This window comes from Ischnura elegans, chromosome 1, assembly GCF_921293095.1.
Source record: "Ischnura elegans chromosome 1, ioIscEleg1.1, whole genome shotgun sequence".
Taxonomy (NCBI): Eukaryota; Metazoa; Arthropoda; class Insecta; order Odonata; family Coenagrionidae; genus Ischnura; species Ischnura elegans.
Genome location: NC_060246.1, coordinates 125,091,315 through 125,163,403, shown reverse-complemented (window position 1 = coordinate 125,163,403; position 72,089 = coordinate 125,091,315).

Here is a 72,089-nt window from a genome sequence, read left to right as displayed (position 1 = left end):
ACTCACCTTAATACCGAGTTTCTCCATTTCATGGCTGTTAGTGCCGTGATGTAACATTTGCGTGAATTGTGAGTTAATGCTGCATTCTGTCATGCTCAATTAGCAGAAAAATTAGCATATCGCTCAGGTGATACCTTTATATACCAAAGGTCTGTTACAGATTTTACGCTGTGGTATTCGCCCTTACTTTATCCGTAATATTCTTCCCTACTCCTCAATAATTATACAAGAGCTTATAGAAGCACTTTGAAAGTTATTCCAGCCTCCGTTTCCTCCTTTAGGGCGGTTCATTAAAAATTTCATCATCGGTTCAAGGTTAGGTAGTTTTAAGTTTTTTTTAATAACTTAATCCTCCTTTTTATTTACTATCCTCGGCTGTCCTATGCCTTCGAGCCCGCCGCGGTTGTTAAAGTTTTCCAACCGGGTATTCCAGTTAAAACCAAGGGATACATGCAGAGTGGGATATTTAAATATATCATTATCACATTTGTCCTTGGACTTCTTTCCTTAACACCACCAATTCCCGTTAGCAGTGTTACTTCTCATCTCCTCTGATTAATTAGGAAAACAAAAGGAATGGTGCAGCGTATACCAAAGATGTAGAAAAGTGTTGTTATTATAATCAGTAGTTACGTGAAAAATAAATTGGAGGGAAAAGATGAAGGAATACTTACTCGATGAAGGCTAAGATTAGTCCTTCAGTAGGTCACAGGGATGAAGAGACTCGGGGTACTTTAAACTGACTTTGGTTTGGGAACGTTGGGATGCAGTATGTCAAAATTAGAAACATCGATTTCTTTTTCTCGACCTCAATTATTTGCTAAACTTCGAGACGTTAATTATCATTAAAATTAGGTTTCCATTACTTGCATTAATAAATCATCCCTTATCTTTTTGTGACAAGAATTTACTAAAACATCTATTGAAAACAAACCTTTAGTGTGTGAATGACGTCTTTAGGATCAACTGGTTGTTCACTGACCTTTTAATCTCGCAAACATCCGAGATGGCTATTTTTCTTCTTCTTCTTCCAGGATGTGCGTCTGAGTTGGTAGCGCGATCTCGACTCATTTTTCATCGTTAGCTCCGCGTCAAACCATTATTTTCCTTGTTACCCATGGCTCATGGCTGTTGCTACAACCGCTTTCCTGGTCGAATTGAAGGATTGTGCTTCCATGCGAGCCTCCCGATAACAAGCTATGAAAGGGTCGTTTCACAGGTCACGTATTGCAAAAGACAAATTGCTTGCCGTCGAAGGTTGACTCCAACTCTTCTTATAATTTTCACCCCGTTGCTCCTTGTCTACTTCCCATTATAACTATGTCCTGGCTTATCTTAGCTGGTCTAGCTATGTATTTTTATTTGATAAAAAATAATATCCCTCCAATATTTTCCAAACAATTTTATCACTGACATGAAAAGTCAAATGCTGCTAGGATTTTATGTACCAAATAATTTTTCACTTGAGATATGGCACATTGTGCAAATGAGATTACAAGTATTAATAGTTGAAACTTGCAGTGCCAAATATTTTTAGTGTTACGTAACGTATTGGTCTACAGTTTTCGATATTTCATTTTGCCATTTTGTCTTGTTTGTAAATTTTAGCTTATTACATTGAAGGACCCAACCAGGTTAAAAACTGCTGAAGTGTAAGCAATACCATGTGAATGCGGGAAAACCTAAATCGGAGAGACGGGCCGCACAATAGAGACCAGAGTAAAAGAACACCGCAGACACCTACGATTAGGACAACCAGAAAAATCGGCAATAGCTGAGCGCAGCATACTTGAAAATGATATGATTTACTTGGAAGAAGCGATGCTCCTGTGTCGATCCCATGGATACTGGGACATCTTGTTGAAGGAATCCATTCATATTCGAAAAAACGTCAACACGATCAACAGAGACTGTGGCTACAGCTTAAGCCATATTTGGGACCACCTCTAAAAAATCCGAAGGGAATGGCAGCCAATCAGGAGACGCTAATACCGCTCTCACCCACGGATTTTAGTATACATACCACGAGGCTTGGAGGAAATGGCATTGGGTTCCTGCATCCCTGATGACGATGGGCGAGTTGTTGATCGAAACGTTGGAAGGAGATATGGAGGACCTATATGTTCCATTGCTATATGCTATATGTTCCATTTTTGAAATATAAAAGTGCGAAGATGTATGAAAATATAGTATAAAAATATACACTTGTATAAATGAGTTTCATTAAAAACATTTAATTTTATATGCTATCTCCTAAGCCTACACTTAAATTGAATTACTTAATTTGACAGGTGAATTGCGGCCGAACGTGATAGGATTTACATTGCGTCAATCAAAAGGTTAAAAGTTATTTCTGTCCTTTGTCCTCGCTTGTTAATATTCGCTATAATCTTAATCTAGCCCCCCTAGCGTCTTTTTGGGTAGCTATGTCATCGGAAAATCGAATGATGTTATTTTCTCTCGTTAATTATCGTTAATTATTATCGATATATTTCGGGCCAAATTTGAGATAAAAAATGTTTTACAAAGGAAGGTCATCATTCTCCCATAAAGACAATGTATTTCAAGGTGGAAATCCGTCATTTTCAAATCCATAAATCTTTCTTAAATGGCCGATGACATAGTAATATTTTTTCACTATTCGATAGAAAAAATAATGAGCAACAACATATGTCAAAATAAGGGGAGGTTTTCGGGCATGTTTGAAATGATGGTTCCTCCTTAAGCTTCATCTTTGATTTCGCTAAAGTCTCCCTTGTGTTAACCATTGGAAATTGCTGGAAATATGGCTCAAGTTTCCTTTTCGTCATCCTTAAAATGTTGAAAATGTTGACAATGTTGAAAATGTTGAAAATGTTACAATGTTGTAAATGTTGAAAATGTTGACAATGTTGAAAATGTTGAAAACGTTGAAAATGTTGAAAATGTTGACAATGTTGACAAAGTTGAAAATGTTGAAAATGTTGCTAATGTTGAAAATGTTGAAAATGTTGACAATGTTAACAATGTTGACAATGTTAACACAGTTGACAATGTTGACAATGTTGAAAATGTTGAAAATGTTGAAAATGTGGAAAATGTTGAAAATGTTGACAATGTTGACAATGTTAACAATGTTTACAATGTAAACACAGTTGACAATGTTGACAATGTTAACAATGTTTACAATGTAAACACAGTTGACAATGTTGACAATGTTGAAAATGTTGAAAATTTTGAAAATGTTGACCATGTTGACAATGTTGAACATGTTGAAAATGTTGAAAATAATACAATGCAGAAAATGTTGAAAATGTTGACAATGTTGAAAATATTGAAAATGTTGAAAATGTTAAAAAGGTTGACAATGTTGAAAATGTTGAAAATGTTACAATGTTGAAAATGTTGCTAATGTTGAAAATTTTGAAAATTTTGTCAATGTTGACAATGTTGTCAATAATGACAATATTGACAATGCTAAAAATGTTGAAAATGTTGCAAATGTTGACAATGTTGAAAATGTTGACAATGTTGAAAATGCTGAAAATGTTGAAAATGTTGACAATGTTAACAATGTTGACAATGTTGACAATGTTAACAATGTTGAAAATGTTGAAATGTTGAAAATGTTACAATGTTGAAAATGTTTAAAATGTTAAAAATGTTGACAATGTTGAAAATGTTGCTAATGTTGAAAATATTGAAAATTTTGTCAATGTTGACAATGTTGTCAATAATGACAATATTGACAATGCTAAAAATGTTGAAAATGTTGCAAATGTTGACAATGTTGAAAATGTTGACAATGTTGAAAATGCTGAAAATGTTGAAAATGTTGACAATGTTAACAATGTTGACAATGTTGACAATGTTAACAATGTTGAAAATGTTAACAATGTTGAAAATGTTGGCAATTTTGAAAATGTTGAAAATGTTGCTTATGTTGAAAATATTGAAAATTTTGACAATGTTGACAATGTTGTCAATAATGACAATGTTGACAATGTTGAAAATGTTGAAAATGTTGCAAATTTTGAAAATATTGATAATGTTGAAAATGTTGAAATTGTTGAAAATATTGAAAATGTTAACAATGTTTAAAATGTTGAAAATGTTGAAAATGTTGACAATGTTGATAATGTTGACAATGTTGAAAATGTTGAAAATGTTGACAATGTTTAATCCTTGTTATCTCTCAGTTTGTGGCAGATTCAATGATACTTTGATGAATTCAAAGATTGAAGTTTCCCCGTCTCCTGGTACTATCCTTGCCGAGCAACGCCGGGTGGTCGGCTAGTATCCTAATAAACGCGTGTATTGGTCCAAAGAGTATCATGTGCCCATGCATTTACCGGAAAGTATTTGCCGTAACAGATTTGAAACTATATTACGACATTTACTCTTGAATGACAGCTCAAAAAGTGAAGGAAGTGACCGTCTGTTCAAAATCAGACTATTTTTGTCGATGTTTGAAACTGCCTGCCATTTTTTTGGCGGCCTGGAAGAAAATTATTCGATTGTTGAGAGCATGATACCCTATTATCGGAAGCATTATGCAAAACAATGTATTAGGGAAAGCCAATTTATTTGGCTTTAAAAATTGGGCCCTATGTACCAGTGCTAACATTTCAAGTGTACTCCGGTAAAGATGCCCACAAACCTCGGCAATTTGGTCTAAGTGCTGTGGTCTAATGTTGTTGTACCCCATTTAAATGCTGCTCATGTACCAAAAGATATAGGATAGGAGTATTTTTTATTATTAATTCACTTCGGTGAAACTCATTGGGCACCTTGCTTCAATAAATATAGCACCCATTCCCCAAACTCGTATGTGAAAGTGGTACAATTCAGGGGAATAGAGTAGAAAATTGTCCTTTCAAGATAAAGTTAATGATGAAGAAGGAAGAAAGAAGTGCCTATTGCTTTAATAGTATGATAATGCTCTATTTGTCAGGTGAAAAGATTATTGTGTCGTCACCTTTGCAACAAACTATGAAACATTTTCCGTCGTTGCTACAAAAAGATGGTCAAGAGAGAAGAAAAGCAAGATTTCTGTATCTCAGCCAACAGTTTTCTCATCTCATAGCCTATGGATGGGTGGAGTTGATCAAATGGACCAGTTTATTGCTTCATATAGGTCCAGAATAAGATAGAATAAATGGTGGTGGCTAAAGTTAGCCTAAGTGCGTGGCTTCTTGATCGAAAAATAACTGAACAGAAAAAGCCTCTTTTGAAATATCGACGGTCACTTGCCTTGATTATGATAAAAATGTTTGAAAATCATCTATCCAAAGAAATCAAACTCATGTTCCCATTACTTCTGTTAGATTTGATCGCCTAAACCTATGGCCACAATTTATTGTTACCTAAAGATGAAGAGTAGACTGTAAAAGGAAAGCAAAATCCTTTTCTAATAAATGCAACGTTGGCCTTCATCCAAAATTTTTCTATGAATATCATGTAAAAGTGTCAAAATGTATATTGTTTCTAGTTTATATTCTCTTTATGTATCGTCTTTTAACATCAAATCACTATCATGATTATTGTACTCATTTATTAAATAATTTTAGCCAAACTTCTATAGGAATGCACTCTAGCAACCCACACTACTGCCCCCTGTGCATGGCGTCCGATATATCGGACGGTCTGTATTATTTAAACTATTGATTTAAAAAATTTAAAAATTGCATAAATTAGTTAGAATGAACCTTAACAGCCAGAATAATAACTTTTTAAATAAATATTTGACAAAAATAACTTTATGCACTAATGGGTTAAGACGAATCGGAAAGTATCTAACTATCTTGGTTAATGCATTCTGGACACAGTTAAATGCATTTGATTAACTATTACTAAAATTTTTTAAATAATAGCTGATAAACCTCGAAGTATACTTGCCCTTTGTAATCACCATATTCATTCCATAACCATGCTAGAGTACTGTCTAACACAAGTTCTAGCTTCAATTTTCATATTTATGCTGTGTGATCGGTAAATATTTTAATTTTTACGTATTTATGGAATTTTACCACTTGTGATAGGTGTAGTTAGATTTGTTTGAATAGGAAAATTCAATTACCTTTGTTTCAATTTTGATATGGGAAAAAGGGAGTGTTTTGAAAGACGAACAGGGCTTGGAATGCGAATTACAGTACACTAAAAATAATGAGGGTAAGTACATGAATTAAATAAGCTTTCTCGTATCTTAATTGGTGCATTTACGTTGAATAGTTTCTGGAAAATGTTATTTCTATTTACAACGCTAGTCGCGTGGTTATTTACTTGCCCTACTATGCTGGGTACAGGAGTTCTATTCTAGCCTAAGTGATTCACCCATTCCGAGAGAATGATTTTATCTAGAGATCTGATAGCCCTATCGCTGGAAAACTTCATTACAGGCTTCGCCTATCGCCCAGCATAGATCACGTCCATGTATTTCCGAATGAAAGCGCTTATTTTTTATTTACTTTGTATTCATAGTGTCCCATGGAAATATATTGAGCTGATAGCGTGGGAAATATAAAAGGGTATAGCCGAATAAGATGGTGAAACGTGCCCCCTCCGGGATTTTTCCCGTACTTGGGATATGCGATTTGGGATCAAATAGGACAAACCTCCCCACATTTCCAGCCCGGTAGAGGCCCACCAGGGCCGGCTAGATCGAAAATACGATTTTCACTCTTTTTTTAACATCTCGGTCAAGAAGGAATATTTTTAATACGGTTTGCGGCATTTGAAATGTTATTTAATGTAGCAGATTTCCAATTGTTTTCAAGAACTTTGAGCGGGACAAGAAGAAATGGCGTTGATTTGAAAATTTATGACGCATGTTTTTATAAAATATGTTTGAGAGGACCAAAAAGAAAAAACGTTTTGTAGAGGTGTTTTTTTATACCTTTCGGCTGGCATATTGAAAAAATAATTTTTAGGTGGTGGAACATCGCGAAAAAATGCGATTAAAAATATGCGATTTTGGCCATTTGGCTCTATGCTCTGGCCCTCCATAACACCTCTTTTTATTTATTGTAGCATTCTACCGATTAAGATGCCCACCACATGTATCTTTCATCGAGAAACTAAGTTGGTCGTAGAATATGCCGATGAGTTTCTTTTTTATGGAAACGCTTTATCACATTCTCTACTGTCAGAGGAATTATTTTCTCCTTTTTCGATAAATTTCATATTCTATCCTAAGCTACTTCCTAAAATAAAATGATTCGCTCTGAATTACCTATTCTTGGTGTTTTTCTGTGAAAAAATTAATGCTTGCATTAAACCATTTTAGTTTATCTAATATGTAGAACTTTCAATTCTAATAAGTTAAAATTACTCTCTACTTCCCCTCTTCATATCTGGGATCGCTAACCTTAAGGCTTATTTCCTTACAATTTTTCAAATTTTTTAATTCCGTTTTTCTATATTCAGGTTCATAGATGAAGTTGTAATTGATAAGGTAGATTTTGCGCAATTTTATAGTTATAAAGCTAATAAATGTACACTTATCCTATCTAAAATGCCTTTTGTACTTCATACAACTTAATTTACAATAAACAACTTCGAGTCAACAATGAGATAACTGACACTACATATGACTGAGACAAGAACTTTGCTCTCATAATCTTGATAGCGCTCTCAGTAAGAGGAGTTAAATGCGGAGTTAAAATAATTTCCACGCAGCATTCCCCGAAAGGAACATATAAGACGGACAAAAGAAGCTGCGAGAATCTTCAAACAAAAATTAATGTTTAAAGACTGCGTGGAAACTGCTTTGCCCTTTAAGAGCAGCCAACTCCTCCCCCCTTCAAAATGGCTCAATGTTAAAATCGATTGCGGTTCTGAAATTGCTGTGTTGAATGTACAAAGCAGTTATATTTAACACGTTTAACACTGGGTTCCCTCCATACAGATCGCAGGGTCCACGCGGGAAAAATACGAATATTGATGGAATATAACCGTGCAATGTATTTTTTTAATCCCAGCCGGGGATCTCATTAAAAAGACAACGAGTGCACCAGAGAATGCTGGGAAGGGCACTTGTTTACCCGTGCACTTCTTTGAAAGGGTAGTGAAAGCGGATCCACTACAGGCGTTTAATAGCACCTATATGCCAGTAATTATCGCGTGCCGAAAAGCAGGTCGTGGGGTATCCTAGAGTATGCCCGCCGCGAGCATGTAAGGATTATAAAAATAATGGAGACATTTTAAATTTTGTATCCATAACCGTGTAGGAACTTTCTGGCCATTGATTTACCGCCGTCCGCCCAGTTTTGAAACCTCGGCATCTAGTAGGATGATGTCTCTCGTGAGCCCTTCCCTCACTCAGCACCACGGAGATTCACATCCACTCACCTCGGCAAAAATATCGAGACTGAAATGAGCCGCCTTCTTTTCTGCTTTCGCGTCAATTCGTTTCCATAGTCACGAGCTGCACTCGGAGCCAAGCCAAGCGGAGTTTTCTTTTATACCTTTCTTCAAGCACCCAGCCAATCAGCTGTCTTCTTGAGGTTTCCGGAACGGGGTTGGTTTATATACTATAGATGAGTTGTTTTGGTGAAAAGTTTCAGTCCGGGCATTGAAGGATTAGGTAGGGAAAGGAATATGGGAATGGGAAAGGGCTGATTTAGGGTATCTATGCGTGGATTTGGCAGGAAGGTCATAGTCCCACAGATTCTCAATTAGCTTATTTTTAGTTTTTTTAAAGGATTTTTGGAATGTCGTCAGAGCAGATTTGAGTGAGAGCAACATTGGGCAAATGCGTAAGTCTTTTCGAATTTGACGGTTGCTTACGAACCAAGGTGCGCCAACTATTTTTCGGATTAGTTTATTTTCGCATGATTGTATTTTCTTTAGGTGGCAAGCACTAGCATGCAACCAGGCGGGCGAAGCATACGTCAGCAGCGGCTTGATAGTGGAGGAATAGAGCAATAATTTTGTTTTTAAAGCTAACGGCGATGACGATTTTAGTAAAGGGAATAGCGCGGCGTGGATTCCAACGGATTTTTCAGTCTGCGTTCTAATATGGCTAGCCCATGTAAGACGTTTGTCAAGAATTACGCCGAGATATTTTGCAGTTTGACTCTTGGGAATTCTTGTGGCGTCGTAGAACAGCTGTGGTCCTTCTCCGGCTTTAGGTCGGCGAGAGAATACGACGTGGGTGCATTTGCTGGCGTTAACGCTTAGTTTCCATTCGTCTGCCCATTCTTGGTATTCATCTAGATGTTCTTGCAGCGTCTCGGCGGTCCGGTAGGGATCTGAACCCTGGGCCAAGATGGTGGTGTCATCAGCGTATTGATAGAGGTTGGTTTGAGGAAAGGTTGGGGTATCATTGACGTAAAGGTTAAATAAGGTTGGGGAGAGAATGGCGCCTTGCGGCACGCCGGAGGAAATTGGGTGGAAAAAGGAATCAGAGGAATTAACTTTAACGTAAAAGGAACGGTCGCAGGTAAAGGATTGAAGGAGTTTGCATAGGTAGGAGGGAATTTCAAGGTTGATCAGCTTTTCAATCAGGCCCAGGGTCCAGACGCGATCAAAGGCGGCTTCCAAATCCAGGAAAACACAATGAGAGATGTGTTTGCAGTTGAAGCCAGCGACGATGTCTTCAACGAGATGAAGAATCTGATGTGTGGTGGAGGTTTTCTCTCGGAAGCCGGTCTGCTCCGGCCGGATGACGTCATTCTCTTGCAGGAACTCTCGGAGACGATGGTGAATGATTGCCTCGAATAGTTTGGACAACGTGCTAAGCAGACTGATTGGTCGATAGGAAGTCGGATCGGAAAGTGGTTTATTAGGTTTCGGAAGCATTATGATTTTCGCTAATTTCCAAGCGGTAGGAAAATATGACATTTTAAGTAAACTATTGAATAAGCGAGTAAGAATTGGGAGCATGTTGGACGGCAAGTTATGCAAAAGACGATTAGAAATGCCATCAGGGCCGGGCGCGGATTTCTTTTTTAATTTTTTCAGAATGGAGCTGATTTCCTCCGGAGAAGTGAAGTCAGGTGCGGATGCGGGACAGTGAAGCAGGCTCCGCCAAGATGTCTGGCAATCTTCTTCCTTCTCTGATGGTAGCGTGTTCTTGAATCTTGATTCGAGAATGGCTGCGAAAATGTTGGCTTTTTCATCATCAGTTGTGGCTCGGCCGGAAGGAGTGCTTAGGGCAGGTATCTGGCGGCGCGGTTTTCGCAGGGCCTTCGCTATTGGCCAGATTGTGCCATCTTCATGGCGTAGTGATTTTATTTTTCTATCCCAATTTTCGTTACGATGCAATTTAATTTCGCGCTGTACACGATTGCGAAGGGCGTTGAAAATTCGGCGATCTTCTTGCTGACGGGAATGCTGCCAGAGCTTGCGGGCTTGATTGCGTCTACGGATTAAATGAAGAATTGCTGCCGGCAGGGCTTCGGGGAGGGATTTTTCTGGGATTTCGTATGCTGCATCGTTCGCGGCGTCTTGAATGAGAATGGTGAGTTGTTCAATGAAGTTGTCACCATCTTTCCGGGTTGCAATTGGCCGCGACTGAAGAGTGTGGCAATTGTCACCAAGCAATCGCGAGAATTTATTATAATTAATCCCGCGCTTACTGAGGGGTTTCTGGTTTGGGAGGCAATTTATCGTGAAATGAATCGGCAGATGATCGGATGAATGATAGTCTATAGTAGAAGAATGGCCGGCCGGAGGAATATTAAGGGAAAGGGCAATGTCCAGAATGTCGTTGGTTCCTCGAAGTACAAAATGGGTCGGAGATTCAGGAGCAATTATCTCAAGGTTGCGTCGTCGTTGCAGCACGAGGAGCATGTTGCCGGCTCTGTTGTTTGATACGCAGCCCCAGCTGAAGTTCTTTGCGTTTAGATCGCCGGCGACGATGGCCCGGGCTCTCAAAAGAGAGTTGAGCGCGGCGAAGTCTTCCTTCTTGGGAGGTTTGGGCGGCCGGTAGGCTGACCAGACGTGGATGTCGCCTAACGATGTCCTGATTTTGGCGCCGACTGCTTCTACGTTGGATTTGTATTGAAAAGGCAGCTGGGAAGACGGTATATTCGATTTAATTAGCAGCAGAACGCCGCCGCCTTGTGCGTCGGCGCGATCCAATCTGTATTGCTTGAATCCGGGAAAGTAGATTTTTTTCGAAGGATTAAGCCATGTTTCTTGAATGCATGCCGCGTCGATAAAATGAAGTTGAAGAAGGTGACGGAGTTCTTCTTGCTTTCCTAGAATGCCATGTATGTTCCAATGTAATATCTTTAATTTATTGGCGGGTCGATTAGCCATCGCTGAGCAATGAGAGACCTAATTGAATGACTTCATTAATAATTATTTCAGTTTTTGGTTGTGCTGATGGGGCAAGAAGTTTCTTAATAAGTCCGGAAAGCCAGGTGGTAACTTTTTGTTTCATCTCGGAAGTTAGGAAGGAGGTGATAAACGATGGCAAATTGAATTCAGAAGTCGGCGGTTGCTGAGAAGCGGCCGAAGCAGGAGGAACGGCAGCTGAAGTTGGTTCTAACGGAGGAAAAGAAGATTCTTCAAGGACAGGCGGATTGGCTGGCGGGCGGCGGCTGCTACGGACTTTTTCCGCAAAGGACAGGTAATGCGGACATTTCTTGTAATTGGCAGGATGTTCACCGGAGCAGTTAGCGCATTTAGCAGGCGCTGGCTTGAAGAGCTGGCACTCTGTATGAGAGTGGTCACCTCCGCATCGAACGCGAGCTGCACTCGGAGGCTACGAAAATTGTTGGCGATGAGAGTGAGTCGTCAAAGGAAGAGGTGAAAGAGGCATTGAAGCCAAAGCAGAACGGGTAGAATATTAAAAGAGCCAATCCGTTTGGTCCATACTTTAAATCGAAGCCGTCCCTCGTATTTAAATTGACCTTTTTTTCTCTGATTAGATTCAATTCCTGTTTCGACTAGAATTAAAAATATTCTATACGGTTTTTCAGTGCAGCAGGTAAATTGCTCTGAGTATCTTATTTTCGTCAGATAAAATGACTAAAAATTCCGTTATATGCTCTATTGATGACTAATAAGGGCCAATGTTAAGCGTTGGGCTCTATCCACGCTATATTGGAACATAGAGTAAGGCCCAAAAATTTAATTAAGAATAAGACGATGGAATGGGGAATGAATATGGCATAATATTTGGCTTTCTAATTGATTTACTATCGCAACTTGTGTCCGCAGTTAAGAAAACTGACATAATTACAATTAACATGTAAATAATGCATCATTAATGTTGCAAAAATCAATCGTTAAGACCAATCTGTTGGTCGAGATCAAGACCAATAGGTGAAATTAGCTTTTGCAATTACGTATCCATCTCGAGTTTGAACACATAAAATTACAATATTTTGAATTTTTACTCTGACGGCTTTATCTCATGGGTTTAATTACACATTTTACCATTGTAAACTTTTGAAATACTCAAGCCTCTGGGCACGACGATAAATTGTAAAGTATCTCTGAGTAGCGTGCGAATACGAGGAATTCTCCGGCAATTCTCCCGGCGAGGAATTCTCAAGGATTCATAGACAGGGTGTCTATGAATCCTTGTTAAGCACGTGAAGTTGGCTTTGACCAAAGTGAGATTAAAACGCAGTTACAGAAACGGTAGTGCGAGGAATAAATGTGGGTACATTGTAACCTTCGCAGCGAGAATGTCGTCATCGCGCGTCTAAGAATAGGTCCAGCACTCCAACTCTCCCATAGATCTACAATGAAAAGAGAATTTCTCCTCGTTTTGACGAGCGATACTGGCCAACAAGCATTTAACTTACTCGAACGGTATTTGACGATAACTGGATGGACGTATTATCAGCGGACGATTCGGATATATATAGGGCAACGATCCTGCTCATGTAATCCGTGTAGTTTTGTTTTTCGAATTTGATTGATTCCGAAATGAAAAATAAAAATGATAAATTAATTAAATAATTATTCAAAGCTTTTATTTTTGTTTACTTCTCATTTTATTAATACAAATTATTTTCATTCTTTAGATGATGAAAGCTACTTATGACTACTGTTTTCGTACATTTTTAACCAAAGTTTATCTCTAACCCCCGTTTTTGATCCCGAATAGTGTACCTTACTACGACTCGCAAGGCCGACGTGTTAATGTGAAGAGACCGAATCTGATACGGGGACAGGGAAACAATGAGATGGAGGGACCGGATGAGAATGAAATAGCCTTGGGGATGGAGTGAGCGAAGTTGGAGAGGAAGGTGAAGGAAGAGGGTAGTCTTATTAAAGCGACCGCCGGTTATCGTCTGAACTGGGCGAGACAAAAATTGCGGAAATATGAAGCAGCTGGATGTAAATTACGACCGATGTAATTGGATAGCCGTAGCTGTGAAAGCTTTGAATAAAATGAGATTCTTCTTTGGGATGTAACAAGAACGAGTATTTCAATGGTGAGGAGGTTTCCAGGAAAAATTAATGCACTCTGTTTCCTGTTTTTGGCGTGAAAATGAGGAGCCCATTCATTTGGTATAGTGTACTTAGGCATCAGCAGAGTGTGAATGGAAGGAAGCACTTCACCTGAATTCCAATTGTTGTCGAGCTTCATTTTCATCAGTATAATTTGAATTTAATTAAGCTAATAGACCGTAGATCCCATAGTCATCCTGGTTAATAATTATTGATAACTGATGGTGTTCAATGGCTTCATAATTATTCTGCGGCCATTTTCAATTCAGCATCATCATTACATGAGTTTAAAATGCGAGATTACCTTAATGCTCGGTTCAGCGTGAAAAACATAGTTGCTTGTGGTAAATACCACCGTCCTCAATAACTTTCTAAGAACGGCGAGCCGTTAAGGGAGAAAAATATTTTTCAAAGGAAAAGCTGCGATGATCATTATTTGGAGAAGGAAGTACGAAGAAGTTGATAGGAGAAAAAAGTTAAGAAAACCTAGTGACCCAGAAAGATGAATGGCAGTCCGAATAAAGGCTTTGGAGTGGTCCGAGTTGGCTGCCGTTGAGAGGTAAATACCGCCTGTAATAGGGAAGTACACTAGTGTTCCAAATGCACCAAACACATTTTTTAAATTAGAGTTCAGAATAACATAATGTCGTAAAACCACAGTTTAAATCCTAATAGTGAATACTTGATTCGAGATGGCCGTCCGAAATATGGAAAAATTCAAAGGCCGCTAAAACGGGTGTCCATGTTGAATATTGGCCGTGACGTCACAAGGCAGTAGCAGAAGGCAGCTTCTACGCCGTTTAGTTCTACCACTATTATTGCATAGAAAAATTACAGAATTTGAGGGTATCCGTTTTTTGCTGTCATAAAATATCTTCAGAATATATATGTGGCTGCTTCTCTTTTGAGTAAACTACTTCATCATTGCGTAATATATTAATATTCATTTACGCGTCAACTTCAAGTTTGGAAAGAGTAGTACGAATAGCACATTGAATCTTTAATAAATGCATGATGGCATTTATTTTTCGCTGGGTATATTTTGGCACAATGCCGTTTATCATGCCAAAACTTTTTTTGTAAGAACCGAGTCAAACTAATAAACCTATTTCAGACGTTTGCTGCAAGACTTATTCGTTGCGTATGTATTCACGCCGGCCGGAACGTTCGCCCTTCGCAACTAGAATCATGGGATGTTAGCCTTATTTCCGAGCTGGCTGGTTGTTGCAATGGTTCGCTGTCCAGGATGGGTTCAAGAAAAGATAATCTTGGTTGGGAGAAGGAAAATTCCAACGATTTATAAATGGTATACCAAACTTTGATGTATTTATGGTTACTGAATTTTTGAATAAGGAGGACAGGTTCAACGCTCCATAGAAATGCGAGACGTTAAGGCTAACAAGGGGAGATACATACATACATAGGGGAGACACATACCTTGCTGCATCTTTTTCAATTAGGGCGTTAGTTAGGCTGTAATTAATTAATTTTCATGCGTTACTTTTTACAAGTTATATATATATAAATTCAAAATATCCGATTCTTCCAAATGGGCCGGTTGGGGTAGTGGTAGCGTGCACGATACATAGGAAAGATCTCACCCGAAAGGACCATACTTCAAGACTTGGACATGACATTATTTTTTGTTGTCTTCATTGTGATCACACGGCATCAAGTTTATCATTAACTATAATTGCAGCAATCATTGACATGAGACAATTTTTTTTATCATCATTATGGCGTTTAGGTATTTTAGCAGTGTCATTACAAATGCAGAGATACGATGACTACAAGGGTTGGTGTGCGCTAAAATGTTACTTTTTTCTTTGCTTATACTGACCAACTTCCACATTAAAATGAAAACCTCTCTTGCACGAGCACATACCATTAAAGGCTCGCGGCAAGCAACAATATGCGTACAGACATAATTAATAAGAACACAAAGCGAATATAAAATGTCATATATCTCGAACACTTGTAATTCACATTACTCCAAATGGAGTTTACTTACTCAGTACATACCTCAGTAACTTGTACTCAGTACCTACCAGTTTACCTCAGTAGCAGTGCTAAAAGAACCATTCCGAAATATAATTTCAATTAACAAATAGGATGAAATAAAAGTTGATAACCCTGGACCGGGCGCGCTGGCGTATAAAATACGTCAATCTTTGAAAACCAAGGATTTTGACATTGTACGTACATTCTGGGCTATAATGGTCTCGTGTATTGTTACAATGTACTTTATCTGCCTAAATTGGGAGTTTTCAAAGTTCGAGGTATTGTAGCTAATTTTTTAGATCAGCAAGATGAACCCGTCACCAGTGGAGTACAAATTACGCCGCGCGACCTGCCGTGTACCTTTATATCTGTATCACCTATAAATGTACTAATTTCAACAAATAAAGATTAAATTTAACAAAAATCGTTTGTTATCATATATGCACATATCATGGGCAAAGTACGCATTTTGCCCGGTCGTGTAAAAAAAGAGTCGCGCCATAATTCTTTAACCAAACTACTTTCAGTTTATAAATTAACGCGAAAGATGCTATATTTTGACTCAACACACTTTCTGATGTGACTGAGGTACCTATTAAGTAAATTATTATAATATAAATATCAATTTGATCTTACAATACCTTCAAATGATCTTCAAAACAGAATATCATCGATAGGTAAGAGTCAGGAGCAGCCTTGATCCATTTATTCCGTATAGCTTGTGCTTAAGGCACGGGAATGAATATCTTCTCCAGGCTTTTGTTTCGACGTCGAGAAGAAATTTGGAACAAAAAATCATTTATAATTCTATTTTGAATTCATGTTTTCGGTACTAGACGACATTTTTAGGAAGCAAACTCCACCGATTCCCGGAAACTCTCGCCGCGCTAAAGAAGGCGACGGAATACAGCGATACTCCACTGGTGACTACTGCCTTGTGACGTCACATCTCAATCAAGATGGAGGCACTGTGTTTCAGCGCAACATGAAATTTTCCGACTTTCAAAACCTTTTAAAGTGCATACCCCAGATGCAGAAAATAAAAGTGACTATACTAATGTTTCTTTTTTAGGCTAAACTTTCAAATTCAGCAATAAAAAAAATTAGTGTGACCCAGAAAGATGAATGGCAGTCCGAATAAAGGCTTTGGAGTGGTCCGAGTTGGCTGCCGTTGAGAGGTAAATACCGCCTGTAATGAAACGCTCCATCACTGTAATGAAATGTTGGGTAGGAATTGACGTGTCGAGGTTCCGAGTACTTAACGGAGAAAAATGACGATGTAGACTGGATCAGGTAGAGCTGTAGTTTGGCGAGTTCCCTTTGGATGTGTTGGAAGAGAAACTTGAGAGAAACGGGTGGAAATTACTACGGGTGTGGTATTGAGATGTGTGGTAAGTTTATAGTTTTTTTTTTGTAAAAATAGCTGCTTCTGTCGAATCAAACATAATAATACCCAAGTTAGAATAAAGCAAAGTTAAATCACGTTGTCCTTGATTTTACATTACATAAGGAGAAAGCGCTATTGCTTCTCTTCCTTTGAAATTAAATGTTCATTATGTCGAGATTTTTGGTATGCATGTTGTTCCTATGAATAGAGGAAATCCCCTCCCAAAGGAACACAGATTTGTGGATGTGCAAGGGTTCGCTTGAAATTCATTGGGGAAAATTCAGTGCCTTACTCCTGCTTGTCACGGCAATGTTTTCGATAAAGTGTTTCACACAAGCGATCCAAGTTATAAAAAAAGAGATCTTGCTAACGGTGAAACTAGAATGCATAAAAATAAGCTGAGAACATATAAATAACCTTTTGATGCGATGAGGATTTCGGGATGTCGTTTGATTTTGTTGTGAAATAGGTCGACTAATGATGCTAGGAAGTTCAGGTATGGAAATTACTTCTTTGGCTGACGTAAGAGTAGCAAAGATTGCTTGATCAAAATCTCACTAGCCTAATTTTGCTAATGGATGAGACAACTATATTAAGGCTATTAAAATGGGTGTGCACCCCATACATTTTGTCAGGAAGTAATGAATGTTATGTGAGTGTAATTCGATGGATGTATTGAATGGACCAGTTGTTCAGTACATTGGTCAGAAATACATATATGTATTAAAAAGTAAATCTCGCCAATGTTGGTGATACCGCTGAGCGTGGTAGATGCATTAAATCCCTTATAAATAACGATTGTACCGATTAATCTTTGGCCTTGGGTACGCGATGCGTCACTTTGTAGCGTAAGAGGTCATCGAAAAACTTGTGCAGGGCAAATCACAGACATAATGCTGCCCTCCCTTGAGAAATAAAGTAATGACAGGGATGGCGACGTCATAAAAATTGGTACGTGGAGCATGGGATGCTTGGTCATTAATCAGAAGCGACGCGTCTGCAATGGTTTGTGCTCTTACGATCGGCGCACGGCACGTCCAGGGGATCGAAAAGAAATAATGTTGCAAGAAAGAATGAAGAACTGCTTAGAAGGAAGAGGTAATCACCACCAGGGATATCTATGAAGCCATTTCGCTAGTCATGAGACCGATGGATGAGACGAGGCAGCATAGGAAGGGTGAATTAAAAGAGGGTGTGATCAAAAAGTGGACACTCCTCGGGATCTGTAATGTGTATCCCTCTTGTAGTTTTGTCTCTACCATCTCTTTTGATTTCTCCCTTTTTATCAAATCCTTCCGTTTACAATCTCGACTTGTGTTTTTTTAATCCATTGAAAACGGATTTATTCCACATAATATGCCGAGTTATTTCTTATAATTAAAACGGAATAAGAATGATATTTAATTATTCGTTAATTTAACCAATTTTGTTCCTCGTTGGTTAGCTATTGATGTCTTGTTGAATTAATAAACGATTCTGTTTTTCACGACCATTACGCCCTTCATGGTACCTTTTCCAAACATAATTCGATTGTAAATACAAATTTTGGGAAAAAGTTTTCTTACTATTATAACTATTATTTATCTTATTCAGATGCCTAAGATTTTTCATGTATTATATTTTAGGGATATGAACTTTTTGTTGCGATTTAAACATACTTTTTCAGTGCGGATGGAAAATTGTTTTGTTAGAAATACTGAAATAAATTATTGAAAATAGTTTATAAATAAGCCTTTTCAAAATGGTGAGTCCTTAGCTTCCAATAAATGCCTTGACTAGCATTGTAAATATTTACTGGTTATTTTTTGGGAGTTTGATTACCCGTAAAGAATGCTTTGAATGAAGTAAATATAGCATGGAGGGAGGCCCGAGCATTGGCACTTAGCAGGTCTTTACGACTCTCGGCTCAACGATCCAATGTTTGAACGGAAGGCTTTGATAGATGTACTCTTCTTATGGCATATAATCTGGTATCGGAGTTTCCGTGAATATCGTATTACTCTTGCCGCCACAGTGATCATCATTGTCAATTATTTTCGTTGAAAAAATTATTTTATTCGTTAAAAATTTTAGGGTCATTAAGTATTAAATACAGTTTATATCACAAGGTAATTGTAACGGGACTGAATGGAAATCTAAACGCATTCAGGTTAAGTGATGTCATGAGTTATTATTCGAACCTGCCTTTGCTTTAACCGTCTCATAGGGATCACATTTTCCGAAAAGTCATAGAGAGAGCTTTTAGTTTTTAATTGAAAACCAGGTAGAACTTGTAGAGGCGATTGTGACGGAATTTTAAACCCCTTCCCTTGGTCTCTCCTCCTCGTCTGGCTTCATCTATCGACTTCCCTCTTGGTAGATTTCAAACTAGGCCGTGGTAGCGAATAATGAAAAGCATAGAAAATAGGAGGTGGGAGTGGGATTAATAATTTGATGAGGCGTTAAGATGATGATAACGAGGGATATGAATCAGGAGAGCTTAGTTAGCAAACTATTCGAAAGAAAGCGACGCGACGGTAGGAGAAGATTGACGACCCATTAAGAGCGGGGTGAATTCATGGATGAAACACAGAAAGCGCAGCAAAAAGGCATGTTAAGTTCCTGGAGGTTAAAGGAAGTGTAACTATCCATAGTAATAATTTGAAATTAGTTGAATTCCACTAATTGGGTTGACGTGGTTTGAAGGTGGAAGAAAATTGACTCATTAAGCAGTCATGAATAACAAATTCACTCCTTGTTACCGTGAGTTGCAATTCCTCCAGTATCCTGAGTAGACATTACCGGCTAAGCTGAAGTTATTGAAGATTTTCTCTTTTAACTAAGTCTTAAAAATGCAATTTAAACGGAGGTATATACATACAAATATCTGTTTGAGTGTTTAAATACCTGTAGTAATATTATCCAGACCTTAAGAAATATAAAGTCTTCTGACAACATTTGAACGATATATCCAAGGTTCTTAGACTGTAAGAATCTTGCGATGTATCAATGGGAAATTTTGAAGTAAACGATCATAAAAATATCCTACTATGCGTATCCTGGCACTCGTTTGAATTTATGGATGGAAAAGAATTCTCCATTTAGTTTTTAGTACAATTTGTAAATTAATATCCATTTCTCTTCCTATACCATTCCACTCTTTCTCTTCTTTGGCTTTTATGGGCGTTTGTAAAAATATAAAATAACTGAGAGAATCACGACGGCGGAGGTGAAATACCTTCACCATTTAACCACTGCTCTCGTTATCCTTTATAGAACAGCAGTGGTTTTGCGAAATGGGGTAAGTTGCTGCCTGGATTACATGAGTATGGATAAGGAGTAGCTAAAATTTTTAAATATGCGTGCATCGCAGCGCTAATGGCACACCTGGGCCTCACCCATTTGAAAAACTGACATGCATGAAGGGATTCAGAATAGCACAACGCGGTCCGTAGTAATCGATCTTTGTTTGGTATACCGAAGGTAACTGGCAAAGTCTGAAGCAGAAGGCCAAAGGCACACGCAAGAGGAACGAAACGATTAGAAAATACGTCGAAAAGCAACAATGATTTGAAGGATGGAATATAAGAGCTAGGGATCGGTTATGAACACTATGTATTTTTAAAGCTCATCATGCTCTCTGCTGCAAATGCAATCCTATTAGTTCTATCTAATAACAAAGGCTCTCTTTATCTCTGAGATACTCCAGTGTGGATTTCATTGCTAGCGTGCTTTTTTTCTTTATCTCCGAAACCTAGCACTCATTGTGATCCGGGATTATGAACCTGAATGGTATGAGACTGGGAATATTTCCTAACGAGGGGGAGTTATGTTGTACAAATTAGATTTTCAAATGATGAGATTCTTTGCAGTCATTTGGGGAGAAAAAGGGAGCTCAGTGCAACGAAAGGGAAGGTAAGCATTGGCATGAGGGAAAAAAATAATGCCTCTTCGCTTTTAACCAAAGGAAAATTTAAATTCCTTTACAACTAATTTAAATAAACCTTTAAATATAGTTTAGTGTGTACATGACTTTACTCATCATAGTCATCGTTTCCTCGATTAATTGTAAATAGTTACATGCGTCTAAAATATTAAAAGTAGAATATTGACGACAAAAATACTACCGACTATGTTCCTCTGACATTGATAGCTGTATTATCTCAATGGAGATTGGAAATTCGAGGTGGGTATGAACTAAATACGCTGCAATGGTAATGCTGTCACCGGTACACTCCATTGTGAAACACCATCGTCATAGTTGAGTAGAGTTTAGAGTTGATGAGCTTTACTCCGACTCAAGGTTAGTATAGGACATCAATATTAAGAGGATTAGCAAGAATTTGCGGAGAGATGAGGGTGTGTTGACATCGGGCATTGAGTGTATTGGAATGCTTGGATTCAGAGGGAAAGGTGAGGACCCGGATTATGTCGCCTAGCCTTTAGTGTGGGATAAGAATGAGATTGTGTTTGTTTATTGCTTGTCCCCTCCCTCCCTGTCTCCAATTCTATATTTCTAGCGCGTAGAGCGGATGGTTAGTATTGAATTTTGGGACGTGGTTGTGAGGAGTGAACCATGTAGGAGTAAACGGTAAGACTGATGAAAGGGAGAAAGTAAGGGGGAAAGGTAGAATAGGTATTTGGTAAGCTAGAGTTCAAAAAAGACCGATTCCCGATGAAAGTGCATATTTTAAATAGTTTCAGTTTCACATGATCAGTATGCCTCGAATTTTCATCAAAACAAAGTTAAGTATGCGTATAATAGTTCCCAAAATGTCCACAAATCGCAAATTGACTCAGATAGAAATAAAAGAAAAAATATGTCACGAAAAAAGTATTGTTCAAGTACTTAGGTGCAAAAGTCGTTGTTTTATGAATTTTTTCCTTATGAGAATTATTCAAGCATGGGCTTTCACCGATGCCACAGCACAACCCCGAAGTTTTCGCTGGAGCTAACAATGATTCGTCTCACAACTGTATCTCAGAAGTGGTAAGTACCATGGTGGCGTGGGATGGCTGTAATACCGATAGTTAGGTAGGACGAGGATAGGTGGCTGCCATTCACCATGCTCCCTGTGTGCCAGATAAGAGAGTATCGTACGCCTCGACTTTCAACTTCCCGTTCAGACGTTCGCCCGCTCACATTATCGTCCACCCGGGGAATTTTATGCGTTTTCTTGCCCTGTTAAGCGTCACCTAGCCGCTCCTAGGACTGGCGGCTCTCAATTCTGTTCTGCATATTGCCTATTCCACACACATACTGTACTCCGTACCCGCTTCAGTGAACTAAAATATACATTGTAAAATACCGGTTTATGGGTCTTGCAAGCCTCGCGAGAAAGATAGTGAGGTGGGTCTAGAAAAGGATCCGACGTCATGGCTCATGTGTTTAGCGCTTCCGGATAAACTCATACATTGTGGCTCGGTTTGCAAAAGCAGGAATTCCTTCCATTCAAAGAATGCCAACACCAACGATTGCGATTGATGTCCATTTATATAGATATTGCGTTCGTTTCAAGAGGTTTTCATTGATTATCTTTCATCATCCTCGACGTATTTTGCCTTATGATAATGGGAATTAGTGATGGGAATTTCATCATTACTTCCGAATACAGAGACTGCTAAAATTTCCCTGAGCCATTGAAGGCTACAAGAAAATATTATTTTTAATCCTTAATGGAACAATGGAAGGGACCAATAATGGAATTTGCTTTCCTCTCTTTTGATTTGAATACTCCTCTTTATTGAATTCATTTTTTGATAGCATGCCTTTTGTTATATTTTTGGAGGATGCTTGAAAAAAAACACTAGAAAAATTTCATAATTTAAAATATATCTGATATAAACAAAATGAATCATGTTGTGATCATAAATTTGACAACTTACCTTTCTTGTTTTTGCCTTGCCATTTCGTAATGTTGAGGAAAGGCTTGTTTTTGCATTTAGGCGTAAAATTTTATGCATGTTCAATGAATAAAATTCAAAAAAGCATATGTAACGTTTCAATAGATGTGATATTAGGTATTGGTGATTTACTCATGATTTCATCAAAATAACGAATTTAAAATGGCAATTCTTCTCGATATTGAATAGGAATTCAATCCAGAAATGTCACAAAATGTGCAGTATATTGTTGGTATTAATCTATCTTAGTGTAGATTAATTTTTTGCTAATAGTTGATATTAATGTTTTCATTTCCTTTACCGCGATTGGTACGAAATGAACGCAATTTGTTTCAACCAGTGTTTGCAATTAAACTATTCTTTTAGAAAACATTCTGTGATTCCATTTACGCTGCTGTCTGTATAAATTTGAAATAGGTTCATTTAGCTCCGCGTTGGTTTGTGACACGCGTTTACTAACTTAGCATTATAGACGGTAGATGTAATTGAACGGGACTGAGATTCATTCTTTCGCGAAGACTACCTTCAGAAAATTTACCGCAACAAGTACTATTTGTCTTAAACGAGATGCTTTTATTTTATTTTAATATAATCTATCATTAATGATATTATGGGGAAGTAGTGGGATTCATGGTCAGAAGAGGTGAACAGTAACGTCATGTCTTTGGTACTGAAGGTCATTTAGATCGTCCGTCAGTATGCATCCATTATTGCATTGGGCTCAAGTTATGAAACCTTCCTGCAATGATGTACTCTTCAAGTGATGTTTTCAGGTGAAATATAAATGTATATAGGTCCTAAAGATCAAATGTCACACTTAATTCCTGCCTTATATTCTTTAGCTTCATTTCTCCTCATAGATTTAAATTTCTTTTGTAGTTGAATATTTTAAGGTCGGAATATTGTTTGAAATATCGTTCTTCTCTGATACTCTCATAATCGTACGCGTGAAAATTCATATGTAAATTTAAGTATTTTCATTTCATAATGCCAAATGTTTAAAATATAGGGTTTCAATTTTTCTTTGGCTCTTATTTATGTTTAATAAAAATTTTCGTGGTAGGTTTAAAATTAGCTAAGGTGACAGAAATACAATTTGTTTGCCGTACGTGGAGGAATTAAAAGCTTTTTTTGAAGTTATTACTTCTTTGGGCGCGTTATTTAGCTATATTAAAATGATAACATGCATCATTGAAAATTGTCTGATCCTTCGCGTAATTACGCTTCCCCTATTGTCACGCTCGTTATGGGAAGGTCCCAGGTTCGATCATTGACGGAAACATTATTTTTATATTACTTACACTCATACGCGGAATAAGTCATACAAAATTTAAGCCAAGGAAACTTCCATCGGTCAATCAACAAAAACTGCCATATTTTTTATGCTGTTAACCAGGAGGCCTGACTTCTATTTGCCAATTGCAGTGCTCAGGTTGGATAGGAATGTATGAGCTTTCAACTTCACGACCCATGGGGAAATGTTAATCTTCCTGAACCACGTGATTGCCTACCACGACCTCGTGAAATCCTTGGGTCGATGCACACTGAGAGCCGAGCCGGACCCCGGAGGTAAATACTTCCCTGTGTGTCGGTCCTTCACTCTACCTCCCCTGATCCCTCCGCCTTAGGGCCCGCGCCTCAGCCTTGACTTGACTACGGACAATATTTCCCCTGGTATACCCTTTTGGGGGTTTCTTGGCTGCCTGTTGACAGTAGGTTGACTTGAGAGCAGAGTTATATGCAACATTATATACAACTTGGCCTTTTTGCCTAACTCAAACCTTTCATTAGAGAGTCTGCAATTTAATAACAAATGATAGCTTCTCGCAGCTCTTATTACAGCAGCCTGAAGTAATTACCAAATTTTTTGTGAAAACCAAGTAATACATACTAATATTAAAGAAATATCGTTGGAAATACAATTTGGTTTATTTCTGGGTCAAGAAACACAATTGTCCTGTCCTTGGCGGATCGAGAGCATTGTTCATTGAGTGCGCTCATCACGTTTCCATGTTTCATTGAGATTTCATATTTAGTTGGGGATATTATATACCTTATTCTTTATGTTTTACGTAATTAGAGGGGATTGGTGAAAGTTGTCAAAGTTATGGTGGAGACTACAATATAACTTTTGATTTTAAGATGGAACGGAGTTTTGACTTTTGTTTCGTTTCACTTGCCAACCCTGCTTTATACAGTGTGGCCATTTCCTTAGCACACTCAGAAATATATACATTGAATCTAAAGCAATAACTTGTTTCTCAGAAGTTAGTTTGTTAGTTTTTAAAACTCTATTTGCGCTGACGCACTACGTAAATTCTTCACTTATGAATACCAATTACTGCTACTCTCACTTTATGTCAACTGCCTGCAAGTGTAGAAACTTTTGAATTCATGCAGGTGGAGTAGCTGAAACTTTTTTATTTTGAGGTCATGTGAGAATAAGTAGTATTTAAATTCACTTTCAAAGTTCAATATATATTTTGAATTCGTGGGAAACTTCACGACTCATGTCAGAAATCGAAAGGTTATCACAAATGAAATTTTCTGGAAATTTAATTTTTATAAAGATCTAAGTTTCAAATACATTCAGCAAGTACAAAAAATTCATTAATTTTATGATGTAATTATAGTTTTAATTAATTTTCGGACCATAGAGGCGGTAGATATAAGAATATTCTTAGCTTAAATGACAAAATACACACCCGAGTAAACAGCTTTAAAGCACTTCTTTTTACTCAGCAGTTCTTGGTCTTTGTCAAGTCTCATAAATCAAGTTTTGATTTTCAAGGATCGTTCCCAAAGAAGATTCATGAAACAGGAATCAAGAAAGTTCAGATGCTTCCAACATAATTGAAAGTGCACTGGATTCATAATGGATACAAAAGAAAAATGTTTCGACAAGTTTGATTCACATAAAATTTACATACGTAATGCTACACTCACTGCAGAACCGTGACTCATTTGTAGACGATGTGCCAATTCGTCAATAGATACTCGTCTGTCTGAGAGAATCTATGATTAAGGTGAATGGTTATTGCCGTTCATTCGTTGGAAGTACGGATGACCGTGTTCGGGAGCAGGGTGGACGACGGCATTGTCGGTGTGTTAGGTCGGTGCAGTCAGTGTCAAGAGTGACTCTGTAATTACTTACGGTTGCATGAATCAACCAGTCAACGGATGTCCGCACCACCAGCCGCCTCCAATTCCCTGAATGGCAATTTACGGCCCCCCCTCCCTGCCTGTGCCTCCATTTACTTTGTGTTCACGTCATCCTTGCATTTGAGGATACCTATCTCTCTTCGTTTACCATTGCCAAATCCCTCGGAGTCCATCCTCTTCGGCCCTCTGCATATATCCTTTTAGTGTCCTCAACCACATTATATCTCTTGGCTTTTTCCTTGTTTATTATCATCCCATCCCCTACCTCCGTTAGTCAACGACATGATTACTTTTATTTCGCAGGATATGAACTGGCTGTGGTATTATCAAAGCCTTCTTTACCCCATTTGCTAGTGTTTGTTGCTGATGATGATGGTTTTGATTTTTTCGGGACGTAATACATGGTCATAAATTAGCTAATTCTATACAGTGAAAATATGGTTATTTTATCCAGACCTTAAACATACAATAATTTACATCACCCACATCAACGTACTACCCACAAGCCGCCTCAATAGGGGTGTGGAAGGGGGTGCTAGGACACCAGCCGTTAGTAGGGAAAATGGATATACTCTTATGAAGTTCCGCTTAGAATTTACTAATGTCTTTTATTATTCCGGGAAAAAGAATTCTCATGTATATCCGGTTGGCTGAATATCTCACTTTATTAATCGTTTTTGTTGGAGCTTGAAATATAGGGTCACTCGGAAAGATATTTAATCACAATTTCTCCAATAATCTAAGCCTTATGCGTAGCCTCCGAGCCTCTAGTGGCTCCCAGCCTAATACGTTTAACACCTGTTTAACGCCTTCTGTACGCAAATCATCACTCCTGTATCCGCATACCGTTCGCTGAGATGGGCTCTAGTGACTTATTAGGGGTAAAGTAAATTTAATCCTTTTCTTGTTTTTTTTACCTTGTTTTAACTCGCTTCCACCTTCGAATCATAGGAGAAATATTTCCTTGAATATCTGCGTTCACCTCACCATATGCAAAAAGGTTTTGATGCAATCATCCAAGTGTCTTGCTTTCAATATTCATCTTTGCGTGAGAATAAATTGTCTTTATTTTGTAGATTGAATTTTATTCTATAGAATAAAGTTTGAAATCTGCCGGAAAGAAAACTTAAGTCTTGTATCGCTTGATATTTGAAAATGAAAAACTTTTTGTATGCCCCCATTATTTATTGTTGTGCCACGCGTTTCAGCGAATAACCTTCGCCATCATCAGGTACAAAAGCAGGTTTCAGTCAAGAAGTCTATTGTATGCATGTGGAAAGGAAAGGTTTAAAATTATTATTAGAACTATTATTATTGTTGAGAATCTTCTACGCGTTTCTGTATATTTATAGATATCTTGTCGGTGGCCACCTTTATGTATTTCAAGTCTTGTTACTTCCCATTTCCAAATATTGCTTCATCTGGCGGCTAAATAGCCATCCTTGGGTAATATTCCTTTTGGAAGTTAAAATTATGATTGCATATAACAGATACATGTCATATAAGCCAACTTATTTCATATTTTTGATCCGCAAGAGATCTTATCTTAAATATATCGAAGAAACTTTTTGTTATAAATGTTTTCGTGCAGGTTGGAGAAGACAACCTTCATTTTTTCATATAATAGAAATAGGAAATGTTTTTGGAACTGCCTTTGAAAGGTTAGTTGGTTGGATTTAGAAATGGTCGGGCGTTTGGAGACTTATGGTTATATGAGAGAGATTAGAGGGGACTCATTCAATGGCCGTTCGCTGCTCACGCACCGCTCAGCTATCAATCTAATGCTCACCGTATCTCCGAAATACGAAATACTGAAACTGACAGGCGCTGCCTGAGGCGAAATGCGGTGGCGAGATTGTTGAGATATAATCTACGGATTGCTGATATTAGGAGGCTTAGGAAATTTGTTGCCCTGGATGACCCCAAGCCAATCACTGGCGGTGGGGAAAGGGTGGAATGTCAGTCGGAGGCCAGATGCAAGAGAGGGTTGGACAATCTGACTGCGGGACGGGGAACAAGTTCTTTGGAAAGTTTGACGGGGAAATGCAATGTAAATGATGAACGGGATGCCTCTCTTAGGCCACTGAGAGCAATATCATCAGTAGTTTATCGTTTTTTGCTAAAAATAATTTGCAAACATTAGCTAGTTTTCAAGATATTGATTAGTCCTCAAGCTCCTCAAAAATTTTTAATATACTACTTCAAAGCAATGTCTTCGAGATCTGTTATCTTTTAGTGTTTAAAAGTAGTAAACGCATAATAATTCCAATGTAGCGTTAGCCGATGAAAGATTTTCCACCCAAAAACCATTTTTCTAATTGAAAAGCATAAAATAAGGAGTAAAATGTAGGTTTCCTCACAATAAATGCAAACAAATCGGAGAATGAATGTGCCTGTATAGGGTATTGAACACGGGTCCCCTACGCGTAATAACAGACTCTATCGACCAGACTAATCGGTTGCCATGATAAATATTAAAAACACGTTTATTAATTATTATTCATATTACTCGACCAAATTGTTAAAATATGAATAAGGTGTGACTGCAGTTAACCTTCATAAACTTAAGAGAGGATGATACACACAATAGAATTATGTATGAATTAAATATCAATATCTAGTGAAAATGCCCAAAGTGCATGATTCTTAGCATGAATTGAGGCTAGTATGAAGAATTTTATCGAAAGATTATTTTTCATGATCGCGAATGATAATACTTCAGGAATACCTCTTTTTAAAGTTTTAATGAGTTGGGATACGCAAACATCTCCATATAGCTTTAATATCCAATATAATGCGCAATAAAATTTTCTGGTGAGTAGAATGTGACAAGATAACATTGCAAATTAAATAGGATATCAACGGAAAAAATAACGTTTACAGATAAATAACTTAGTCACTCAATGAAAGGTGATTTTCGTAAGACAACTAATTGATTAAGAAATACCCATAATTGCACTTATACTCCTCATTCTACTCCACTGCCTTTGATGCACCAGATCACGGTTAACATTGCACATTAAAAAGGATATTAATGGAAAAGGGAACATTAAAAAAAAAAATGCTATCGCCATCACAATCAATGAATATAAAATCATTTTTATCTACCTATATTTTATGGAAGGTTTGTTTAAAAATCTTTGTACTGCAATCGTGTATCGGCAACAAGAGACGAACAGCATTCAACAGCACGAATGATCTTTTACAAATTATGTGCACTTGTTAACTTTGGAATTAATAAAAACCACACTTGATAGCACCAAAACTTCATATAGAGAATGTAATTTACCAAAAACAACAAGTAATTTCATACCTTATATTTCTCCGCTTTCATTTGAACACGCTTTGATGCTAACAAATTTTTGTCAATATGGAAAGAAGCCTAAAAGAAATCGACTAAAAAAAATTACTCTCTAAATTTCCTACCTCATCTTTATCAATTTTTCGTTTTAATCCCTTTATCTTCTTCTCCAACTTTGCTCCTTTTGTTTGCATAAACAAATATATTGGGCTAAACCGACATAAAATATTAATAAGGATACTAAATTTAAACACTCGTAAGTATCGCCAGAATTTGATGACTCCACAAGTTTTACGGTGCTCACCGTTTAGGATTAAAACTATGTTATCTCTCTGTGCCTTGTAGATAATTAATGTATCCAGTATTTTATTCTCGGTGTGGTTTAATGTTTTTCTTTTTTCACCAGCTGTCTTCGTTCATTTATTTACACGTTGTAGCGTCGTCCTTTGGGTGTGTATGTTATTTTCTATTGCCATTAATTTTTAAGTGTAGCTATCTATATTGTTTCTATGCAATGAATTTACAATGGACACTTTAGTGTGCCTTCATTCAAGTTTATGTGTAGTTTTTGAAGGATTTTGTGGACATGCAGTCATTAATTATGAGCATCGAAGCGGTCATGGGTGACGTTACACCTGTTTGAGGTTAGTAAATTATTAATCGAATTTTCGCCTTTTGTGTCGTGATGCGTGATGTTCATTAATGATACCATATAACTCCATTCAGGTCATTTATCAGACGCATTTTTTTTTCTTTCTAGAGAATTTAATGAAATATTCGGTATTTCCATCGTCGAGCATCACAAACGTGGTTGAGTCATCCGATGCTTGAAGTGGATGACAAACTCTTTTTCATTGTGATCACGCAAAGATAAGGCCATCTATATAGACCTATAGCGTTTTCCAACCCTTCACCCTATTCCCATCAGTGCCATCTTTTAACCTGACCTCATCTATTATTTATCTTTTTACCTTGTCAAAATATACTTTATTTTTATTTGCTAATTATTTTTCATTTAAATTTAGCTCCAAATCGTGTATTGCAATTAAAAATTGCCGATCCGTTAAATGTTTTATGTGGAATAGAAAAAATTGTATGGGTATCTAAGAATACATCCTGGTTTAATAGTTAAAAGTGGCACATTACGTTGATATTTCAGTGTATACATTCAAGGTGTACCCTCGTAGCAGTCTTCTTTAAGTTCATGCTTAGGGAGCATTTACCAAAAACTTAAAAAAAACTAAGCTGCAATGACACCAATTATACTTTGCCTTAGAATCAGAAGGCTGCTCTAAGCGGACGATTCCTAGCTTATCAAGATATTTTTTGATTGCAAATTGTGTATTTTGCACGTATCTTCTACATACAAAAAACGGAACGACCAGGTAGGTTAAAGTATTTAGGTAATCGGTAAGATCCAAAAACAGGGCCTTTCAAATTTTTTGGGCTTCAAAGATGGTCGAAAATGGTTACATGACGGCATTAAAAATACAGAGGCAAGTGAGCATCTAGGAGAAAGTTTCCTACCCCCTGAATCGGATGATTTTTTTCTTTCCTATGTATTTTATTATAATCCAAAAGCCTAAGACTTCTGCTCTAAAAAACCTACCTTTATTGTACGTTTCATTTTGGAGAAAGTTAAGCCCTGCTATTGTAAAACGATAGCTGAAAATTAGGGACTAAACCATCGCCTTAGGTTGCTGTGTAGGGCTGAATATTACATTCTAGACTTAGTGATTGCCATACAAGTTGTGGAGAGGGGGGTTACTCGTGTTGCTTGCCAATAGTTAAAGACATGTGATGCATTTGCATAGGAAAATTTATACCGAAGAAATTAATGCCTCTGTATGTCTATTCCAACTGAGGCGCTATAGAAATTAAAATCCTCGTGCGTATTAATATGAGCATGCCTTAAAAATAATAATAGTTTTTATCTGCCATCGATATTCTCGTGGAAATTACGATACAAACCCGTCATCTAGGGAAAGGTATTTTATTGCCGCCGATGAAGACATTTCATTTCCAATTGACTGGACTTCTAAAAAGAGCCTCTTACCTCATCGCAGTCAGGAACGTTTCCACGGGCTCTCTATATGGCGTGTCTATGGTTGTGGGAATGTCGGAAGGCTGGAAAATACGGGGCTAAGGGTCGGGGGGCCTAAAGTGTATAGCTAGTGGAATGGTGAAATTTTGCGTATACGGATGCATGTGGGCCGGAAGTGTGTAAATGAGGATTAGGGGTTGGATGGTTTTTTAATATTTAAATAAAACATCTCCAGAATACAAGTAAATCCCTTCATTTCTATTAAACTATGTAAATGCCTAGGTATTGTAATTATTTTAATAGGACTACATTTTCCCAATAGGAAGATCAATAGAATCCCCTTTGATGAATTCAGAAGACTACCAGGCAACTGAATTGTGAATGTGTTTTGATATTCAATACTTAATTGATAATAAATTAGAATACGAAGAGTAAAGACGATAATGTTCGTTTAATCATAAGATGACCTGGAAAATGTGAAAATGGATTCGTTAATGTTGTACTTATCTCGAAGCGGCATCTTTAGATAACAAATAATATAATTGTAAAAATTTTCAAGATACCACATTTTTAAGGCAGTATTTCTCCTTCAGGAGTCTTATATATTAAAATATGAATAACCTTAAACGAATTTAATTGCTTCAATATGGAAACGGCATGTAAAGATGCATTTTTTCTCTTTGATAATTATCATTCACACTTCATTCGGGTGCTGAATCTTCAGATTTTCTTCAATTTTATGGACCATATCATTTGATAGGCAGCTCGTTGTTGTACTTATTTCATGACATAAATAAATGCAGCCCTGTCCTACATCAAAGCGAGGTCTTCTCTTTTGTTGCAAACTCGATATTCTCGTGGAATTTCCGGTAAAAACCAAACCTCCAGGATAAAGTATTTCACTGTTGTCGATGCAGATTTAGTTTCCAGTTGACTGGATAGCTAAAAAGAGGCTCTGACCACATCGCAGTCGGGAACATTCCTGCGGACTCTTTATGTAGACGTATGCGGTGTCTGTGGTTGCGGGAACGGTGGAAAGCTGGATAATGCGGGATTATAGGTCGGGGGAGCCTATATTTGTTGGTAAAAAAGAGGAATGTTGTGTATCCGGGTTCATGCGGATTGGAAGTGTATGATAATGATTGGTGGATAGAGAGCTTTTAGAGGCGCATCCTTTAAGAGAGTACCGCTTTTTAAATATAAAAAACAGTTAACTTTTTGTTACAATTTAAATTTTACAAAAGCCCTCATTCTAAACTACTTTTCCACATAATTTCCATTGATAAAAAGGCGCTTATCATATCGGAAATCAAGATTTCGTATACCGTCGTTACAGAAAATTACCACCTGATGACAGCCACTGCAAAACTGTTGATTTTACGCTTTTATACTCATCATAGCGCTGACCTTCTAGATGTATATTCCAATGAAAACAAATGTGGTAGTCACTTGGTGCTAGGTCGGGACTGCGTGGAGGATGATCAAAATGTTGTTAAAATTGTTACGAAAATTTGCTCTTTTATTATATTTCAAAACGATACATACCTAAAAATCACGCCTTGTAATTTAAAGGTGTTTTGAGAATATCCATTTAGCGCATTCCTTAATCTCTAGCAAAACAAGTCAATTAATAGGTTTAGCAATTCCTTCAATAGGGCTATATTTTTCAAAGCGTAAAATATTAATAGAATGCTCGCAAATGCATCCACGTTCATAAAAAAAGATTTTGTAGGCTAAAATTAATAACTGGCTTATGAATGTAATGCGATAAAATGAAAGGTGGATAAACCAGGGATTATGTTTAAATTCTGAGGTAAAATGACTAAGGAAATCATTTCACAGTCGGACTTAGCAAAGTTCGGTGGTGGTAAATTTTCAGTAGCCTTTAATATTTCAAATAACTATTTAAATTTGACAGATGAGCATATTTCACTTTTGATTCTCTTTTCGAGGTTATATTCGCGTTTACCTGCCTGTTGATGGTGTCAAATCTATGCTTTATCCTATTTCATTGATCTGCGAGATGTAAATGTGCAAAGTTGATCTCGTAGCTACAGTTGTCTTATTGCAAATTTATTCCTGGAATAAGCTCTGGAATAAGCGGAAATCATGACTAATTTTTATTAAAAAAATATAGCTAGAAATGTTGGCGTCTTAAAACTCTCGCTTCGCTCAGTCCTTGCCTCCGTGACCAAAATGCAGCTTCAGTTTCAGTTCTCCGTTTTCTTAGTGAACTACATGTATCCTATCACTCCATTTTTAAAATTTTGAGAGAGTAAAATCGGCTATGTAATTTAGTCATGCCATCAAATGACTAATAATGTTACCTATTATTGGTAATATATTGTAGCATTTCAAAGTTTTGGATTATTTATAATAATTTCTCAGGATCAATGCAAAATGCGAGTTTATTTCATTCCTTTCTGTAATAATTTATTTAACTCCAATTTTTACTATTATGTCACCTTATTGGTGGAATTCAATATGCTTAGCCTTCAGAAGAATCTAAATAATTCCCGGGTGCACAGGTTTTTAAATAAGTATATCAAGATAGACTTGGAATTCATCTTGCACTTTTTTGACTCTTTCTAGCTGTGAAACTTCCTATTTATTAAGTAAATACCGAATTCACGAAGGTTGCTTTCTTGTTAGTGGAATATTTTTACTCGTTTTGCCACAGGGTATGCCATAAATATTGCTTTTAAATTATTATAAAAAATTATTTAATCCAAAATTATGATTGTGCAGTAGATTTCTCTTGATTAAAAAAAATGATTATCGGTCGTGGCGCTGATGTCATATTCATACTTCAAGTCGGTGATGAACATTTGACAGCATTCCTTTGTCCCATGTCTAAATATATAATCGCTAACGCTCGGATTTTAATTTATAAATGAATCCCAAAACCGTGGATTACAACAAAACATTTTGGAAAGAAAAATCTGTTCGTGTTTTCCTGCGACTGCTGTGATTACATCCATACTAACGCAACTTAGGCGTCACGAAGAAGTAATGTTTCTTATCCTTCCCCTGACAGATGTCTCGCCGTCTCGTTTTGGACTAATTGTTCCTTGGATTGCTTTCTCCAGTAAAGATATCGTATTTTCACCATTAGTATGTGTTGGGCACTGCCCCCCTCCCCTTCGGCAAGTGTCGCCGTGTTCGTGGTGTTTCAAGGTTCGAACTTTTCGGCTCCCTTCTCTCCTTTCTCATGGCCTCCGCCAAGGGGACTTGACTCGAACCCTTTTGGAGTGAGGACAGTGGCGTTACTTGAGGGTCAGTAACTCTCAAACCCTATCATCCATGCCCTTGCCGACGGCGTGGGTGTCATTCAGTGTTTAACGAAAGCCGGGAGCGTGTGGACGAGGAGTTTTGGCGTGCGCTTCCCTGTAAGTCGCGCGCGAAATAAGTCGCCCTTTATTAATCATAACTCGGGGCACACATTTCCTCGCGCGCACATCTTCTGGTTCGCCACGGGCCAGATTGCGCGAACAGTATGAGTTTGAGATCATTGAGAGCACAGTAATACACGTAGGAGACAAGCGTGTGCCATTTTGTTGCATTCAAATATATTTTAATCGTGATGATTTGTTTCCGGGTTAATTCCGCGTCGAATCTAATAAACCAGGAAACCAATGATCAATTTGATTACCGCGGTAGCCTCCGTAATAATTATATTTTTATCCCATTTTTCTTCGTTTCAACGGAATAGCACAACACACTCATTGATTTAGTGCAAAGACATCATTATGAAAGCCTGATCAACTTTGTTCCTGTGCCTTCCTCTAATTCGCACCTAGCTGTGCTGTGAATGGTGAGTTGAGTTTGTTAGTAATAGCGTCTCCCAATGAAGAATGAACTTTTAATATTGTGATCAGTAAAAATTTCCAGGTGTCAAGGAATTGCGGTGGAAATATCGGTATTCAAGTGAATGGCATGCGATATTAACTCGGCTTTCTGCTTCCATATGTGTGGCTTTCATCGTTATGATCACCTTTCATTCCAACAGATTGCCAGCGACGGCTATGGGAAAGAAATTGGTGAGTTAGAGGATAGGGTTTGAGTAAAGTAAGAAACTTACCGGGGTACAAACGAAGAGATAGTCCTTGAGCTGAATTTGAGGAAGTCATTTCTATTCCACGAAGTGTGTGAGAGAGAGTACTTGGAGAATGGAGTGAGTGGCGAGAATTTCAAGTTGGATGGCAGGGGAAGTTAAGCAATGATTTCGTTGAAGAAGATCGAGATTGTTAAAAGGGAAGGATTCAAATGAAGTAGGATATTCTTTGTCGGCAGAGAGTTGAGCGAGCCATCGGAACAAAACGAAAGCCCTACTGATATTGTAGGTGAAAGGAAAGGGCCAAAGCCAATCAAGGCGTTGAAAAGAGAAAGGATTTGTCGTAATACCAACAGGAACGACCACGAAGGAAGCCGTGGGGATGGTAGCCTTATCAATTGAAAGAGACGCTTGAAGGATATGGACGTGATCAGATGGGTTTAAAAGAAAAGATTGTGATTAATGGGTAGTGTGGGGCTGGAAGATATAGATCGAGATGTGAATAGGATGAGTGTGTTATTGCTTATGCTGACCGAGATCTACTCAGTCGTTTGCTCCTGCGAAGAGAGCGCGTATCGTTATTATTTAATTGGCCAGTTTTTCTTCAGCCTTGCTCATCTGATATTCTGCATTTTAGATGGAGAAAAAGTGAATGAGTGACAGGAATATTTTAATATTGTATGAAAATAGAAGTTATGCGGGTAAACGGATAATGCGGGAAAACAAGAAATTTCCTGTTCTTACACGCAGTGAACTTTGCTAAAGTTCACTTCGAGTAAGAATGGTTGGAACTGCTTTTGATGCCGGAAAGTCATATTGCATTGATTCACAATGACCACGAAGTATCAACTACGCAAAGAATTGTCTCATCGCTATTAAATGCTACATATTATTACGGAAAGAGTGTGGTGGACTTTTGAAGGAGTTGAAAAAATGCTGTTACCTCTCTGCCAATGACCTGCAATTAGGGACAAGTTTGCAAATAGTCGTTAATAAATAAAATGTATGAGTACTTTGGATTTTTCCCCTTGGCGAAAATAAAAATTAATTGGAAGGATGAAATCACTTTTACGTATTTACTTTTGCTTGGCAAAAACTAAAGGTATTATTAATAAAACTTCCTTTGCACCCTTTCTACTGTAATTCAATCAGCGTCTGTTGTTTTATATTTTCGAAGTTTTTCAGTATAAAATGAAATAGTTTCATTCTTTAGAACCTTTGATAACCGTATCTGTTGTTACTTCATTTTAGTTGCACTTTTAAGCTTTTCAGTTTCAATTAATCTTGTTTATTTTAGAATCGCTATTTGTGTCAGTGAACTGATAAACATAACGTTTTTTCACTTTGTGTTAGCCTATTTTACTGCCCTTGCTAAGGTAACAAATATCATTAGTCAACATCCGATTTGTACGAGAACCTTATCGACAACCTCCTTTTAAAATTATTCTCTTTTCCTGTGCCTCTCTTCGATGCAGAGTAGCCCATTACGAATTGCAGCATAATTAATCAATCCCATTCTGATCTCTTTTTCTACAGATTCGCTCCCCTAATTTCCTTTTTCTTTAATACCATCTTTTTGTTTTTTTACTGTCAATACTCTGTCTGTTGCCTTCCACTTATACTATACCGTCTTTTAGTCAACCGTTCAGCAGTTTTATATTTCCTTATCAATTCTTGCTCGTTTTTTCCCTTCTTCTACTCCCAGGACTCTCTCATGCACCTTATTTCCAGCTCTTCCACCTTCCGTTTCTGATCTGGCTGATATTTACGACTCCCCGTGCAAAGTTCGAGGTAGCTAGTCAATGGATTTGCTTCCCGTGCAGTGACCAGAAGGTTACGCACGGTCGCGGTAGGGCAATCCCTTCTTTTTCCGTCTCATTCCCTCGCTTCCCTCCATTGAATTGAACTGTCCGGCATGTATTTCACATATCTGGCAAGAAAAAGTTGGGTCGGGAGTGAATTCATGGGGCTGATGTTTAAAATAAGTGTTTCGTCGTGTCGAGACGAGTCGTTCTCTATAATCTCAATTTTTCTAACGGTAAGTAACGTAGATTTAACAGAAGCGATAAATTTTAATAATAATTATAATAATAAAAAATTCTTAAAGACCTACACTCAAAGGCACTAATTAATGTTGAAAATACTAGTGCCATTGAAAAACAATTGCCTGGAATCAATTTGGCGAGCCCTGAAATGCGTACCGCTCTGATGTGTGTAGGTATAGCTTCCGTTTCTCATAACTTGAAGAGATCAAGTATCGAGGCGGAGTAGATTACTTATCTTTCTCTCAATTGAACACCAGATTCGGACATTCAGATTTGGTTAATGATTTACTACTTCTGACGCAAAATTACTTATTTGATGGAATAAGCCTCCAGAAAACGATCTCTTTTCGGTTTTTATTAGGATCTGAGACTGAGTTTGCACTATTCCTTTCCGGGGAACTTTTGATAGAGATGGAATTAGAACAATATGTAATCTAATGGAAAGGCTTTTGTATTCCTAACAAATGTTGTGCTGAGATTGATAATTATTCTCATAAGCATCTTATTATATCTACTGCTTGTGTCATACAACCTGGTTCTCATTTCAATAATTATTCTCTTAGCTTACTATAGGTCAGACTTGACGAAAGTACTAACAAACCTCTGAAGTTATTAATTAGTTGAGGGTAATTTCTCTTTGATGATGCTGTACGCCTTAGTCCTTTTGTCTTAGCTTTATCGCTGATTCATACCAGATAAATGTTTCTCCGCATGAACAAATTCATATACCATTAGTTAAAGTTAGACTTTGGAGTAGTTGTGAAGGGAAGTTATTCGCAGGTAATACTAACTCTATTTAAATCATATTTTGCGTATATTTCAAGTCTGAATAGCCGAGAATTTTTTCCAGCGCGGGTTTTAAACTCTCCAGTAATATCCAATATTGTTAATCGCATTTCTCCCTCCGGCTTTCTGTCTTTCTTTTCTTTTATACGCTTCTCTTCCCTGGCTTTGCTCGGATTTTCTTAGCATGGATTCCGCTCAATATTCTAGTGACGTGATTATTCAAGGGAATAGGCATCGGAAGAGGAGACTCACGGCGAGGAGATTATGCGATCGACGAGGCGAGTGTGAAGTCTTCGCTCCATCGATGCCGGCCGTCGATCCTCCCTTTCCAACAACCCCTCTGCTCGTCCTCGGTTTAATCATGGATGCGAAATCAATCGCATCCCAAACCGTACTCCACCGCTATTCATATTATGCCCTGGGTACCAGGCAACAATGCCCGTGTTACTATGCCGACCTACCACTTGTTCCGGAAGGAATCTATTAACGATCACTTGGTTGTGAGTGGTTACCCAGCATCCGAGGTATCTAAGCTCTACCTGGTGTTATTGGGTGGATCCCCCATTCTGGGCCTAGGAATGCTCACTATTGGCCTATTATCATCTCATATCGCCGTTCATGCCCTAGAGGTAATTGCTCGCCCAAGATGATGCCAATAACTGCTTAATGTACTATCAGTCGATATCCCTTATATCGCACTTTTTATAAGTCTTTAAAGTCTTTTATCCATACATTTACATTTTAATTGCATGAGTCTACCTGAAAATTTACAAACCATTGACTCTTTAATTTTTAAGGCGAAAAATTTCAAAAACGTTCATGCTCTTAAAGGCTTCAAAATTCCCTAACAAATTGCGTCAAGAAGTTCTAATTTGATTTGCCCCTATGTCATATTTTTCTATGTCTACCGACGTTTCTGTGGTCCATTCTTAGCAATGAATTTTGGGGTAGCTATCGTGACAGATTTATGTATGGTTACTCAACTAGTTGTAATAAACCATATGGCCGTCTGAATTGCTGGAAATTTCCTGAAAATTAAGCAATGATACCCTATTTTTGTAGCTTTTAGTCGATGAAGTGCAAATAGGTGATAATATATATTGTAGTAAAAAAAATAACTTTCTTCATTTGTAAGGAAAACCTTCCAGTGGAGAAGGAATAGAAAAAGCTGATACGGGAAAATGAATTTAAGGAATTAAATTATTGTGGAATACACGAGGAAAAATATATTAGAAATGAAGAGGACCCATTTATATTAAGTTCGTGTGCTGTTTACGTAGGCTGGCGTTATACTATAGGGTCACTGTGTAACTATTTGACTATGTAAATACGTGTAAGGAGTTTTTGTTGCTTCTATACACCCTGATTCTCTCTCTTATAGTTCTTTAAAAATTAAAGAAATCGCATAGGAAAGCTATAATTTAATTTTTTACGACTGCTAACAGAATACGTGGCAAGTGAAAGGGTGAAAAAAATTAACTAAAGAGGGAAAAAGTGAAAAAAGAGTGCATAACGAGGAGGGATTAGAGGGAAACAGGGGAGATACAGAATAAGATAAAATAATAGTGGAGAAGTTCTTGGACACGCCAGGCTGAAATATATTTTGAAACTAATAAAGGAATATGTTGATTGTATTTGCATGAGAAGATTATCGAGTTGCAGTTGAGAAAAAAATGCGCAGCTCCGCAGTTCAGAATGGGGTATGCCTTGAGAAAGGGAAGAAAAAATTATTGATTTAACATTATTTTTATAGAATTGGTTCTTACGAATAAAAATTGTTGGGAATCAGAAGAATCAAAGATTATTCAAAATCAATAAACATATCATAACCGTAAGGACATATTCATTCACTGACATCTGGACATGTGACACACTTTTCATGGTTGTGAGAAATAATATAGTCTTTCTGTTTGTGCTTGGGAAAACCTAGGGATTTTGATGAAAAAAACTTTGTATACCTATCAATTAAGTGTTTTTACGTTGCTTTTTTCTAATAAGTTCCTAATGGTTTGTATCTGTATGCATTTTTGCAGTTAGAAGTGGAAAAAAACCTTTGAAATGACAGCAATTCCAATTAGCTTAATAAGTAGTTATTAAATATTATACGAAATTTAAGTTATCGTGCTTAACCACGACCACCGAGAGAGAAGGCCTGAGCGCTGACGCCTTTCAATTTACTGACGTCACGAGCCGTAGGCTATCAACCACGTCATCCGACAATGCTTGCAGTTGTTTATATTTATAAGCCATTGCGGTGAAAATGGTGATTAGGTTATTGAACACTAAGTTTTTTGGAGTTTTAAAGCTTTTGCGGTGGTTTTGTGGCCAACAGTATTAAATATAACTGTTCAAGAAATGGTGTACTAGTGTTGTATGCCTCTGTGCAAAGGAAAATGCACGGAGGAAACGAAAGTGTGCGTTTTCAAATTTCCTGAGGACGAAGAGGAAATGAAACTTGCCATTCCAAGAAAAGACTTCCAGCCGATGAAATATTCCAAGGTGAGTTTTTATCTTTTTATTTCTATTTGGACGGCGTGGTTATTCAGGGAAATGTCAGTGTAAATCTAAATGTTGATCGCCACTAATAGTGAATTAAAAAGATATTTGATGTAAACATTGACCGGTAGACGAATTCTTGTTGGTTTCTAGAAGCAATTCTACTCTCGAGGGTATTTGAAGGCTGATTTTAATATTATTTTCGTTATCGCTTGAATAATTAATGGTTTTAATTATTTCATAGTACTATTTTTTTTTAGATTCTCGCATATTAACGCTAAAATAGAATACGGCGCATATCCTCGTGTTCTAAGGTGTTGTTATTAAGAAGAACTTAGTTTGTAATTAGTAAATTGTGGAAATATGTGACACACTTGTGATGAATAAATGGGCTACCTACTTGTGTAATAAATATGACCCATGTCTACGTTGACATTTTACATTATTTGTCTGTTTACGCATGCATAGGGTAGTATCACTGTTTTAAAAAAGAAGAATTTTTTGCATTAAGCAGTTCTTACATAGGTAATGTGTATTCACTAATCGTGTTAGTTCTAAGAACGATTGTGTACAGAGCAAAATCTTAAAGTCTTCGAGGGTATTAAATGAATGATTCTTCAGTAGTTAGTAAATTATGGAAGCATGTGAAACGCTCGGGATGAATAAATGGGCTACCTACAAGCGAGATAAATATGGTTCATGTCTAAGCTGGAATTTTAGATCAAATATTGTTAATCTAATTGCCATTATGTGCAAAGCGAATTATTTAAGTCTTGTTTACTACACCCATATCAGACGAAGGTAATCTTCACTTGAGATACCTACCCTTGAGATATCAGGAATTTTCTGGTTGAAGATGTGCTTCATGAAAGCTCCTACTTCGATGTGAAGTCAGGGAAATTGCGGGTCGTACCATTAAACAGGCCAAAACTGAAGGATTATGCCATGTCAAGGGTCTTCCCTGATTGCCCAGAGTACCTTACCAGTTCGAAGCAGACCAGGGATGCGCCATCAATGAGGGAACAGCGTCTTGAAAGTGCTACTGTGGAAGCTGCTTTAGCTGAGAGTTTGAAAAATCAGGAAGCATATTAGGCTGAGAAAAAGCTAGACTCTTTCGGACACGTAATTTCTCTGGTGAAGATGAATAAGCATTCAGCATTTTGGGATGTGGTCGTGAAGCCGTGGGCTGTAATATTTATGCATTTGGAAGAGTGTGCACCACCTCTTATTGCTTACTCATTAATAAAAGACATAATAATATCAAAGTATACCACTGAAAAAGGGAATTAGAAGCATTAGGCAAATTCACTCCGCTTTTTCAAGCCTCTTTCAGGTATGAAGTGTATGATATGTTGAATAGAATTGAAAAATGTATGTAAAAACTCCACAAATAATATAAATATGTATAGTGATATTAAAGCTCTACTGGAAGAATGCAAAATTAAATACTCTGAAAATGAATCAGTGCATCACTTTATCAAATCCAAAATTTCGCTTACTCTAGAAAAGAAGGAAAGATTGAGGTACAGCTGTGATATCTTTGTATTTGCTGTAATGTTTTTCTTAACACCTCAAGCTTCTATTTTTGCTCTAAATTCTGGAAATTGTTTCTCTATCATCCCGTTACTAACAAACGACTCTGATCTTCGTTTAAAGTTGGTCCAATTAATGAATAAGATGAGTATGGGTTTCTATTTTATATGAAACACCGAGTATCTCACTTAGAGAGCCATGAGCGTTATGATGGATGGAATTCATTTGAAACCCTTTCTTGACTACAAAGGCAGGTGTATAGTAGGATCTGCATATCACTCCAGCAGTTAAGTTTTCAGTGCTCATGTGTTTGTGGTGCAGAGCTTACTTCCTTCGTCTAAAGATGTTGTCCTTATACTGCCAGTGAGTACTCTGTCAGCCTGTGATCTAAATGCTATTCTGAAGAAAGCCATCATTGGTCTTGAGTTGGTTGGTATGAATGGTTTGTGTTACTAGAGAACACAATTCCACCAACAAGAGGCCAGTAAAAATGATGATTTTACCAATTGAAGGCATAATATGCTATATTTATTTGTTCCAAGGTAGGATATTGAATTCGTCCATTAAAAAAAAACTCTCCCTAGCCACTTGAAAGCAGCAAATCCTATTTCACCATTTCTTAAGAGGTTACCTTTCGCCATGGTGTGTGCATCATTTGCCATGAAATTCTGGTTTATACATTAGTGTATTCAAAGCAATCTCTTTGGCATTTATCAGAAGTAAAATCTAGATTTATCCTAATCTTGCGCATGTATAAGAACATTACTTTTGTATTATATCATCGTTTAAATCATCGATGCTGAAAATTTAGAAGCTCCGTGAAGGATGAAAAAATCCTATGAATTTTACTTTCTAACTACAGGTAATGCGTAAACAATTTTCTACTGAATATCAGGCTCATGATAATATTTTAGAGGTTTCGAATGCATTTGGAAGTAAGTTGTTTCTGTTCAAAGAAGATTTTTCGGCGAAGGCGTTTGTCCATTCGAAAAAATTACCCTTCCCCGAGGAAGGGAAATGATTTTAACATCATTTAAATGTACGTACATATGTAGTTTTATAAATGAAATCGTACCCGGAGAAATTTCTGTTTACGTATCGTTTGGGTTTCTTACGCATTCCCCCCAAATTGGCGCTATCTATGGCAGTCTTCGCTGCTCCCTCCGTCCACCTACGACTCGTGACGTCATGATGGAGCACTCAGGCCTTCTCTCTCGGTGGTCGTGGCTTAACTAGCCTCCATTTTACTAAAATTTCCCACCAGATTAATTAAATGCCAGCGAAGTTTGCACTTTTAGACTCGGGGTCTTTTGCATTGCATATGCCACCCCAAATCATGAAATTTTTTCCTGGAATATTTTGCTTTTGGAATTTGAATGAAGGAGTTGAACCGAGGACTGAGGACCCAGGTCAGTGCCCGAGCGCTCCTGCCTTTAGACCATCACTCTTATCGGCTTTAACGAATGACAAATATAATTGTAAATTTGAGAGTTTCCACCATGCCACACAATTATTGGACAATAAATTAAGCTCTTATCTCGGGATTTATATTTGTTTTTATTTTTTGCTCCACAGGGAGAATGGAGAAAATTTAAAAAGAAGTTGCGTTCATTTTGGCGAATGGTCTGACACGAAAGGAAATAAGAGCGTGTACAAACAGATTATTGACGTGGAATTCATCGTTTTAAAGGGAGGACGGTCAAACCCGTAAACCCTCTGTCTGTGTCCAATGAATCAGCTTATGGATTGGGTGGTGGACCCCGTAGGTCTGATACCATTGGAAGGAATGCTACACTGCCGTTCTGCTCCCTGCCTGCAGCAATGCTTCTTGTGTTCTCGCATCGTCACTCTTTCCTGATCGTTTTTTTTTTGCTCTCCTATTGTTCAGCTCGCATGTTCCATCGGTGGTTGGTGCAAAACATTCGCCCTAAGTATGATATTTACGACCAAGGTATCCCAGATGGTCTTTCCATCATTGTCTCACTATGTCCCTCCCCGTTCCCTTTAGGACAACAGACCTTGCCGCGATATACGACCGAAGGGAGGAAGGTGAGTCGTTTTTACTGAAAGGGATGTGGTAAAACGGGCCAGGCTGCAGACTACCGGTATTAATTGGCCTCAAGAGAATTTTTACTAAGTATCATCCAAATTGAATTTAAATTACGAGAGGAATGATAACTAAATGTTTGTTACTGTTATTATTAGTTTTTATTAGTGATAGTAAAAAAATAAACAAAGGCGTTATATTATTACATGCAGAAGTATTTCAAAATAGAAAAGTAAGTGTAAATTCTGTAGATTGACGGCTCTATTGATCACCAACAATAATATAAAGGAATATATTGTAGTATTGGTTCAAAAGTTTAGTTCGAATTTTTGAATGTTGCTTCATTTAACCGTTTACGGTATTGTGTTCCCATTTAGGAACAGATTTTTAAAAATTCATGAAAATTATATTTCGTATCTGCGATTACTTTTATAGGTTTTATTATGTAAATAAGGTATGAAAGTATTTTTTAAAATAAATCGCATGACTTGTGTGTACCTCGGTCGTTAATTATACCTTTTCAAAATTGGTTATTTTCATCACCTCTGTAGTGAGCATGCGGTTTATTCGATATTTTTCACTACACCTGCTCTCCAGCAACAAATGCTCATTTTTTCAAAACATAAATATATATTACATTGTTAACTTAGTTTTATTGGGCCAGTGTTTATTTAATTTTCAAGCAAAAGCAAAATGTTGTGGCGTGTTCCCATTTGGGCACATGCCTGAAAACGCATTTAAAAGTTTTTGTTTGGGTTTTCTTACACAATAAATTTTAATTAGTTGTAAAATAATTAAGGTATGAAAAAATAAAATAAAAATCAGTTGGTAATTTAGTTTGGTCTTTAAAGGGTTAAGAGGTAATGAGGACGAAACCCAAATTGTGTATAAATTAACGTATTTGGAAATTCAGCGTCCAGAAAGTCCATTTTATTGGCTTGCTGGTACACTTTCCAAATCTAAACCTTCTCTAATCCGCTTTGCCCTCTTCAAGTGTTGGTGTGCATCATTTTTCAAGCAGTACTACCCTTTTCAAAATTCTCTACTCTAGGAGACGTCGACCTCCCGCCAGCTAACGCTTATCTGTGCATCCTATTGCGTGTGTTTGCGCTGTACCTTGATCCCTACCCGACGGTGTGTGGAGTTCGAGTTTCAGCCATAACTTACCCAAGCCCGTCAACATGTGCTTTGGGGATTGCTCAGAGGGGAACTCATTTCAGCCCCTATATGCTCACCACGTACCTACGGCAGATGATCTTTCTCCGACCCCTAAGCATTGCTATTTTATTCGCCCTACCCTCGCGTCATCTTTTCTGAAGGAAACGAGACTTTTCAACATTTACATTTACTATTGGTCTCCTTCATATCCCGAATGAGCAAAGGAACGGTAACCTGAGGGTCGGATTATTATGTGAATCTTCAATTGTGTTTGTCAGAGTGGGCCGTCCATCTTTTAAAGAGGCATGAATGAAATTAATTGGTGCTGTCCATAAGTGGATAAGAGAGGAATTGAAAGTTACTAATTTCTTAGATTATGTTTTTTCTCTAAAGATTCTTAACTTTTTCCATTTATAAAATGTGGTTGCTATATTTGCAAGGCATATATACTTAAGTTGAAGGTTTTCCATCGTTTTCACAATGCCATTGCCGTTAACAACATGCCTGAAATATTTATCGTTGATACTTTTTGAAATATCACTTCTTCCCTGAGCATAATATTTCAGCAGCTCGGGCGTTCGTCAACGTCGCTATGTATCTGCGTATGTGTCTCACTGTGAGCCGCGAAGACCCGAGTGCATGCCTGTATGCTTTGCCGTTGCGACGCTCTCAGTCCGTCTGCTCCCCGTGATGCCGAGCACCTGCTTTTGGAAACCTTTTATTGGCGACTGACGCCCACTGCATTCCCCGCTCTCTTTCTAGCGTTCACGAGTATCCATCTCTATCGCATCGCACATCTCTGTCTACACCGCAATTATTTTCAATATAAATATATTTTAATTTCTCCTTGTGAATACTATTGATGAATTCTTTTCGGGTTCTCAGCCAGGTTAATTCTTTCTTATAAGTAAGCCGACGTTTCGAGAGACGACTTGTCTCCCATCTTCAAGGCATTGTTACTCTTTGAAATTGGACTTTTATAGAGTAACACGGCCTTGAAGATGGGAGACAAATCGTCTTTAAATAAGATAAAAAGTACTCTCACTCATTAGCTCGGTACCTGTGTGGTAGCATTATCAGATTTTTTATATTTATGCACAGCGAAACCGTTGTAGTGAATTTATTGTTTTTGCGAATATTTGTTATTCTTCTCATCCGTAAAGGAATTATCTTGGAGAATATCCGTACGGGCACAGCCGAGCATTCCTCCGTCGGAGTTCTACACGGGTCGACTGACTAGAGTTGGTCTGTAATTGGATGAAACATCGTAGTGGAAAATATTCTTAGTTTAAGAGTACAAATACTTATGCGATAACTTTGGCTTTTCGTGATAGGCCCCATTTCTCTATTTCACTGTTTCAGCTGTTTTATTTCAGCTGTTGTTACATTTTACTAACATTTTATTTCTCTCACCATATTACTACTGCTGTACATATATCCTTAGAGTGCAGTATGAAGCCCTCCACTTTCATCTTAATTACCTCGCATTGTTTCCTTATCTCTTTATGCCTGAGGAGATATGGTTAGGAAGACAGCCTTATATTTCGAGTTTTTTTTACGCGAGACGTTGAAAGACGTTTTGTTACGCCAGTTGTGTTATTTTTATAATGAGTGGGAAGATGGCCAGTCTACCAATATTCAGCCAAAGATTTTAACACTTTAGAATCCAACCATCACTATAAAGTCTACAGTTTTGAGCTCTTCTGAATGAAAGCTCGAAATAATGGAATTTCTTTAACATTTGCAACATAACTCACAATTTATATTTACCCAAACGGTGTTGGTGATTGATGCCCTATTGTAATGGTACTACTGCCTTGTGTTTTTACCCTTGAAAAAAGTGCAGTTAGTGCCAACTGCGTAAATAAAAATTGTTTGGATTTTACTAACATTTTATTTCTCTCACCATATTACTACTGCTGTACATATATCCTTAGAGTGCAGTATGAAGCCCTCCACTTTCATCTTAATTACCTCGCATTGTTTCCTTATCTCTTTATGCCTGAGGAGATATGGTTAGGAAGACAGGCGAAATGGGATTTCTCTGTAATTGGTACTTCCCTTGTTTCGTATTACATACCTCCTCCGCTTTCGTCTCCGTCCGCCTCTTCACCCTGCCAATGACTTGTTTATCGTTTCTCTTCCGCCCAAAGTGGTCGCCTCCGGGCGTGCATTTTCCCTCTCCTCCGAATCTCGTAACCCCTTCAACATGTCACCTTTAATGCCGTCCTTCGGAAGGGAAAAATTAAATGCATGTGCTATGGCTGACAAGGGAAGGAGTCTCTTCCGCCGAATTTCATTTACCTTATATGGCTGTGCTCATATTGTTTTTTTCGTCTCCGTGGAAACGTTTAATTCTTTTTGAGGGTTCTTAAAGCAAAGGCGAAGCTAGACTTCGTTTTCAAAGGGAGAAGTTTCCTATAATCTCGCTGAAATACGTTGAGAAGATGAATAGAGGAAACTTCCTTCCAAATAAAAGCAAATAAAAGGAAAAGTTGGCGATTAATGACGTATAAAAAGGCACGGTTCATCAAAAATGAAGGTAGGCTTCGTATTGAAATCTGTTTCCATACAATATTCTAATACACGAGAAGCTGCTATGATAAAAAATATAGAATATGATTACGGGCAAAAAATTTAATTTACAGCACATAGGCCAATGCACCCCACGCGAGAGGAATATTTTGATTTTTAGACCTAGGCACCTTATTTGTGTGGCTAACACATCGAGGATATTCGAGTTGTATAAGGGAGGTGAATTACACATTATCCAGAGTGAATGTTGAGGTGAGTGAAACTATTTCGTTTATTTTGTGCAGAAGTAATTCTTTAATAGTTAACCTTAGGGTTTTAAGAGAACGTTCTGCTGACACTTTTACTGGTAGACCACACAAGGTTTTTAGGATTCGCTATTCAATTAAGGATAATCTATTAATATTTGCTATGTAAGGGTCATAAAATATAAATTTCAATAGAAAATCAACCAAAATTTTATATTCATGTGACTACCATAGTTGGAAAAGCCACTTCAAAAAAATTTTAAAGCTATATTTCGCAGTTGTAATACGGTGATTAAAAGCTCCAAATTCTCGCGTAAAACTCTCTTTAATTGACCGAGCGATTTCATCGTGATAAGCGACTGGTGCAATGCAACCGTATTGGGTCTTATAGATTCGTTTTTATTACTGTGGTACTTCTCCTAAGTAATAAAGTCGAAGGAGCCAAGACAAGAGTTCAGATACAACGTGGTAGAATTATCTCATTTCATTTAGCAAATATATATACCTACCATTTAGCCCAAATAAATTTGCACACCAAACTGAATTTAATTCTCTCAGTAGTCTGATTCAACTTTAGCTCGCTAGTCCATTAATATAGGTATTTTCTCTTGTTTGTATTATTATGTAGGCTCAATATTTTTAAAAGCTCAAAGTTAGTTGACGTTTTCTCTTGAAAAAAAATCATTCAATCATTAATCTTGTGTTTAAATAATGAAAAAAATTACTAATATTAGGTGATAGCTCATTTTTTATATTATTTTCACTATTAATGATTTGATTATCATTCTGGGGCATCCAGGGGTGCCGACTTACAAAAAATATTGGGGGGGCCCAAATCGGGGATCTTGCCCCGGGAAAGTTTAAAAGTTTTAAGTTTTTTAAGCATTTTAGAAGAGTTATATGATCAATATTAGAACCCTGATAGCTCGAATCTCGACATCTGTACACTCTGGGGAAAATCGACAAGCCTGATACATTTTTTCCTCACATCCATAACGAATTTTTGAGGGGGCTCGGGCCCCCTCAGGCTCCATGGAGTCGGCGCCATTGGGAGCATCTGCAAACTCACAAAAAAAACACGCAGATGCTCCATCCGGAGCTGAATAGTTGATTTAGTCGATGATGGTCAATTCAACTACCGCACCCAGCATTTCCCTTTGGTTGGGTTGTTCATAATTTAAGGCCCTAGGAATGCATTTGATGACAACTTCTGGGCGATCGATTCCCATATTGAATTCACTCTAATTGGTAAAAGTAAATAGTTTTCGCCACGTCTAGTCCAACCGTGCGTGAAGTCCAGGCTCGTTAACCAGATAAATGTATTCTGGTTCTTACCCGAATATTAATCAATTAATTTAAAAGTGTTTTTTTTTCGCTCCCGAACGTAATAATTATTATCAAATACTACGTATTTTGTAGAATTCTCTGAATTTAGGTAATTGAATGTGTTCCACCTCGAAAGCCACCATAATTAATGCCTCACCAATGTAAACCTCCCTCTAGAAATTTCCTTTATGTCGAAGCGATTCATTACACTATAATTTCCCTTGGTGGTTCCCATTGAAATTTGCAGGAAGGTCTTTGCCCCTTCAACTTTCTCGAAGATAGCTCCTGTTTGTCCTTTCCTATCCGCTTTTTCGTGGATTAAGATAAAATTTCTTTCATGATGAATTTTAGTCGTAATTTTTAATTTTTTCTTTAATTATTAACTTAAAAATCTTGCGGATTATTGCAGGAAATTTTATTTTAAACTCTGGAAGACGCCGTTCGGAGTAGTGGGTTACAAGAGCCCATTAAGTTGGTTATTTTTAGTCGTAGTGCGAGAGTCGCGAATTTGGGCTAATGACAAAATGGCGTACGTTGAGGTTAATTCATCGGTTGCGTAGACATCCTGTTCCCGGAGTGCCTGATGTTGTAAACCCAGCGGGTGAAGATAAACTCTGTTCTGCAAGACGTTTTCTGTTTGTCTTGGGAGAGTTGAAGAGGTGAGTAGAGGGTTGCGTGGATCCTTTAGGTGCCATAGTTCGAGAGTACGACTTGCGCGTTCTATTGAATTGAAGTGAGGTGAGTGGTGAGTGACGTGGAATGTTATTTTCGTAAGGATACGATCGTGGGAAGGAATAGTTTGAGCAAGACATCCAAAAGTCGTTCCTAATGTCTTAGGATTAGGGCAGCGGAGTTTGTGACGCTAAAGAAACTAAACCTCACCAAAGACACCACTTCAAAGTATCATGTTTTATGCTTGATATTGACCGAAATTTGAGTGCTCCCCTTAGTATATTTGTTTATACCAAAGTAACTCGTTTTTTTAGTGCTCCGAGGGTTTTATGGTGTTTTTATTCATTTGCGTCAACCAAATGGTAGGTACCTATTGGCCACTTTCATGCAGATACCCCAGCAAGCCTCGTTAAATAATTTGCCTACATGAATTAGTTCTTCATCCTTATTGTTCCCTTTAATGTATTCTAGGTAAAATACCAATTCTCAAAGGAACTCACCAACTCAATGGCCCATCAAGGAATTCGCCACAAGGCGGCGGCACCATCGGGTGCAAACGGCTGTATATATTACTCGTTGACGGCTGGTATTTCCGATTGAGATTCAGCGATAGGCTGTATGATTGAAATCTTTTAGCTTGTAAAATACATTTACCCTGAGCAGCTGATTTTTTATGTAGATGTGAAATCTTTGAAATTGGATCAAACCTTGAATTATGTCCGATAAAACTCATTGCTCACTTGCAGGAGCATCTGTCGATGGCTATAAATGTCATACTGATATATGCAATAGCTTATCTCATGATTTTGAATTTTCGGTCATAGTTATCTGGTAAGGATATCAGTATTCATGCTATATCTAGAGCATATTTACGAGAAAATCTGGATCGGGAAGGAGTAAATTCGTTGAAGTCCCTGGACTGTCTCGGATAGTTCTCTCACTGACTACTATGAAGATGTAACTGTAGTCTTTAAAAATGAATTTAATTCCAAATGAAGTCATTAGAGCATATTTCTTGAAAACTATCTCATAAAATTTTGATGAAATTAATTGTAATCTTCACGAAAGCCACATAAAATACCTGCGCTCAAACAACCTATTTTAGCGATAACCTTTCTTAATCTTTGATTATTGACAGATCAGGCACATTTACAGTCGTATTTGATTAAATTTTCATGAAGTAATCAAGTTGTCTGCTCCATATCCATTTTATGTAAACAATAATATCGACAGGCGTTCGAAGGGAGATATGCGCTTTATTTAATAATGTTTGCTTGTAGTAGAGAAACTTTTTTCATGCATAGTTTCCATCTACCTTCGATTCAGTGGCCAAAAACGTCATTCCCCCTTCTATAGAATACTTAAAATATCATTTTGGCTCTATCACTTCCATCAAGAGATCATCAAGCGACTACCATCCTGCCCTTTTGCACGACGGTTTACTCTCAAACTAAGTGAAGGGAGGTAGGCATAGTAACATGCCAGAGACCTGCGGGGGGTATGGCGTATATTGGTCGTAAAATTGGAATAAATTTATAATTTAAAGTAAACGGTCTCAATTTAATAATTTTAAATTATGGTTATCTAATTTTACGGCTACATGGTGATAAGATACTTTATATTCTTCTCCCTATTTTTGTTTTAAAATCCACCAACATATTCGTGTTGCATGGTAATACTGAATCTGCCGTTGAAATCTTTTGCTTGTTTTTAATACGTTTCAATGTTGCTGTTTAATACGTTCAATTTTGACAACTGTTTTTTTTCCTATTTTGATGAAAGTAGCTCCAGCATCGTGTAATACTAAAAAAATGTAATATGTATTGAAATTTGTATATGAGATTTTAAATACTACTTAATAGGAATGAATGTTAATATCATTAATATTTGTTATTATTGAGTCCGAATAAAATGCTGCTATTTTAATTATTATTGGGTATTGAGGAAATGTGTCTTTTACCTTGTGGGCATAGGGAAATGCTAAGGAAGTCTTCTCAAGACTGCTTGAACGAATAATTTCATTTCCTCTTATTATTAATAAGTATAGACTTTTGGGGTGCTATAAAGGGTATGGAATGGGAATTGAAGTTTTACAATAAAATTAATAAACCCTGGTCCCTTGTATGGTTTATGTCGTCGATTACGGCTTTGATGGTGGCAAGGGTTGAAATACTTAAAACGATGTTCTGGCGACCGATTTCCTCCAGTGTAAATGTCATTTCCTCATTTACCACTTGATGCTCTTCACCTTATTAATGGAACCACGACCAGACAGCGATATAATCTTGTTATAGCATCAGAGTGGGTTCTGGTTGGTCAGTAATTGGAACTGAAATTAGGGCAGCTCATGTCCGCAAAACGCTATTACTAATTTAACGATGGCTGCAGTCGCCACTGCGCTGGGCCTTCTGTATTCTTTTATACCATCCGTCTATTCGTCATAATTATTCCTGCTACTCCTGTCAGAGCAGTGATGGGATCAGATGAATGATGTCACACTGACATCAACGAAAGGGTTTTGAATTATTTTGAAGTAATTGTTGAAAGATATTGAGAGGACGAAAATTAATTTGGAAAGGAATGTTCCGCAGTATAGCAAGTTTTTTGAAGGGTTAGGATTATTAAGGGATAGGAGATAATTAATAACGGGTAAGTAAGTACCAGTTGAAGAACAACGAGGGAATATACAAACAATGATTGAAATGAGAACTACACGCACCCATTTTCGGAATTAAAAACGACGAAATTGGGAACTACAATATTGAAATATCTGCAATAATTTGTTTTAGGTGGTAAGGATGATCTGAAGTGCTAGGTATTATGAGAAAAAATACATATTGATCTCTTCCCCGCCTGATTTTATCATTTTACTACTATGCACTCGTATAAGAGGATATAAAGCTTCTGTTTTTTGTGTTCGTAGTTCAACACGTAGCATCTTCTCTCAAGTGTGAATTAACTGCCGAATGCCCTGCGTATTTGTCGAGATAATGGCCGCTTTGTACGATGCTAACTTAGTGTAGACTTTATTGGGCACCTATTCGGTAAGTAATGAAGGAATAGTACGCGAGTGGTTTAATAGTTCTTTTAGGAGGATAGTAGGATGTTGACCCCAATAGTTGGCGATAAATTGGGTGTTAGATAGCTATACTGATTTATTTTCATGTGCCATTATTTGGTATCCTTTTATTAAAAGATATCTTATGGTGCTAAAAATAATGGCTTCCCTTTCATTTCAAATTATTTAGTTATGTTTTACGCTATAGCTCTAAAGAGCAATTTTTATGCTACATTACATGTTCATATTTCAGACAATAGCTGACCGTAACTGTGATAAAATTCGTAAATTTTATTATATAGTACCACCTACCGAGAAGTTGGTGCATAAAAATTTTGGATGGGCGGCTATTGTGGGATTCATTGCCTTCGGTGGCGGCCGCCCGCGCCGTGGGGCAAAGGATAGTAAAATTATTCGATCAAATGTTTCTACTCATAAAATAATGATAATAGCAACCTATTTTCATTAATTTTTATGGTAAGTTAAATACCATTAGGGTATTCTTAATGGCTTATTTGGTTTTACTTAGGGCTGAAAATAGTTGCAAAGTTATACGTCGATAAAATAATAAAGTATTCTGTGAATTAAAAGTAAAGCAAAAGCAGTCAAATTCATATTGATATCTTAATGTAAATGGGAATATTCTCATGCTATCAGATACCATTATTAATTGTTAATTTCAAGTTTGAAGTCTTAATTAATGATTGGAAGTGCTCAACTTAAACGTATTCATCTTTTTAATTTTAGTAAATGTCTTTAAAAAATGAATATCGAACATTGTAGTTGGATGAAAATAAAATATTCTTGCCAGTAGAATAATTATTTTTTGCTAGGACCAATTCTCACCTTTCAAATGAATTTCCGAGCTGAATCGAAAGTTCCTAATGAACCAAGAAAATTCCTAAAAATGGAACGACTTCAAGGAAGGAGTCGTGATATTGAACTTCGAGGCAGAAGCTGAGTGAGGAAGAAAAAAAAGAGATTTTTTTCGCCTCGCGGAGCAAGTTACCATCGTCGTCCTCGAAAGAGAAAAAAAATTGGTAAAAAAGTTATCGTTGCAAGGGAGATTGAATGCTTTGTTTCTTTCCTTTTCTTTCCCTTCATCATTTTTTTTATCGTAGCGTGAAATTCACTATTTCATTTCACCCACGGCGACGGCATCCGAAATGAACCCTTGCAATAAAGCGTGGTGAATGTTCGCCACCCTAAGTAGTAGCGGGCCCGGGCGTCTCCTCTTATGCATCCCGTGCACGTTGCTTGCTTTTAACTGGAGCGGCGCGGCCCTGGAGGGATCGGTTCTGGTGAGTGAAAAGCAGTATTCTTTATTCGTTTTGCCGGGTCATATTTTCCGAGTACGCTGAACGAATAATATGTTGCCGAAGAATGGCGTTCGCTGGTCGCTCGTTTCAGTGTCTGTGAGAGCATTGGGAAAACGAAGAGAATTAGACGGAGGACATTTTTTTCTCACATTGATTTTATTTGGACAGAAATTTTTCGCTGAGGTTTTAATAATTCCCTATCCACTTTTTTTCTCTGTTAGGATTATGATCTATAAAAAGGAGTCATATTTCACGGGCCAGATGCATGAAAGAGCTCGTCGCTTTTTGATGTCTATATTCAGGTGGAGGGCAATACCGCAAATCAGATCTCATTTCTTTCTATAATTTGATGCGGGGTAAAGTTATTTTCAAGTTGTATTCCTTTATTGTTCACTCGGAAATGATTATGACTTGTAGCTTAATCGGATGTATTTCAGTGCACATCTCAGAGTCAAGTATTTAAATGATGAAGGTGAGTGTATCATAAATTGGATTGAAGATACTTGTGAGACTAATACGAGCAGGCCACCCGACGTTGCTCGGAAAGCATAGCACCCAGAGAAGCGGAATTTAGAACATAGTATTCATAATCATATTGCCCTCTCAACGAGCAAAATATCAAAGAAATGGTAACTTAACGAATACCAAAATTTTTAATAGAATATCGATCAAATGCCAAAGAGCTTATGCAAATCAGTCATATATCCCTAAAATTGAATGAACACATTAAAGCGTTAAAATTAGCGTATGTTTTCCTTCATTCTTCTTTACTGCTCATAATCCGTTCCTTGCCTAATAGTTCAATTTTTCTCGTGGTTGATTTGCTGAGTTTCCCCGTCTGAACTGCTCCTGATTCATGACTTCTACTTCATCGTTCAAGCATCGTTTGCCAGACCCATCCTAATTAATCGTCTCACTTCAATCCTCTTCTTCAAAAACTTAAAATTTTCTAAATATTTACGATGTCGGTGAAATCATTCCTCTACCTTTAAATAACTTGAAATTTTTAGTTATAAACAATTAAGTAGGATGCTAAATCTAGTTTAAAAAATTTGAAACCCAATGTTCTTGTTGCTTTCATAGTCATTAATGTCAATCTAAAGTTTCGTCGTCGAAAGCAATGGATTGCATTCGTCTAAGTCTTAACCGCTCTTTCTGCCACGCGCATATTCATGCCGACCGCATTTTCTCTATATTTTCATTTTATCTTTGTGATTTGAACGGAGTGAATTTGCAAGGGACGAAATTGAATTAATTTATAGTGTCTTTACAACCTTCAGCGTCCATGTTTACGAAAAGGGGAATATTATGTTTCTTTCTCATATTTAAGTATTCAGTATATGGAGTTCAGCTATTTTAAAATCAATGCGTCGGCAATTCTTCCTGTGTCTATTGGTGATGGAACTCATAGCGTCGTATATTTGCGTCATGTACCAATAATATTCAATGGCTTCATTTGAGTTTAGAGCAGTGACACACTTCCAAAGGTTATTTACTCTTGTGAAATCATACTTTACAAATCGATATTGCCACGGGCTATAGATGGATGATAACATAAATAAGTCTAGAAAATTGTAAATTGTGGAGGTGATCCAGAAAATGTTGACTGCGAGAAAGCTATTTCAATGGAAGTAATCAGAGGAATAATGAGTTTCCAGGGAATTAAAGACTTATGCGAGGTAGGAATCAACTTGAAGGAATTTAGGATATATATATGTACCGTCATCAACAGTTATCAATTCTGAAAATGGTTTTACGCAGCCATCCACTTAGTTCTCTTATTGTCCAACCTGTAATATATTCAAATTTTATTTTAATATTTGAATATTATTATGACTATTGATGGCACTCCACTAATTCATGCTGGAATGAATGGACCAAACACTTAAAATATTGCAATTTCCGCCCTATGAACCACCTCAAAAATTGAATATGCTCAGCAATATTTCAGAGTCAGAGAAATTAAATCATACGCACGTCATTGAATACTTGGGTGAATGAAATACCGCAGTTTCCTTTCGACCGCTTTGTATCGCATTTATTCCGGTCGTCATTCGAGAGCTAAGGTATTCATCCCGTCTCCATGGCCGTTTATTCCGGTGCTGAGTGGTCCAAGAGTGCGTAGATTTGACGCATTACTATTGAAGTTCCTTTCGAATTCCCCTTCTATTTCACTTCTCACCAACTTTTTCCCCCTCTAATACCTGAAATGCACCATTTTTTTACCACCCGTCAACGCTTCGTAACTAAGAAATTCATGTGCAAGGAAAGAATTCTCTGTCCTTTCTGAACTTGGTTACTCCTTCCTTCTCAGTGCTGGTTGAATTTAATAATCCTTTGCTCCCATAGTCTATACAATGCGGCCTCCCTGATTGCCTGAAACTTCTGGGAGTTAAACAGAAGAGTAACTCGTAATGGCAACATTTGGAACGTTCTTTCAATAGAACAAAGGTAAAATCTTTTTTGTGAAGCCATTGCTTCCAAAGGCACTCCAATTTTTCCTTATGGATCGTGTTTTTACGTTTTCCTTAGCTAAGAATGAGTGTTTTTGCAACCCATTGCGCCGTTGAATCGCAAACTATTGTGTTGAGTTTTCTGTGAGAAAAAAGTACGTTTGAAACGTGGAATGTGTATGAAATGTGACCCTTTAGGCACGTTATTTTGTTTTGTGCGGCAACAATTACAACGTAAAATGTTTGGAACTTCATTTGCTTTATCTCATGAATTATGGCTGTTTATATGAGTGAGGTATTGGGAGCGTTAAATGTGCCCGTAGGAATTGTTTTCTTTGATTATTCTCCGTTTTTCCATCCAGCCATGAAAATTTTGAGCATAGTCTGGTTAGAGCATCGCATGAAGTGTAGTAGTGAAGTTATATTTGCTTAGGGAATTTTTCTAATGGCATTGAATCTTCCTCAAAATTCATCATACTGAGAAATATGTTCATCTACTTATTTTATAACTCATTTATATTCAGAGAAGGTTTCCCTTTGTGTATAAAAACTGATTGAACTCTATGTGAAAGATTTCGATAAAATTTAGGTCTATATCTGCGTTTTATTTTTTTACATTTGACGGCATTTGAGCAATATTCTGACATTTGTTTGCTGTGTTCATGCACCTTAATATTGAAGGCTTGTTTTTTCCTTCTTATTTCTATCCTCTACTCTAATTTCTAGTATCTCTCCCTCACGTTTTATTATTATTTTTATTTATTTTTTCTATGAATAATTACAGAAGAAATAGAGGTTTTGCCAGAGAGTCATCTTTGAATGGTTTAAATATAGCTGAACATATAGCACATTTTATACTGGTACTGATTGTACGCCGTGTTTTATAGTTCCAAGATTAGAAAAATTTATACTAGCTTGATTGAGGAGATCATATTTTGATCTTTTTGGTATACGTTGGCAAACCTCTTTCCACTTTACGTCATTTTCTGCGTCAATTACTATCAGAAAACTAATGGAAGTAATTTATTGTAAAATAATGGGTCTGGTGGAAATAAATTTTCAAGTCGAACCATGCGTTCCCCTACCGTAGCTGTTAGTTAAAATTATAAATTTAAATACTCATATTCTTAACCTTATCAGTCCTGACGAGACGTCTCGAGAGATTGTAATTAGAAAATTTATATTTATCACCTTTGGAGCTTTTATTTTCTTCCTGCGAATTTCCGACGCCACATCTTTTATCTCTTTCAGGTCTAAGTATATGAAAGGGAAGGAAATTTTAAATTTAAAGAATTAAGACCCTAGCATAATGATCAATTTAAATTTCCAGGTTGTATGAGCCATTTATGGAATATTAAAAGTGAATTTACATTATATGAATGAAAATGGATTTTATTTCTGTTTGAGAATTTCGGTTGCAGCTGATAAATCTGATGCCATCTTTCCATTTCTGAAGCGCAATCTCTTCTTTCCAGTTCCTCCAATCCTCTAATGGGAATTTATTTATCTCTTCCAGCGTTCTACCTCTCACCATGGACGATTTCTCTTTATTGTTCTGTATTTCTATTTACCGTCCATGATTACATTACTATCACTCATGTGAGAGGTGAGCATGTAGCGGGGAGAAATAAGGATGAAAAAGGCAGTACCCATTATGGGGCAATGTAATAATAACAGGGAATATATTCACATATCACTATTCCCCTGTCTTTAGACCTGCCTTTATTCTAATAGACCCTTTTTCATAGAAAAAAGTTGGGGAGTAAGTCTGCATTTTCGAAATATTCCTAGCGATTGATCCCCTAAATTTATCCTCGTACGCTATGTCCTTGATTATTAATATTGGTGCGTATTTAGAAGGCAATTTCCAGCATTACGGAAGTTACGTAAGGACGAGGACAGTAAAAAGTCCAATTTTTTATGTACCATGGGAGACGTGCTCGCTAAAAACTATAACTGAAAATAAAAGCTGCTTGGGATAAAATCGCTGGTGTTATAGGTAGCCATTTTTTTAAATCGAAAAAAATGCCTAATGTAATGTCTTTATTCACAGACGGGTTTTGATAGCAGGTGAATGAGAGCAAAGGTTATTTGGCACAGTGAGAAATGTGTACGTCAGTTGTGGAGGAACTCGGCGTAAGTGTTATTCTCTTCCACTCCGCGTTTCTCTTCTCCGTTTCTTTTAACGGTGCAAGAGAAGAGATAGCTTCGAGTTTTTTCATCTAAACCCCACCCATTTTCTAAAAAATGGCCCTAATTCCTTAAATTTTAAATCGTTGTCATACAATTATTCACTTTCATATCATTTAATGAGCGAGGGAACAGGGGTCACGATTTTTTGTCCACTTCCCCGCGAAATGTGTAGTGGATTTCACCCGATAGTGAGCGCAGCTGGGAATGACAGTTTGCTCATTGCTTTATGGCGGAGAGAATGGTGGAGGTGACGCTAATTTTGGTTACAGGCATACAGAGGGAGGGTGGTGGGGTTTTTACGAGCTGTGCTACCAAGCTATATCCCTAATTCCCATCCCATAACCTCCCTTTGAGTCACGGTGCGCCAAAAAAATTCAATTATATTTTCTTTTTCAATTTATTAAATCTCTCACTCCTAATATCTATATTAAAATCGATCAGATTTATGTTACAATGATAATTTGGAAGGCCGTATCTTATCTCACGCAAGGACGCGAAAACAGGTGCTGAAAGTATGCCTTTTCTTGCCAAGTTACGTATATTTTAAATGTCACACGGTAGAAACATGTGCTAGCAATCAGAATTGATATATATTACATTCGTTTTAAGACAGTAGTGTTATGGAAACACAGCAGCCGTGCCTCTAGATTCGAATAGTAAAGGTTCTCATCTGCGCCTGAATTCGTGTTCTATCTCTCCATTCTTATCGCCAGCTACATCTCTGGCCGTGCGGCATGCTTATCCCTCCCTCCCGACTCTAAAGCACTTTCTCACACAAGTGATTCCTGGCTGTCATAAGAGCTTTCCTACTCAAGGACATCAGCCAAGTGCACAGACGAAGGGCTAGGAATGGGAGGGCTAGGAGGGCTAGGAAGTGAATCGGTGTGTCGCAGTTGCCGCAAACCGATCGAGGCGACAGGGACGCCACCGTCCGCCGACGGCTCCTCTACTCATGTCCTATTACGATCAAATAATGCATCCAGTCATTCGTATCTGTCTTTCCCCATCTATATGCCAGCTCCTTTCTCTGTAACATGCAAATATCGAGTTTCGGGGTTGCAACATTAACAACACAAGCACCCATGCCCTAGATAAGTAACTGCATCCTAGGCTGGACTCGAACCCGTGACCTTCGGTTTGGCAGGCGAGAGCTTTACCTCACCGCAACCGAGGCCGCCAAGAAATCTCAATGTCGTTTGGTTAAAGGCAGATAGATATTCAGGAAAAGCGTCCTCTAGAGTTTCAGCAAATGTCATTATCAAATGAATGTGGCAGAGAATTGTGTGGCCTTGTGCATCAAGAAGAAAAGTGCATGTCCAGAGAGTGCGCTATTCCACGAAATACACAAAACTATAAAACAAAGAAATATTTTCAATATGTTTTCAATGTACATTAATTGCAAAAAGTGAAAATGCGCGGTAAGTTCTGTTTGGCATGCAATGAATGGAATTAGTTCGTGAGTTGTTAATTAAATAACGTCACTACCTAAAGAACAGCCAAGTTGTGATCACGGTAATGTATGTTCTTTTGTAATAATGGCTATGGGAGTATCGAACTTTTGAAAACATGCTAGCTTGTTCCTCATTGCCAATTTTCCCTGGTGAGATAGGTATCGCAAAGTAGCATACTGACTGCAGCAATTTTTTTTCTCTCTCAGACAGTGTTTTTATTCCACTCTTTGTTGAAATATCGGCTTCTGTATGCCTTTAAAGTCGGAGTTATGTCTTGATAAGCAATTCACAATTTTTTATTCAGCTCAGTGAATGATAGTTGTTCAATGTGGGTATAATTAGACGTCATTACTAATATATCTTACTGTAGACTTATTTTATTTATTTTTATAATATATTACCTTCCAAGCATAAGTTTGAGTTCGCTCAAAGTCATTTTTTTATTTTTGCATGTTTATTTTTTGATATTAGCGACTTTCGTTCTCTTTGGAATTTTCAATGAATTGTTACTTAAGACTTGTTAATTAAATTCTCTTGAAGGTGAGGGAAATATTGTTCGAAAAATTCTTTGCAAAGGAGATTCCATACCACATGACTTAGAAAAAGATTTTTTTGTTCCACGGTGCCCCAATACTAGTATTTTTGCCCTGGTAAAGGTTTTCGTGAGCGTGCCAATTAACTGCGAATAAAAAAGTTGTCAATCCAAGGAGTTTGATGACTATCTCATTACCGTCATCACAATTGCGCGGCTGTGAATATCATTTCAAATAGGGTGCATTTAAGTAGTGAACCATTCGGTATCTCATGTGAATCTTATAAAAGTGCGTCATGCCCACAGAATTCAGTTTATGGAAATATCTCGCACATGCAAATACTCTAAAGAGTTCTACGCCTTAGATTAGGGAGAAGGAGGGTTCAGAAGAAGATTTTAAACTTGAATTCAAAGAGCAGACTAATCACCGTTAAAATGGCTAATTAGATACTGATTTGGGTAGAGTAAAATACGAATTGGGAATCTAAAGGTGTGAGCAGAGGATTTTTTTGCCGTTCTGGATCCTTTTTCAAAGGAATGCATTTAAAATCGTTCTTCAGGTCTCCTTCAGGATATTAAAAATGAGAATAATTTTTTTCCCAACCTTTTTCATTCAAAATCGGGACCCAGTTCTGAGGAGTCGTATTTTATTTCCTCAGATTTACTATTCTCTTGAATAAATATTTTTGTTTTAAAAAAACTTCAACATAAGGCGAGGTTTTGCTGTGCCTGACGTTTTTTTTATCTTACGTCCGAGATCTGAAGCGACAGATGTCCAAAAGGCATTATACGGCCTGAAATGGTATTTAATATAATTGAAGAATAAGGGCTCAAAATTGAGAAAAAGACGAGTTTCTATTATAAAATCTCTCTATTGCCTTCAAAGGGATTTTTCTTTCATACCGCTATCAGCTGTCGAGAAATTCAAGCGTTTGGGAAGAGATCCTCTGAGACCAAGTGTGGTGTTTGCCGCCTTGCCCCTTTATAAATGGATGGGGTGACCTATGGTAATGGGTCAGGGGCAACCTCTCATGTCTTTTCGAACTGCTAACTCATTCTCCGTATGTGGCGCTTTAGCTCCGCTAAAAAAAGAATGTTGCATGAGAATCTCTGGAAATTCTTCTAAAAATATTTTTGGCTCTTAGAAAAACCATCATTTTGGCCCCTAGAAGTTATTTGTATTTTTTATATAGCTTATCATAATGTGAATATTTTCTCTCTACTCGCGTTCTCTTCTATGTACTATCTTTCGGTTGCGTTCAAAAGTTTTATCTCCCGTCTCTTCTGAATATGCTTACTTCCTTGCGTTCTATGCTAGACCTACTTCAACCTATCCTTCTCCCTCCCTCCATATCTCTCTGTAGCGTATCTCGCGGTGATTTCCCCACTTGGTATCTGAGGAATGCGGACGGCTGAACAGGGTTGACGGGATGCGAGCCTTCCCTCAGTGCCGTTGGATATAGATGGGGCTTCAGTCCAGATCAGTATGAATTCAGAATGTGGCCCACTTTTCTACGGTATGAGCCACGGAACAACAACACTGATACAGCTCATTAATCACATCTGGTTTTCCATGTAGACTACATCAGAAATAATCCGTGGAAAGTTTTCCGATTACTTCGGTATTCGGTCCACAACAGCTACATATATCTTATATACTGTGAGATAAGCATGCAAGTTGTTTCCCATGGTAGCTTAAGCGAGTTACTCCAGTAATATGTATTTATTAGGAAGGCAGTTGGTATGGAAACCGAAAGCTACTTGGTCAACGAAGATAGAGATAGAAAAAACTCTAAAGGGAGATGAACGAGCGATTGCGAGTTTTCCGGAGATTTATCCGTAATATATGTTTCTTAGTCGTTAGTGAGGTGGAAGAAACCATGAAAATAGAATTCGGAGCGCTGTTTTTAGCTTTTATATGGTAATTCACCTCTGTATCAATGCAGTCGGAAAGAGTCTTCGTTCTTATGAGGATAATAATAAATGGAAATTACGTCGTCAGTCTATAGATAACAGGGGCCTCCACATGCCTAAGGGATTGCCTTCCACTTTTGCGTAGTTTTTGTGAGTGTAGCAGAAAAAAATGTCAATTTTCGGTGATGGTGTGGCTGTGGAACTGAATTGCAATCAACTGACGTAAATCATTTGATGCATCCATGCATTTGTGTTGATAGGTTTGGGAAAAAAATTCAAAAGCATATCCACGGGGTCGTTCACCGATATCGATATGCTTTCGAATTCATATAGGCCATTGTTTGTTTTGCATGTATGCATCTGGCGTTATCGTTATCACAGATGAATCCATCCCTATCGATCGGAAGCTCTCTTCGTAATTTTCAACTTTTTTCACCTACTATTTCAGCATGAAGCATTAGCGGTTGTCCCCCTACCAGCGTGTGTCGAGACTGGCCCAACTCCGTGGAATGGATGGTGCATTAGATGGCATCATGTGCACAATGGAAGCGTTCCCTTGAATTCCACTCAACATATCTTAACAAAACTCCAACACCATGTGGATTTCCTCCTCAAAATATCGTACGAAAGGCCACAGAACCTGCCTGTCGGCTGTCTTCTTCTAAAAAGAAAAAGACAGTCGACTATGAGGTTTGATGAGTGTCGCATTTGAACACAGTTTAGTTTGAAGATACGTTATATTTATCAGGAAAAGTTACCAGCCTATTGCTAAAACACTTCTTCATTTGATTTGAGGATTACATGAGTCGTTTCTTTGAAATTCGGTGTACTCCTAGGAAAAGGGAAAAGTAGTAGGCTTAAATGAGGCTGGATGAAAAGCAGCTGAAGTATCTGGGAAAATTACTTAAATTAGAAGTACCTCGTGCTAATGTAGAAAATCAGAGATGAGGAAGAAGATTAATATCAGAGCAGAAATTTAGTGTGCGGAATTTGTAAACGAATTACTAAATAACGTAAAGCGACAGGGAAAATATAATTATATCAATACTTTTCCTGTTTAGTTCTGCGTTATTTTGGACTAAATATTTTATTCCTTACCGTTGATACATCCCGGTTAATATATATCCCATGATTTATATTACGGTTGGAATGGAAAAAGTACCCATTTTTTACTAAGTTTGTGTGGAGCACCAACTTTTGCAACCCATAGCTCGAAAAAAGTCATTTTAGTAAAAAAAACTTGAGTAATTGGTAAATACTCATATTTGGCATAAATGTTTTGAACTTTTTTAACTATAAATTCTCAACTGAGAAACGATTATTAATGAATTTATGAGGAACTTGTTTAAGTTCTCTTTTGGTGACGATTTTTTGTTTTCTTGACTCTAGCAGTATGTTGGTCTAAAACTTTACTCATTGAGTAAGATATTACTTCATTATGCAATACACTTATATTTTTATTTATTTTTTATGCATGAACTGATTATATTTTATTCATTGTAAGAATCTGATTTTTACATAGTTTTTGCTACTTACGTTAAATAATCTATGATCGGTGTATTTATGTCATTGACGACATGTTATAAAAAAATTGATACCATAAATTTCCATTATATTTCAACAAAATATCTTATTCATTATTATACTTACCTTTTGTTTTTCGGTGCAGAGTTTTTCTGGTGTGTAATTATTAACGCTGATCGTGAAAATAGAATTAATTAACAATATGCATATCATAAGCCATGGGATATGTTCACTCTATTTCTTGATTTTAATGTCAATTGTCTATTTATATGTTAGGGTTGATAATGACACTAAAAACATTTATGGTGAATAGATACTATAAAATATTTTCTCCGCACTTTACTCAAATTGATTACATATTTCATTATTCCTCGTAAAATTTTCACCCCCTTATTCTATTTACCAGAAAAAATGCTTTGAATGAATTTTGTCCTACCCTCCTGCTCCTTCGCTTTTCGAAATTGAAATATTAATGACCTTTTACCCAAAGGAGGGGCCTCATCAAGATGTTTTTTGTATTCACTTAAGTGCCCATCTCATTTTTTTAATATCTCATCAGAGGACTCCCCTATCCCTCTCCCTGGCACTTACTCCCTCCATTGTCCTGAAAATATTTCTTTCAACCCTTACGTTCTTTTGCCTTCCATTGTCTCCCATCTCTTCTCCTCTGAAACATTTTGATAAAGTGAAGGTTTCATTTCATTTGACTGATTTTTTCCACTTGTTAATCATTCAAAGTGGAATTAAGGGAATTTTTTAAAGATTATTTAATATTTTTTCATTTATATCTAAGGAAGTGCTAGATGAATTTAGAATCAGTTCAACTGTCCAATCTCCATATTTTTTGTATCTATATCATTTTCTGGTCATTTAATATTCTTTAAGGAAATGAAAGTTTTTTGTTGAGGTGTATTTGTTTCATGTTCTCCGCTTAAAAACACTAAGCTCACATAATGACAACATATATTATTGGATTTTAGTTCATGGGACACCCTTGCTCAATCAGGCTTTAGCGATAAGCGTTTATGAATCAATCATGCTAATGAGTTCCCCAGCTACAGTGTGGTCTAGAAAAATAATATCATAGGTATCCATGCAAATGAAGGTGTAACAGGTTTACTTTGGAAATATTGTTTGGGTATTATCAAAGAGAAATATTTCTACATGGCCAAGGTTGGCTAATGGGTTTGCAGTGATTTTTTATGAAAATGATTACTTGTTAATAATGACAAATATTCATAGATGGATAAAGAATTTTTCTTCTAAAAACGATGCTTACATCGCCTTATTGCCTTATAACTCATGAATAGTGAATGCGGTAAAACTTGATTCTAATTAAGACGTTACGAATATGACTTGAATTAAGACGCTATTTAGAGAAACGGGCTATTTCGATCGGGTGTTTTACCTGGAAACTTTTGAGTAGCTTACAGCAAATCTTATGCCAGCAGTCTTCTATTTTTTTCTTTCCGGTCATGCCTTTAACTTTCAACAACACCAATGACAAACCTCTTTAACGTTTCTGATCGTATTCTGAAGTAGGCAATTATCGTCATTTCGTACTAGTGATTCTCAATTCCAGTGAACAATAGTTTCATACGAAGTTGTCATTATGTATTCATTAGTATTGGGTATCTTCGTTATTGTAATACCATATTCGTACATGCAACGGAGGATGTAAAATCTCTTCTAAATTTTAGATCCTTTTGCTGGTACTCCCCCGCAGGATTTTTCTCCGTCAATCTTCTTCCTTCCCTATTTGAGCGCGCCTTCGTGGATGAGTTTACATAATATCAAATGGGAACTGTATCATAGCTGGTATGAGTAGGTATCCTATGAGTTGAAATTCATGAAATTCCATTAAAAACTCATATTTTTGCTAAAGATATCATTTCTCTAATTGTTGCCATCACTCAAGGACCGTCCATAGTCTCTCTTTGCTTAAGTGGTGAATGAAACAACGTTTGACCAACTTTTCTTTCTCTGAACTTAAGGCCTCATTATCTCTTACTTAAATGGAAATTCAAATAAAATTCTGCACTAATATTATGAGATTTTGACTTAATTTTCTAGTTTCCATTATGTAGTTACAAAATGTCAAAAGATCCTCCATTAGGTAAGCGTGGCGGAATGCTATGCCGTATGGAAGTCCTCTGAGACCATTGGAACGTAAACGGAATGACGAAATCATGAAGAGGGGAATTGGGATAGCGTGTAGATAGGGAAAAAATCGAGCGAAAGAAATAGCGGGGGGGGGGGGGGGGTGAACGGTGGAGGAACTAGGAGTGAGTAGCTTATAACGGTTGGCAGTATTAACAATGAGGTAGAAGAAATAGAGGGATGAACGTTTTCCAAGAAGATATAAAAAGTATGGGATGAAATTCATATTTCCGGAAAACCATTTAACACTAGGAATACCGGACTTGACACCCCTCCTAGAACGACCATATGGAGTCATTTTGACTCCTACCTTATAATTGTTTATTTTTCCAGTTTATCTGTTTTTATTCATGCATTGCTTTAGTTTATCGTTTTTGTTTATTAATGCAATACTTCAGACGTGGTTATAACAAAAAATAATATTTTTTTTAAATGCGAGATTCGGCAGTATTGCTTTGAAATTCTTTTTTCCTACATGTTATTTTGTTTTAATAGGATTTTCACAGAGTAATTGGATAAAACAGCAAACATACACATTTCAACACATATTATCATCATGTTTGAATGATCAAAAATATTATCTAGGCTACATGGAAGTTGGGAAGATAATTAAATAGAGAAAAAAATTGCACTTGATAAGCCACGCATTTGGCTAAGATACTTTACAGTTCAAGCATTGTCGTTCATTTTAATTGCCCACACAAAGATTTTTGGCAGGTCATACAATTCCCAACAGATCGATTCTTTTTGCGCTTTGGTTTTGCCTGGAAATATTTTTTTTGCAGAATCCCGTTAGAAGAATATGCAGCATTGGAATCTCCACGCTTTTGTCGAGATCTAATATGAGTATCAGCCAACTCTGTATCGAGCTTTTTCAAAAGCGTCTTGCGCAAAATGTTTTAGGTACCTAGTCTCCTTGTATACTATCCATGAATACCTACTATGTCGGAAGTATTTTTCAACGAGTGGATAGGCCATCGCTGAGTATATGCTCTTGTGGTATATTTGTGATTTCATTTCTTTTGGTACTTCTCTTCTATTTATTTACCTTTCCCACAATGCTGGTACCCTAGCCTTTTTGCTCTTCAGCGAGTTTGACTAAGATAATGTAATTATCTACAGTAATATTTCGCCCTTTTTCAGAAACGGTTGCATTATTTTCAGTATTACTAAAACGGCAATCTGCATGAAGTGAATTATCTTTTTCATCATAAGGGAAGGCATTTCCAAGATACATATTTTCTATCCTTGTCAACAGCTAGCCAATATTCATGGCCGTATTTGTCCGGCTTAGAAGAAATGTACTGAGTGAAATACACCTGATTTTACTGGGGAAAATTTGTTCAACAACCGTGATGTACGGATTAGGTTTGTAACAAACAATGTAATTATCTGTGAATCTATCCTACACTATTGAAAAGACGGCAAACTTGACAGCTTTGAGCTGCTGGAATCGATTAGATTTCTTATCAAATCTTAGATAGTGCAAAATTTTTACAAACCGGGTCCCAGTCGTTCATTTTAGAAAATGGTATTCCCCAGTCATTTGACCAAATACTTGCAATAGAGAGATCATTTGTACCTGATATTCCGCGGGCATAAAATATGGCTATACATGCATCTAGCTCCCTATTGGAAAGAGTAAAATCTTCATAATTTTGCCTGCGTGCTTCCACAATTTTACGTCGCTTTATGTGAGTCAGTATAAACGAATCAATAAATAATCGTAGGTAATATCTTTGTTTTGCAACTCCTTATGAAAGGGAAAGTAAACGTAAATTACTGCATATCCTTCGCACGTGTTTTGTCTGAATCTTCAGACTAGCTAGAAACGTTTTGAGGGATAAAACCTTCGACTTCGTCAGAGACGAAATGATTTTCGTTTTCGCATCCCTACTTCTTCTGGTCGTACTGCCAGTCAGAAAAAATGGAGGCCTTACTTCACAAGAGTTCTGTAGTCCACTCGAGAGTTCACTGGATTCACTAATGCAAAGGACAGCGCACGGTTTTCATGTACGACGCGCGCCAGCCAGCGCTGTCAGAGCTGACAATGCTAGGTCAATAACTTTATTTCATTCCACTGATATATTTTCCTGGTTCATCAGTATATCAATTGAAGGATACAAAGATACTTTTTCAGGTTTGAAAATCAACTTCCACGTAGTCAAGGCTGAAATAAAAGCACTGCAGCGATATACGGTGTACACAGTATTGTGCTGCGCGAGTCTTACAGGTGGGGAGAAGGGAGGGGTAAGGGAGTATGGGCAGACACGACGGCTTCTAAACCCATGAATTTGAAAATACTCAATATGAATGGCATATTCACCACTTTATCGCAAGATAATATGATATCAGGACATTCATATGGTTTGTAGTTCCAAACACGGACCCATAAAATTAGAAATTCCTTCAAAGTCTCGCAAATATTGGCCTAAAAGTGAAATAATTATATATTTTAGCCATCGATAGATTTGAATTAATTATTTTACAAAGAAGAAATAAACTCTTGAACAAATATTACTATTTGGCGAAAAGACAAGCAAAATACATTAGGGAGTCAAAATGACTCCCTTTGGTAGTCAAAGGTAAATTTTGAAAAACGTGGACTATTTTATTTTCTAGAATTATTTTAATCGCATAGCCTTATTTTGTGTCAAAAATGAATAAAAGTCACGGAATTTCAGGCCGGAATTCGGAAAATTTTGTCAGGGGAGAGAAATAAAAATCGCGAGGAGTCAAAATGACTCCATCGGTAGTTCTAGTGTTAAACTGCCTCTAGAAATCTATCTGCACAAAATGAATCTATGCCCAAAACGATGTGATAGAATGGATGCCAGAATGCAAATGGAGGCAAAATCGGAGAGGTTGTGGGGAATATAGAAATTATCCACTATTTTCATCGTTTTTGGTTCGAATGAAATAAAGCACTACGCCTGTATTTATTTGCATTGTGCTATCGTGGAAATGAAATTTAATCTCTTTTGTAAATATCACCGCTAAAAATTTAAGTTGATGCGATTGATTCAGAGTAGTATTTATTTTGGAATCTATTCGCCTGCTAAATATAACTCGTCACGTGAGTATTCTACCGCGTTATCTGATGGGGGACATGGGTTGTCAAATTAGCTCGGGTTCGGGAAAAAAATGGGTTCGGTAATTTACGGATTAAAAATTTCTTTTACAAAACCAGTTATTGACCTAATTAATGCATTTAAAAATATTGACTGATATCATTGAATTTAGAATAGATGCATAGGTACATTTATTATTTTAAACGTGATTTTTAACCAATTTAGAAATAGTTTTAAAAACGTATCCTTTTATGGAATTTCAATTTTTTTCGTAAACGCTACCTGTATTCAAATGATGACAGTATAGAATAATTTTAATGTCCGAAATACAAGTGTTTATAACACATGAGACAGGTCGTTGATTTTTTTCAAGCATCACTCGGATCCCGAAATATCTCATATAACGAGAAATCGATTTCAAACACTTTATAGAAACGAGCTCTTAATGCATGAATCACTGCCAATAGAGACGGATTAAAGGCGAATAATTTACTCATTGATTCCGCCAAAAAATATCGGCATTTAATTCCTTTCCTGAAGGGGTCTCATGGCAGTATAACCTATCGGCCTTCAACGCATGCCCAAGTTACCGACGCTGCTGGAGCGGTATTTTTAAATTATTAAATAATTAATTTGCATCTACGTGCTACTCCGCTAGTTAATTATATGGACATGTGGCTGTATGTTTCAGAAAATCTTTCGTCTTCCAGATATCGAGCATATATCAATTTTGAGACATTTACTTTCACACATATTTTTTGATACGAGAATGTCTGAATCTAGTAAGGACGATGAATGCAGCTCGAAGACATATTTGCTTGCGGTCATGTTGGGGACAAAACAAATTTCTCAGGTTTTTTGATAAATAGTTGAAAACGTATATACATACCGATGTATTACAAATGAGAGATAATATTGGGTATAATTTTATTGGAAAAACATGAAAAATCAGGAGAATAATATTTAAGAAGACTACTGTGTAAGAGAGGCTTGAGGTAGAGTTTTTGCGAATGTATATCATGGTGTGGCGTGAATCTTCGAGTTATCTTCTTTAAGCTTAATTTCGGCCGGAGCGGTGAGCAGTGAGGAAGGGAATTTTGAAATGAGAAGAGTTCGTAGATAGCGACGTTGTTCCCCCATGCCTCTGCATTTAAATTCGGTAGTCAAGTGCATGCGTCTTCTGCCTCGCTTGAAATCGTTTTTCGTTTCCAAGATGCATGTTTCGGACAATGGGTAATTCGGACGATTTCCATTAAAACTGCAAGCTATTCCATTATCGTCAAATGATAGCTCTACAGTATTCAAGCACAATAATCACACGTGAGTTCTCATGGGTTTATTTTTGGAGATGAACACTTTTTTTTCCTTAAATTCACATTTTTTGGTGGAGCACATGAGTTGAATCGTACCTAGGTGCTGGTTCCCTACGAATAATAGAGATACGTGAAGATGGAAGAGGAAGAAAGTTAATTGGTAGATTAGATCCGTGATTTAAAATTGATGAACGAGGCCGTTTTGAGTACTCTATGTTGAGGCAGCGTTATTGGTTGTTAAATAGGCTAGTGCGATATTAACTCTGGAATTTTGGAACGAAAAAAATCGTCAGGCATATTTTGTGATATTATGGCGTTAGATAGTTTTCCGTCATTTTGTGCATATTATAATTGCTGGCTGCGTTATAAAAGGCTTTGGCCGTTTGGAATTGTGAGTTCGAGGTCTCTTTGAATCTATATCCGTTAAGGGAGCGAGCGTATTGCCACCTAAAGACGCTGAAAGACAAAACCAACGACTTCTCGGCATGCTAAGTGGGGCATGTGAATTACAGGATTATTCATGGTGGTAAAATGAACGATGTGCAGCATATTTTGACCCTATAGTTCATATTATATATTGCCATCGTCATTGATTTAAAAGCTTTCTCAAGTAATTTAATTATTGTTTCATTATTCGGGGGCTGCCAAAATCATTTAAGTTTCATGGTAAGATGAAAATATCATTAAGTGTTAATTTTTTAGCTCCACTTCCAGAATACTGTCTCACAATGAACCTCTATTATTTAAAATGTGTTTATATTATGATTATTAAGCTGATTTCAATGTATCTGATGATTATTTTCGTAGTAATTAAGTAGAAATGAATGGTGAAAATTTGAATTGCACCGGATTTTATGAGGATGAACTAACTAAAATTTATTTTCACCTATACTTCAGCTGAAATATTCTTAAAATTCAAGAGTACTTGATAGTGAGTTTTTCCCATCTACAGTATTATCTAAGAAAATATACATGCATGGAGAGAAGGTTTGCAAAAATGCAGGGCTGTAAATAACGTGCAAGTATTTGAA